Source organism: Dipodomys spectabilis, unplaced genomic scaffold (assembly GCF_019054845.1).
Source record: "Dipodomys spectabilis isolate Male_0828 unplaced genomic scaffold, ASM1905484v1 ptg000113l, whole genome shotgun sequence".
In the NCBI taxonomy this organism is placed as follows: Eukaryota; Metazoa; Chordata; class Mammalia; order Rodentia; family Heteromyidae; genus Dipodomys; species Dipodomys spectabilis.
The window spans coordinates 460,619-532,315 of record NW_024870790.1 but is presented as its reverse complement, the minus strand read 5'-3'; the positions used below and the strand labels follow the sequence as shown (position 1 = coordinate 532,315).

The following is a 71,697-nucleotide window of genomic DNA, read 5'->3' as shown; positions in this document are numbered from 1 at the left end:
GCCAATGGAAAGACACTCCCATCTGAGTGGAAACATCCTTGAGACATAGGTAGGGAACAAAGATATCAGAAATGCCACCTATAGTATACAGAACACATAATAATAAATTTCAACCTACATCTCAAGAATGTTTTCAGTCTCTTTCTCATCCAGTCATGAGAAACATGTTATCTCAATTTTTTTTTTTTGGTCGATCGTGGGACTTGAACTCTGGGCTTGGGCGCTGACCCTGCGCTCTTCAGCTCAAGGTGAGCGCTCTACCGCTTGAGCCACAGCGCCACTTCTGGTTTTCTAGTGGTTTATTGGAGATAAGAGTCTCACAGACTTTCCTGCCGGGGCTGGCTTTGAACAGTGATCCTCAGATCTCAGCCTCCTGAGTAGCTAGGATTACAGGCCTGAACCACCAGCGCCTGGCTTTATCTCAATTTTACTGCATCCTGATCAATAGTAACAAAGAGTCTTATCTTCAAGCATCAGTAACACAAGCTGCTTATGTGTATTTACCTGGGATCTCACAACCTGAGTTCAAAGTTGAGCCGACCTGACTGCTAAGCACTAAACCTTCCTTCGCTGTGCCTCTGTTTCCTTATGTTAAAGTAGAATAATAGCTTTTCCTCCTTAAGTTTGGCAAAGATAGAATGAGCTAGTTTGAAGCATTGTGGGGCTCTGGGAAATTAAGCAGAGTGTGTGTGTGTGTGTGTGTGTGTGTGTGTGTGTGTGTGTGTGTGTGTACTGGGGCTTGAACTCAGGGCAGGGCCTAGGTGCTATCCCTGAGCTTTTTTGTTCAAAGCTAGTGGTCTAGTTATTTGCTGGTTAACTGGAGGCGAATCTTAGGGACTTTCCATCAGGGCTTGCTTTGAACTGTGATCTTCAGATTTCAGCCTCCTGAATAGCTAGGATTACAGGCATGAGCTACCCATGCCTGGCTTAATTTTTTTCTTTTCTGCAGTGGTGGGGATTAACCCAGGACCTCACTCATGCTCGGCAATTGCTCCACCACTGAGCTAGGTACCTTGTCCAGGTCTTAACATTGTCATTGTAATTATAATACCTAAATTAGCCCTTAATGTTTTTACTCTCATTGTTATTACTATATGAATTTTTTATGCTTGGCAGAGATTAATTTTCAAGATACAGTCTTTGTCATAAAATGTGGTTTGCAAAGCTGAAAGTGAGATATTATCTTCTATCTAAAATATGGTTACATTTGCAGAGCAAAATTTCTATTGAAAAACCAGGAAATGGGACCTCACTCTTCTCACCAGATCATGTGAATCTCCATTAAAAATCAGCATGGTTGCCACAGTGACCTCAGGTTTCTATGGCAACAATGGTATTCAGGCTGTTCGGCAAACTGGAAATACCTCCCCACAGTCCTCCCTTCGGTGTCCTTGCTTTTCCCTAAAAGCAAAACACCTTCAGCCTTCAGTCTACCTGAGGCAGCATTTGCAATTAGAGAAACTCAGCAAGGATGCAAACAATTGGCAGAATTCTGCCAGGTTGTGGAAACCAAGCCTGTTTCTGTTGTTAGTTTCTTGGCTTTAATATTGAAGGGACTGGGGCTGGGAAGGTGGCTCAGTGGTAGAGCGCTTGCCTTGCATGCATGAGGCCCTGGGTTCGATTCCTCAGCTCCACATAAGCAGAAAAAAAAAGCCAGAAGTGGCACTGTGGCTCAAGTGGTAGAGCGCTAGCCTTGAGCTGAATTGCTGAGGGACAGCTCCCAGGCCCAAAGCTCAGGCTCCACGACCGGACCCAAAAAAAAAAATAATATTGAAGGGACAAAATATTATCATAAAGAGACATAGGGATGTCTCCTATGGCCCTTGTAGACAAGTTAGCCCACTGACAGTGAACTTGTGCTTCCTATAGAGTTGCACTAGGAGGCTAGAGTGTGAGGTTATCTCTCCTCCTGTGAGATTAAGACTCATCAGGTAGGTTATACTGAGAATGGTATGCACAGAAGGTATGATGAATAATTACTTTGAAGTATTTCCATTTTTCAATATCAGTTATTTTCCTAAGAACCTTTGAAGTTGAGCAGTGAGCTTGTTTAGTTTGTTTTTCTTTTAGAATGTAATTGCATAGATATTTATATATTTGATACGTGTTTTTGTTTATTTATTTATTTATTTTAAATTTTGTGCTAGTACTGAGGCATGAATTCTGGGCCCTGGGCGCTGTTCCTTAGCTTTTTTGCTCAAAGCTACTGCTCTAACACTTGCACCATAGCTCTACTTCTGGCTTTTTGGTGGTTAATTATCTTGGCCTTCTGAGTAGCTAGGATTACAAGCATGAGCCACTGGCACCTGGCCTTAGAAAGGTTTTCAATGTAGACTTGTCAGTCATTTTTCATGGTAAGATGCCTCTATAGAGTCGGGTTTTCTTTTCCAGACATAGAAAAGAAAGATGCATTTAGAAATGGATATATTGACAATTTTAAAGAAGGAAAATTATGTCCTAGTTTAGACAGAGAGCTCCTTCTATGCCTGTGGTTTCCCAATTATTTTCATCTTACAATGATCCTTATTTCCATGTTGTATATTTTGAGGTATCACAATCTGATCAACTTCACCATTGGCTCAGGAGCAGGGATGAATGAATAAAAGGAACATAGAGGATTTTCAGACCAGTAAATATATTGTATGTGCTTTAGTAGTGATGGGAATATGCCACTTTACAATTATCAATACCTATATAATATGTAACATAAAGGGTAAAATTTATGGTCAACTATGGACCTTACTTAACAATAATATATCAATATTGGTTCAACAGTTGTCAAAGACTTCAACCTGAGGTGTAAATAATCAAGAAAAATGAATAGCAGTGGATATGGCAAAACTTTGCACTTGAACAATTTTTCTGGAAAATTAAAAGTGTGGCATAAGTGATGTCTATTGTTAAAAATAAAATAATATAAAATGTAAAGGGTGTAAAAATAATATAACAGAATTCCGAGTAGCCATATTAAGAAATAAAACATTACAAATACAGTTGAAAATAATTTTGAATTACTTTTTATTATTTTCTTTAGTTGTGGAAAGGATTTGCTATTTAACAAAGCAGTTTGTGAATATAATGCATCTTGGATCAATGTCATCCATTTCAACATTTTCACTTCTCTACCTACCCTTTCCCTTACTTTTTTTAATTTTATAGTATATATAATGAATTTTTGACTGCATTTTCCCCCACTTCTGCTTACATTAGCTTCTTTCTCCCACCAAAGTTACTGATATTTAGAATTAGGATTTTTAATTCTTCAAGTCATTTTTGATAGTTTTATTATATAATCTTTATTCCTCAACCTATATCCATCGTTGTAAATATCTATCATCTATCTATCTATCTATCTATCTATCTATCTATCTATCTATCTATCTATCTATCTATCTATCTCCTTAAAGTGAAATATACTATTGATATTTAGATATCTGATGGAAAGGAGGATATGAGAAACAGAGAGCAAATATATTTCAGCACCTCAATATTTGTCTAGAAGGGTGGCTCAAGGGGTAGCGCACCTTCCAACCAAGCACAAGGCCTTTAGATATTCTGTATAAGTCTCCTTTGCCATGCATATTTTCTTTCAGAGATTCTATCTTGGTAAATATTCTATAGGAAGCAGTACAGCACAAAAGATATACTGCCAGTCATTTCTATCTGATGTGTTCCAAATCTTTGCCTTTTTAGGCCAACTAGCTCAAAACAGTGTATCAGTATATTGGGAACATTCAGAATTTTCCTGTCTATCTTGTCCTGTTTTCTTAAATCTGTTATTCACACTGTGATCCCTCTATTCCTAGCCTAATCTGGGCCATGGCTTTGAAATATGATAGTATTTCCCAGGAGTTAGTTTGTGTACAAATTCAAAACCCTAGACTGGCTTAAAGATGCAATCCATATAAAACTTGTTCTAGTTTGTGATGACATTTGAGGTATGTGTGTGTGCTTCCCTTTTTTCCATTAGTTTTAGTTTTTCCTATTTAGTTTTCAGTTGCACAAGGAAGATAGAGTTGTTTTAATTCCCATGTGTTGAGTACTCCTAGAAACTGAGAAGCTGAGCACTGTATAATTTCACAGTCTCTAATTCTCCCTCCCCTACAGCAATCACTGCTGTACTAAATGGGATGAAAAGAGGAGTCTGCTGTTGTCAGTATTCTTCCTATCCTTAATCTACACTGTATCTTATAAGAGGAGCTATTATTGCCCTACTTTACTTAAGGAAACTTAATCTTAGGTTTGAACATAGATCAAGTGGCTCCTCAGTAAATGTATTTGACTAGTGTATGATATTGCCTCTCATAGGATGCCTTTAACTTGACTGCTCTTCAGAACAAAGCAAAATAAATCAAATGGAGGGATCATGTATTTTTTCATCAGTTAATTGAGCAAAATGTAAGATATTCTAAAAACTCATTATGGTTTCAAATTTAAGGAAAACTGTCCTGTAATGCTGTGGATGTGGAGTCCTAGCATTTTGTCTTCTTCCTTGCATCTCTGAGATGTTCATATTCTGAAGTGTCTTTCCCGTAGTTGGAGTAGAAATACTTATGCTCTTGGTAATTTTATTATTTTGTATATTTACAAGATCAATGTACATTTATTTCAGCTAAAATAGAAAATATAGAAAAGATAAAAAACACTGTCTCAAACATAGATCCCCCAAAAGATAAACCCTGCTAATATTTTCATCTGTATTAGATTCTTACAGTTTTCCAGGGCAGGGATTTCTATACTTACATCTTTGGAGATGAATTTAGACATTTTAGGTTTATGTTGAATATCAGTATGCAAAACAAGTATATTTTATGAGTTGAAGGATATTGTGAATATAGCTAAAACATGATCTTGGTGGTAGCACAATCATGGAAATCCTAGGGAAAGAAGATGTAACAGTTTTCTGTGAGATTAAAGGGGGAAGTTGGAGAATGTTATCAGGGAATTTAGAAATCTTCCTTGGGATCTTTGTCTTTAAAGGGGAGGAGAAAAAAAATGAGAGGAGAGAGAGGGAAGGAGGGAAATATAAAAAGAATTTCAATCCTGTGGAGAATGGTGGAGGAGAGATCCAAAGAAGGATTTTCAAAGAGCTTCAAGCTTACAACTTGAACAAGATTGAAAGTTATTGTGAAGGATCTGGCTCATTTCACAGTTAACCTCAAAATTACCCAATATTCATTCTCTTCTTATGCTCTTGTTTCCACTTTACAGCTCATGAGACATCTCCAATGGAATAGTAATAGATTTTTTTTATTTATATTTTTGCCAGTCGTGGAGCCTGAACTCTGGGCCTGGGCACTCTCCCTCAGCTCAGCTCTTCCGCTCAAGGCTAGTGCTCTACCACTTGAGCCACAACGCCATTTCCAGCTTTTTCTGCTTATGTGGTGCTGAGGAATCGAACCCAGGGCCTCATGCATGCAAGGCAAGCACTCTACCACTGAGCCACCTTCCCAGACCTAGTTACAGATTTTGAGCTCAGTTCATATTTATTCATTAGTTAATGCAAAAAGCATAATTGAATAGCAAAAATGCTAGAAATCATTGCATTTTTATCACTTACTCCGACATAAAGGGTGGCTGAAACCCTGTTACAATGTGGCTGCATAATGAGTGGCATCACTCATGATCTGGACAGGTCTAGAATTTCTCTGTAAATACATTAGCATTCCAAGTAGTGCAAAGACTTCCATTAGACAAACACTACTCCTGTCTTCCCTGGTACAAACTTCCTGGTACAAACAAGTCACACCTGTCTTCCATTGTGAGGAATTGGATTTGGGTCTGCTCAGAGATATAAAGTTAAAGAGCTCTTATGAGATGATGAAATACCCCCAAAGTTAACAAATAGCTACCTCTAAACCTTTGATCTCAGGCCAAGTGAGGGATATATTTACTTCCTTTGTCTACATGTCTGTGCTCTCATGAGGAGAAAAATAAGCAGTTATTTTCATGATACCTGCCTTAACCTCAATACTCATTCAGCCACTACTGCTGTGTCTAAACATTTAAAGAGTCAATGGAATTCCATTCCATGCAAAACACAATTACAAGTTTTCTCACTTATCCTCCAGTTTGCTCCTTAACAATGATACTTTGAGTTCCATTCCACAGATGGTGACACTCAGGCTTATAAGAGCTGAGGTAACCTCTCTAGGTAAATGGAAGGATCTTAATGTCCTGGAAGACATGAGCAGCTCCCATTTTGAAGATGGCTTTCCAGGTCTGAGACAAGGTCACATTACATTCCACTGCTATTGTGGCCCCATGAGACCTGATTACCACCCTTCTTGGTGATGAACATGGTAGAGGAGAGGAAATCTAGCCCTTTCTGCCAAGTGACCTGATTGTAGAGCCACATGAGTTTGCTGATTCTTGGGACATATGAGCATGAGAGAAAGACTACTTTAAGCCAATGCACTTTGTATTTAACTTTTCTTAATTCTAACAGTTGTTGAGGTTATGTATTTTGGTAACCAATGGCAGATCCTAGAGTATTGGTATTAGGGTAGTTTCTTTAAACCAAGGAGAACATTTTAATGTCTTATTATAAAAAAACTGAAATTATTGTAAAGTTTTCCTGACTTTGTCTTTACTCTTACATGGAGGGTAAATGAGAGATTCTGTATAGAGTAGATGGCGTTTCATGTGGCTTCTAAACATTTCTTGTCCCTTCCACTGAATCAATAACTCTTCTTTGCACACACCACCATAACCACCAGAGAGATCAGCAGGAAGAATTTGCGCAAGGAACTGAGGAATAAGATCAAAGAGTTCTTTTAATTCTGTCATTTTATGGTCCCATGTTTTATCCTCTAGTTTGATATTAGAAAAGCAGTTTCCCCACTGAACCCCAAATGAAAGGGAGTAACGACATAGAGGAGACAGAAATCATAACCCCTTCACCTTCATGCCAGACACATGACCTCCTTCACTGACAGTTTTGCTGCACCATCAGCTTCTCTAAACAGAGCACTCACATGGGAATGATACTAGTAGGATTATGTGGAACTACAAGTTTTTAAGTCTCATAAAGTTACCACTTATAAAAGACACTGTTCAATATCCTGAGAATAGTGGTTCAAACCAGCTCAGGTATACAAAATTTTGAAACTTTGATCTCCAATTAACCAGCAAAAATCTAGTAGTGGAGGAGTGGCTCAAATGGCAGAGTGCCAGCGGGGAGTAAAAAAAGTGGAGCAAGAAACAACGCACTGCATTCAAGCCTCAGTACACAAACACACACACACACACACACACACACACACACACACACACACACACACACACACACACACGGGGGAGGGAGTATCACAGTTAAAATCTCATTTCTGACTCTTACTATATGATTTAAAATTTTATTCTTTTTTCTTTATGTAAAATTAATTGTCTCTCAGTGAATATTCTTTTGCCATCTGTAAAAATGGAATAATAATGCATTCTTTACATTGTTGTAAATTCTCTAAAATATTCAATTGCACATTTTTTCTTTTTTATTATATATTTTTATTGTAAAGATATTGTGCAGAGGGGTTACAGTTCCATGAGTAAGGTAATGAGTGCATTTCCTATCGAGCATTGTTACTCCCTCCTTTATTTTTTGCCTACCATCCCTTCCCTCTCCACCTCCCCAACACCTCCGTTGCCCCCTCCATTGCACATTAACTATAATAATTGACATAGACTAAGTGACCCTTTGTACTTATTCCCCTAAAAATAATGTTTTTGGAATTTGTCTAATAAGGCAAGTTTGGAAGCTGTTTTGATGCTAGGAACATTGTCCATTCTTGCATGTGGTACCCAGGTTGGTAGTTTCTCTCCTTGTCATCCAGTTCTGCACTTAGGGGCACATGCTATGTAGTTACACACATCATGAAATGAGATTGGGCTGTGCTCCTGTTCCATGAGTATTATTTGGGTTTCCTATCTGGAATAAAAAACTCAAATATCAACTTTCTCTGTCTCTTTAGCCAGGGGTCCTTAATCAACATGCTCATCATAATCACCTTGGGGTTGTTTTCTAAATGCTCACATAAAATTCCTTTGTTGTTGGAAATAGAACTTCTATATCAACTCCAATTAAAGTTATTAAGCTGTACTAATTAATATAGGCTTCAGAAAGTATGAATAGACATTTGGCATTTTTGAGTACATGTCAAAGTTTGTTTTTCCTTACATTTGCCTCAACATCAAGTAACTAACACTGACTTTTGCCTTTACTGTCAATGTGATTGCTTATTTCCTCACCTGTCTCCTTGGAAGAATCCTCTCCAATGGTAATCAAGTTACACATTCCAAGTTCTTATTCCTCTACAGTGCCTTCTATGATTTATTTTATTACTATTATACATTACTTTTTGTACAAAGGGGTTTTAACATGTCAGGTAATGAGTAGATTTCTTTCTGGACAATGTCACCCCTTCCCTTGCTCTCTCCCAGTTTTTCCCTCCCTAGTGCCTTCCATTTTAAGATCTCAAAGGGGAAAATAGATTTCTGTCATTGACCTGAATGTAAATTGAAAGTATACAAAATAACTTATTAAATGGAGTTGGACAGTTGATTTTTGTTCCTGATATATCATTTCATGAGTCTAGTTGTGAAATAGCAAGTGATTGATGATCGTTTACTCTTTAAAAATATATAATTTGATTGTTATTATTGAGGTGTTGTACAGAGGTACAACATTTCCTTAGTCAGGTAATGAGTATACTTCATTTTTGGACAATGTCACCTCCTTCCTTCACTTTACTTGGTTTCCTTTCCCATTCCTGCCCAGAAATTACAGAGGTCATTTTCTACTTAGTACTGTATAATGAATAGTATGATTGCATTTTTTTTCGTCCTTCACCCTTCCCTTTCTGTGCCTCTTCTTCTCCTGCTCCCAAAAGCAAAAAAAAGTCCAAAGCAATGTCAAACACCATTACTACCAAAAACAACAGCAAAAGCAGAGACACTATGACTCCATTTTTCTGGAATGGAAGCCCAATTGTGAGCTCCAGGAAGTGTCTTTTTTAATGTGTTAGTTCTGTGGCTTGAACCCAAAGTCTGGGCACCATCCCTTAGCTTTTGTTTGGTGCAAAGTCTTATGAACTTTCCTGTCTGGTTGGCTTTGAACACTGATTCTCAGATCTCAGCCTTCTAAATAGCTAAGATTACCGGTGTGAGCCACCAGGGCCCAGCTCCAAAACTGTTCTATTCTTTAGATCATTTTCTGTGGACTAAGACGTGCTCCAACTCTGGCTCTCAGAGTGTGTGGGAATTCGCAGAATGCTAGGATGTCAACTGATATTGACACTGATTTAAGAAATGAGTGTAGACCGTGGCCTTAAACTAGACAAGTCATTTGTGACGATAATAAAGGCGGCACATTTCTCCTCCTAAGATCTACCTGGAATCTCTGTCTAAAGATGGCACTGCCATCTCTGTGTGATACCAGAAATTCAGTCCCCCTCGATTCAATTCCAACATACAAATAATAAGAGCATGGTTTTAGAGAAAAGCTAACAAAGGTTTATCTGTTTAGCCAGGAACAAGGACTGAAAGCAGCCCCTACCTCCCAAGTGAGGAGGACAGCACTTTAAAGGAAGCCTTGGGGCTTCCAGGTGTAGGTGCTGAAGCATGACTTGGGGCCAGATGGTGGCCTTGGGGATGTTTATTGGCTGGTGTACTGGTGTTGGTCTCGGGAGTTCTATCTCTTGCTGTTCTGAGTGTTCCTTCACTCCTATGATCAGTAAGATAAAGAGAAGAGCATGGTGACCTTGCCTGGAGCTCAAAGAATGCTCTTGAGTTCCTTCACGTAGGGGAATAGGAGAGAGAAAAAGAGAAAGAAAAAGGATGCCCATTTAAAACTTTGTTGGAAACAATTTTTATAAGAAAAAGCAGGCTGGCTAGTAAAGTGAATTGGTTATTAGACTAAAGCTTCAGTGGTGAGCATATGTAGGTTCTGTTTCTGTGGCATACATGCCTTGTGAGCAATGAAGGTGTTATTGTTGCCCACGTTTAGGTGGGTCAGAGGAAGAGTGAGTCATAGGGGAAGGATGACTCCTTTGAAAGGCACAGATTGTCAGGGTTGCTTTCAAGACCTGGCTTGAGTACTTTAGAACACTTTTTTGTGTGCTGGTCATGGGATTGAACTTGGCCCTTGACACTGTCTCTGAAGTGTTTTGTTCAAGGCAAGTGCTTTGAGCAACAGCACCACTTCCAGCTTTTTGGTAGTTCAATGGAGATAAGAGTATTTTGGACTTTACTTCCCCAGGCTAGCTTTGAACCAAGATCTTCAGATCTCAGCCCCTTGAGTAGCTAGGATTATAGGTGTGAGCCAACAACATTGGGTTCTTTAGAGCATTTTTACAAGTTTTTCTAATTTTTCAAAGCTGCATTTAGAACATAGGCCTGTTGAGCCCCAGCTCTGTGTTTTCTTCAATTCCTGAAAGCTGCCTTTTGATAAAAGGTAGGTCTATTTCTCACTGTCTTGGAGACACAATTTCCGGATCTCCAAAAATGATACTCATTTAACTAGATTCTGGGTGGCTCTGAAGGTAGAATCCTGTCCTGTGTGGACAGAAAACAACCCTTATGAGAAAATAAAATAACCCTTTCCTGTTAACAAAACACTAGAATGCTCGGAAATAGGGATCAGACAATGTTGCCAAATAATGTTTGCCTAGAGCACAGAGTACTTGCCATAGAAGGCTGGGTACCTGGGTTGGGGTCCTTAACAAGATGAGGCACACTGCTTTTGAGGGCATTTTGGAGGTATGATTTGTATCCACTTCTCTAATGGCACCACTGTTACCTGAGATGGCTGTTTCTTCCAGGGGTTATATTTGGCTCTGAGCCTCTGTTGCATAGCAACAGCCTGCCTCTGAGCTCAGACCATGATTCAGCTGGTCTGGGCAGCTGTGTCCATAGCATCCTACAGAGGGGATGACTGAATGGGGGATGGGGAGAAAATATGGGCAGCCTTTATGTGGGTGGAGTCTTTTTGGTTTTTGTCTTAAAGCCTTGCTTCCTGGTAGGGACCATCTCTGCAGTGTGGACATGTCATCTGACACTAAGAGTGCACAGAATAGGTAGAAGAGATGGTCAGTGAACAAAATATAGATATGTATTCTACATCAAATGAAACTTGTTTACTCCTTTACTATACAACAGCATTTACAGAAAGAATTGACAACATGTTCTTCATACTGTTTCAATAATTATTCAAAGAAATATAATGTCAGCTTTCTCATTTCAGAATCAAGGGCTTGAAATTTAAGAAAGGAGAACCAAAACAAAATGGAGTCATGGGACCCTTCAGAACTGAAGCTTTAGAATTCTGACATGGGCACTCAGTAAGAGTGACAGGAAAGGGACAGGGTGCTGGGTTCCATGATACCAGACATGGACATGGCCTCGTGCAATTTTTCCATCTAGTGGCAGCAATCCGTCTATATTTATCCCTATTCAGCCTCTCCAAGCCCCAAGATAAGAAGTCAAATCTCCCAGTAGGAGGGAGAGGAAGCTACTAGTGAGTACATACATATATGGGTGATGGAGTTTGAGACTTAAGAGCACAGAATATATACCTTCGGTGTTTTTCAGCATACATTCATATATATATATATATATATATACACACACACACACACACACACACATATATATATATACATGCATACATGCACATACAAGTTCACATATACATCTACTATGTCAAGCCAATTATTTTTGTTTCTTCTCTCACACAAACTATATTTTGTGTCTATTTCAAAAGCAGTAAGTATATATCTATTACAAAATAATGTCTCTTGACCAATCAGGTTCTTCTGAACCTCCTTTTTAACTTGAAGCTTGGTCTGCTAAAGCAAGTCTTACCATACAACATTGTTTATTATCACCTCTTCATGACATCTGATCATTCTCAATATATGACCCAGTTTTTCATCTCCTACCCTTGATATACCTGATCACGTTGACCTGTCTTTAGCAGGAATCCTAGCAAATCAGTTTAGCAAGGATCCTATACTGCTCCCTTGCTCCTTGGCTAACTGCCCACACTTGTACATGGTGTATGTGAAACTAAGCTCAGTTCTATACTGAAGTCTCTCCTACTGCAATGATACTGAAAGTCTTTACCACTTTTAGTTATTGTTCAGTTCTTCTTCTTTCCGACTGCACATCTTTTTCTGTTAATCCAATTATAAAGTTACTCTCATCAAATAACTTATCTTAATGATTTTTCTGGTTTGGGGCTTTTTTATTTTGACCTTGTGCTTTTACTGTCTTCATAACAGAAGTTGGAGCGTAGACCTTGTGCTTTTGTCTTCATAACAAGAGCTGAAGCTTAGAACTGAATCAGTTGCCCCTTTCTCTTTTTCTATCTGCCCAATTCAAAATACTTGCATCTCTCAACAGGCAGCATTCCCTTAAAAGTGCAGTTGGGGTCAACACATTAATCTTCTTTGTAGTCTTAGCTTTTTTCTGGAAAATTGGCTTACTCTGACTATCATAGCCACTCTGCTTCCTGTCACAATACTGTCTCTGGGCATACAGAGAATCCTTGCCTTTTTGTACTGTGTTACTTCATGAGGGTTATGTTTTTCACACTTCTTACCGAAAGTCTGGCATATATTAGGAAGCCTGGCTGCGCCAAAAAAGTGTAACAATCTGAAAAAGTAAGGAAATGCATATTTATAAAGTGACACTATCTTATATCTCCTACCTTCCTGACCCTCATATCCTGATCCAAACGGAGCCTCTGTCAATACATTGGTACATGTTTTATAAATGTATATATCTGTGGGTTGAACATTAACGTATTTATGTATGGAAATATTCATTCATATTCCATATGCAAAATGGCAATCACATTTTGTGTGCTTATCTTTAGCTTACTTTCTTTTTTTCAACAGTATTCTTTGTCTTTTCTTCTTTTGTACTGGGGATTGAACTCAGGACATTGTGCTTGCAATAGGCAAGCACTTTGCCACTGAACTACATCCCAGACCTAGCCTGCTTTCCTAATTAATGTTATTTATCACAATTATGGTTGCAGGCCTGAAACTCACCATCCTTCTGCCTCATCCTCTTGGACCTTGAAGTTACAGACATGTGCCATCACATATAGCTGAGAAAGTGTTTTAAACTTCAAAAACATGCTTATTTAAAATGTATAGTTCATTGTCATGGAAATTGGGCAGTATTCTGGGGGAACATCAAGTGGCAGGACCCAGGAGATTAGAAGAACCAGAGTCCTAAAGGTTATAGGACAAAATGGAAAAGTTTTAGAGTAATCATAGACTTTATTACTCAGAAGGCTTTTCAAAGCTGTTTTGTCAATTATGTCTGGGTATTAATCTGGTTATTGAAGTTAATAACATGTAGAAAATATAGCTTCTGGGCTAACGGAGACAAAATGTAACCAAGATGTTATTTATAGTAATTCTATAATATTATTTTATAAAAGGTTACCATTTTTTTCTTTCCTTTGTGCTGGCCCTAATGCTTGAACTTAGGGCTTGAGTGTTGTCCTTGAGCTCTTTTGCTCAAGGCTAGCACTATACCACTTGAGCTACAGCTCCACATCCTGATTTTTAGTGATTAGTTAGAGAGGAGAGTCTCACAAGCCTTCCTGCTTGGGCTGTCTTTGAACTGTGCCCCTCAGATCTCAGCTTTCTGAGTAGCTAGGATTATAGGTATGAACCACCAGTGGCTTGGCTATAAAAAGGTTGTCTTTAAGACAGCAGCAACTGGACCCTGCTCACCTACTAGGAGACCAGCAAATCCATACAGTACCAATATGCTGTCTTCCCTTCCTAAAGAATAGGACACTTGTTAAGATTCCAAATATGTTTTTATAAATCTCTTATGTCTGAATTTTCTCATATTTCTAAAATTAATAATGATTACTTTAGAAATAATGTTCATGTATGTGGTGCTTGTTAATTATGAAATATTCAGACATTGAATGATCTGCTGAATAGATTTTTTTGATGGAATCATTATTGTCGTTTAAGTGTACAATCAAATTGTCTTACAAATTGGAATAATTTGACTTCTTTCTTCACTATTTAAAGCCTTTCTATTTTTTCTCTTGTGTTATTGTTCTAGCCAGTATAAAATTACCATGCAAAACCAGTAGCTCTTCTCTATGGCAACAATGAGCAGGTTGGGAAAGAAATCAATCAAACAATTCCATTTACAATAGCTTTATACCTAGGAGTGATCACAATTAAGGAAGAAAAAGACTTCAATAGTGAAAACAGTAAGACAGTGAAGAAAAGTTGAAGATGCCAGAAAATGAAAATAAAACCTTCCATATTCATGGATTTGCAGAGTTCATGCTGTGAAAATGCCCAAATAACCAAAATCAATTTAAGCTTCAATGCAATATACATCAAAAGCCCAAAATAATACTTTGCAGATATAGCAAAATCAGTTCTAGAATTCATATGGACACATGGTGAGCATGTGGTAAAGCAAAGTGATCATCTCATGAGTCAGAAAGCAAAGAGATGAAGAGAATCCTCTTCAAAGACAAGCTCCCAATGAATCTTCCACTAGATCGAGTCTGCTAGAGTTCTCACCACCTCCTAATGAATAATTGACAGTTTATATATTTTTTTCTTTGTTAGCATATTGTCTTTCTTTGGTTTTCTATAAGAAAATGCCTTAGAGTTGGTAATTTCTGAATAAAAGAAATACATTTTACAAACTGGTGGCTCATGATTGTAATCCTAGCTACTCAGATGGCTGACATCTGGGGATCGTGGTTTGAAGTCGGCCCAGGCAGGAAAGTCTGTGAGACTCTTGGCTCCCATAAACTACTCAGAAAAGGCTGAACATGGCTCTGTGGACTAGACTTGAGCAAAAGAAGCTCAGGAACAGCTCCCAGGCCTGAGTTCAAGCCCCAGATCTGGCACAAAAAGAAGAGAAATATATTTCTCACAGTCCTGGAGGCTGGTACTTCACAACCAACATGCCAGCAGATTCTGTATCTAGCAGTGGCTCAGACTTTGCTTCATAGATGACTCCTCTTGCTAGGTCTTCCTAGGGTGGAGATAATAAAAACAGACCTGACAATTTATTTGTAGGTATGCACTTTTTGGTCTTATACTTCCTTCACCCAAAATATTTATATACTCTCATACATATATTCTTTGTAGCTTACTCAGAGGCTGATTTTGTCTCTCAGGTTAGAGAGATCGAGGAAGGAATTGCCAACAAGGAGTGGAAAATTCCACAAAGTTCTGGCTGGTCCCGGCCTTTCTTCTTGAATCTCCTTCTTGCAAAATCTCCAAGCCTGAAATTTTCTGCACTAAATTTCTTTCTATAACCTGTATGGGTAGCTACAAAATCACCTTTTTTTCTATAGTCTCACTATAGAGATATAATAAACTTTATTTGCGGTCTCCTTGATTTCTTCCTCCCTCCCTCCTCCCCTCTTTCTTTCTTCTTTCCCTCCTTTTAGCTTTCCTTTTAGCTTTCTTCCTCCTCCTCTTTCTCTTTTATTCCTACTTCCTCCTCTCTCTCTCCTTTTGTAGTCTCTTTGTGATGAGCTAGAGTTTTTTTTGTAGAATATTCTGTGACTTTGTCCTAGCTCAAGGAGGCCTCACATATTGCATGGCTTTAGTAAAGCTGTGCATGGAGAGATCATCACCCCATTCCACAGTTCTCAATTCCATATGTTTGTCCAGGTAGCATCTGGATGATTCCAAATAAGTACCTGCATCTCAATGAGCTTTAGCAACTCCAGAAAGCTGGTAATTCTAAGATCAGATTCCCTTTGCAACTACAGAGAACAATTCCAAGCCTAAGTAGATACTCAGAGTTCTGTGCTCTTGCAGTATGAAAAAATACAATGTAGTGTAACCAACACCCAGTCTGCAATGCTGAGTTCCCTCTGAATTTGTAGCAACATTTTCTTGCATCTCAAGCTTTCTTATTGGCTGAATCAGAAGAGGTGGATAAATTGGAAACATCTTCCTAGATGTTTAACTGGTGGGAAACTCACAGGACAGAACAAGAAGTTAAGTTTTCTCTATCGCCAAGGGCTCTCCTCTCTATGCTCCAGGGGTTGAAACTTCCTGTAAGGACTCCATCTTAGTGTGGCTCTGGCAGAGCAGTGGCGGGGAACCTGCTGGTATCTTCCTGAGCAGCCTTTCTTAATCTTTCCCAAACTCAGCTCTAGACCACACAGATTCCTCCGAGAAACCTGTGAGGACACTGGTGACAAGATACTGCTTTTGGGACGTACCATGGGTGAGTTGGTCAACATGAGGCAGACGGGATTTTGGTGCCCCCTCTTCCTGCAGGATGCAGCCGAATCTCCCACTAGATGGAGATAGGGATGGGGTGGCAAGGGCATAGGCTGTTTGTTTTGCATTTTCCAGAAGACAAGGGCCAAGCACGTCGTAAGATACTTGCATGTCCACTTGGAAAAACGTCTCTTCTTGTGGCTTAGCTAGAGTGAGTTTTTTTTTTTTCCTGTTGGAGGGAAAAGGCTCAGAGTGTGGTCTTCTCCAATCCAGGATTTTCAGAAATGATTAATTTCCACCACCTACAGCAGGGGCGGTGGAAATTAATAGTCTTTGCCTATTACTAGTTGTAAAAGAGGGCAGGGAATCTACCAGTAACCCTGCGATCACGGCAACAACCATTTAGGGTAGACTGAATTATCGCTTAGAAGGTTCTAGAAACTTACTTATCTGTCATAAAACCTCTTCTGAAATGTTCTATGTAGTTTTATGTGGAGTTTTCCATATTAATTAAATACATTTTGAGAGGGGGAATCTTACTCATGAATTCTGGAGCTAAAGTGACTCTCCTATTTCAAGTGTCACAAGTGTCTAAATCTATATCTGAGACTATAGACATGCAGCACCATACTAAGCTTGTTACTCATGTTTAAATCTTCCTCATATAGCTGCATTTTCTTCCAGATTCATCTGTTATATAGAAAGATTTATTGAAATGTCTCTCCCTCTTTTTTTGTAGGTCATGGGGTTTGAACTCTGAGCATGGGCACTGTCCCTGAGCTCTTTAGCTCAAGGAAAACTCTCTACCACTTGAGCCACAGCGCCACTTCCGGTTTTCTGGTGGTTAATTTGATATGAGTCACACAGACTTTCTTGCCTGGGCTGGCTTTGAACCACAATCCTCAGATCTCAGCCTCCTGAGTAGCTAGGATTACGGGTCTGAGCCACCAGTGTTCAGCTTATATTTCTCTATTTTTCTTTAGTCAGCTTTTGCTTTTTATATGTTTTGTTCTATATAAAAACATGCATAAACATTTAGAATTTTACTCGGACGCTGGTGGCTCATGTCTGTAATCCTAGCTACTCAGAATGCTGAGGTCTAAGGATTAAGGTTCAAAGCCAGCCCAGGCAGAAAGTCTGGGAGACTTGTGAGACTCTTATCTCCAATTAACCACTCAAAAACTGGAAGTGGAGCTGTGGCTCAAAGTATGAAAAAAAGCTCAGGGACAGTGCCGGGGCCCTGAGTTCAAGCCCTGTGACTGACAAAAAAATATTAGAATTTTAAAAATATGTTCTTTTGAATTATTACTATGAAATGTCACTTTTTGCCATAGTATTTCTTTCTTTAATGTATACTTCTCTCTTACTAATAAGATTCTAAAAATTTAGTGCACAAATTTTGTATGGTTTGCTATTTTTGAGGTAAGTTTTAATTGTCATGTATTAATTATTTTCATGGAGTAAAGTGTGATATTTCAATGCATGTATACAATGTATGATGTTCAGATCAGACTTTGAGGCAATATCCATTGTCAAATATTTTTTCATTTCTTCATGTTATGAGCATACATAATTCTATCTAGTAGCTATTTTGAAATACACAATTAATTGTCAGCCATTATTATTCCATGCTATAGAACATTAGAAGTTATTCCTTCTATCCAGCTGTATGCCTATACTGATTAACTCTTCTTTATCCATTCCCCTTGCCAATACCTCCTTACATTTCCTAGTCTCTGCTAATTATTATTCTCTCTGCTTCTGAGATCAGATATTTTGCTATATTGTTTATTTATATTTTTCTATATTATTGTATTTTAATTTTATTTATTACCTTTTTTGTGTGCTAGTCTTGGAGCTTGAACTCAGGGCCTGGGCACTCTCCCTGAGCTTTTATGATCAAGGCTAGTGCACTATTGCTTGAGTCACAGCTCTACTTCAAGCTTCTTGGTGTTTAATTTAAGAGTCTAATGGACTTTCTTGCCCAGACTGTCTTTAAACCCCAGTCCCTAGATTTCAGCCTCCTGATTAGCTAGGATTACAGGTTTGAACCACCAGATCCAGACTTTACATGTATTTTTAAAGGAAAATTTAATGGAGACATTTTTATGCAATCTGATTCTGTCTGCCCTTCAATTAGGAATATTTAATTGAGCATATTCTTAATTGTAGATAACAAGTGATTCAAATAGAACATATTATTATTGTTTATTTACTTATTTATTTTAGTTATTTTATTTTATTTTTGTATCGGTTCTCAGGCTTGAACTCAGGGCTTGGGTACTATCCTTGAGTTTCTTTTGCTCAAGGCTGAAGCTCTACCACTTGAGCCACAACTCCACTTCTAGTTTTTTTTAGTAGTTTACTGGAGACAAGAGTCTCATGGACTTTTCTTCTCAGGCTGGCTTCAAACCATGATCCTCAGATCTCAGCTTCCTGAGTAGCTAAGATTACAGGTGTGAGCTGTCTGTGCTCGGCTTTGTATATTTATTTTTCCTGTTCCAAATTTCTTGTATTCTCCTTTCCTTTGAAATGAATAAAAATGATTAATATTACTATTATTACAGTAAACTTTCACAATTCTTGTAGTGTTTACTCTTAAGATTACTATATATGCATGTGTGTGTGTGTGTGTGTGTGTGTGTGTGTGTGTGTGTGTGTATCTTTGCCTATCACAATTTCATTTGTTCATTTGAGTCTCGTAACATTTTTCAGGAATGTTGGAAAACTGTGAAACTGGTTATCCTCTCTCAATTGACTGTCATGTATTTTAATTGTATAGTAACACCCTAAAAGAAATTATAATAGTGTTATAATAGTTCATATTCACTTAGATTTACCTATATATTTGTAAATATCATTAATCTTTTTTGCATATATGGTGATATTTTTCTATTTGAGGAAGGACCTTTAATATTATGTTGGTTTAAGTCTTCTGGCCAGATTTCCTCCCAGGTTTTGTAGCATGAATATTATTATGAAACGTCTGTTTTTTTGTGTGGGATTTTTTTCCCCTTAAAGTACACTTTTTCTCCCATTGGAATTTTTATACTGACTAGGTGTCTTGATAATTTTGGAAACTTCTCAACTAAGGGGAAGTAATATTGCCTTACCATTTTCTTTCTTTATTTCTGAGACTCAAATTGAGTGTGTGTTAGATGTGTTCACTATATTTCCTTTCATTCTTTCCCTTTCCTTTTGCTACTCCCCATAATTTTATGCATTTAAGTTATATACTGTATATTTTTCAGCTTTACTTTTCATTTGTCTAGTTCTTCATTCAGGAAGGGAAAGAAGGCATTGTCTTTGATCCTTGAACCATAACAGCAAAATTTCAAGGTGAACTTTTATTACCCCTCAGGGGAGGGAGGTGAGGTTTAGAAATGGTAAATCACATGTCTCAGGTCATCTAGCATGAAAATGGCAAAGCAGGTGCTAACATCAGATCAGATCCTTAATCGCACTGTGCTTATTTTTTTTCTTGGGTATGAATGCTTCCTATCTCCCATCTTCCCATCTCCCAGGAAGTGGAACTGCAGAGAAGTCCTCTCAACCTTTTTGGCACTATCATAGATTTCTTTCTCAGTTACCAAGCAGTGATATCTCTTCTTCATTAGTGGTTATATTTGCCCAGGACTTTTTCTGTTATTCCACATTAATGTTGTTTCTCAATTTAAGGGCACAATTCCAAAACTAAATACAGTCAAAAAAGAGAAAAATGCTCGCATTTTCAAAGGAGACTTCCCAGTTGCTCTGAAAAAGTCACTACTGGCCTGCATACTCTATTCCTGCAACAGCAAGACAGAGATCCAACAAGTATTGCCCACATGGAAGCCCGTGGAAGAAGATAGTAAGTGACCAGTCAGCATGGCTGGAATGTACTAGTCAGTGAAATACTTAGGAATTTAACCTGCTAGTTAAATATGTTACTCTTTTTCCTAACCTGAGAGTGAAGATAATAGGATGAGATTAATGACTGAACAAACATTTTGTGGCCCTGGTTCCAGTGGGACAAAAAACACAAATAGGAGAATTTCTGAGTATATAGAGATTACTTCACTTTCTCTATTTTTCTCACAGCATTCCTTATGCCATCCCATCCTATCGTCAGAGAATCTATTCAAACAAACAAAACCAAACCCAAATTAACATGGTGGAAGGCCAAAACCCTCCAGAGAGAAGAATTCAGAAGACAGAACAGGATGTGAACTTTGAGAGCTGGTTTAAGGTCACAGTGAGTGTCCTAACAAAATAGATCTAATATCCAGTTGTAAGAAAACCGAATTGTACTGGGCTGATGTAGAAATGCCAGAGCTTTTCTGGGTATGGAAAGTTGATAATGTGTTCTTTTTCCAGTAGTTAATATCTTAGATTGTGTAAGAGCAAATTCAGAGGGGCAATATAGAGGGAGCAAGCCAACTGCATGAAGAATAGAAGAGATTGTGTATTTAAAGAAATTAATTATAAGAAAATGGAGTAACTCCATACTGGATACTTCAGTTTTTCTTAAGTCTGACTTGTTAGAGTTGAGTCTCTGGAGTCCCTGTCAGCTGGTTATAGTGATTGCCTTTCTATAATCCCAGAACTTTGGAGGCAGAGGCAGGAGGATCATAAATTCAAAGCCAACCTGGGAAATACAAAAGTTCCAGGAAAGGGGGCAGTGTGGGTCTTTTATAATAGAAGCTTAAGATCTTTGGAAACTAATAAATGGAAGTTTATAGCTCATGTTAAATATTTGAAATTGATTATTTGAAGAAAATAATTTCAGTCAAGAGAAAAGGTAACTAGAAAATCTATGTCTAGTGTAAAAGCTAGAAATACTGCATTGGAATGTGTCCTAGTTTTAGAAATTTAAATTGTAATGCTTGACCAAAAAAAAAAGTCCAAAAAAAAGATGCTTGAGCTTACCTTTAAATTCCATTATGTCAGTCTCTTCTCTCAACCTTTTATTTGCTCCTAGATTCCATTTGGCATAAAATATGATGAGGAGTGGCTGCTAAATTTGATTCAGAGCCAATGCAGTGTCCCTTTCACTCCAGTCGAGGTAAGAGAGGATAGTAAGGAGGATGAGAAGAATCAAGACAGTAGAAGGGATAGATGAGAAATGGTTCTAGCCTCACATTCTATTTCTTTCACCCTTATATCTAGTTTCGCTATGAGAAAATGCAAGCCCAGTTCTTTGTCAATAATGCCAGCACTGCCTTTGAACTGAAGAAGATCAGTGACAAGCTTTTGGACAACAATAATGAAAGGGTGTGTGTCAATGTCATAACCTGGTCTAGTTAAGAGAAAGTGGGCAAACCAGGAGCAAGATCTTATATAATCTTGGGGGTCAGAGATGTTGGTGCTGACTCAGCCCCTTATGCTGTCTGCAGATCTCAATCTTTATCAGCGCCTCTGATGTACCTCACTCTCTGCAGAAGGAGGTAAAGTCAGAAAAGATGGAACAGGTAAATGTAATTTAGACTCCAGATAAGCTAGCACCTACAACCAGACCCATCTATACCCCCTTCTATTGCCACCTTTACCACTTCAGCCTCGAATAATCAGAGAACTAATCCTGCAGCCAAGAATGAACAAAGGATATGATGTGTCCCAGCAAGATCTTAACATCTACAGTAACTCATTTAACCGAGGTATGATTGACAGTAGTAATTCTAAGGAAAACGAAGGCAGAAAGATCTGTCTGGGATGGAGATTTAATGACTGTAATTTGGGGAGGGGTTGATGCTAGCACTATATCAGCCTTCTGATTCTCTCTTGCTTCCTGAAGACATGGCAACTTATAATACAAAAATGATATCACTGAATCCTGGAAAGTATGTGACTACTACCTTAACTACTCATGAAGAGAACATATCCAAGGTGAGACTTTCATCCAGATTCTGGTATGAATGATGAAGGTTGCAAAAGTTCAACTTGGTCTTATTAATCTCATTTTGGATTCCTCACTCTAATTCTTCCCTCATTATAGATTTTGTCCTTGAACTTGTGCCACAAAAGCCAGCTGGTTGGACTGCTTGTTGCTATGCCAATGTCCTCCAGTATCAAAATCAATTTTCAGATTGTTGTTTGAAAGGAAAGGGGAAGGGCTTATTAGATGATGACAAGAGGTAGAGACCTGGACTTTGGGGCAAGGGGGAGGGTTAGAAGTTCAGGGTCATCCTGCCTTGATTTTTTTCAGTTCATATGTTTCCCCCTCATAATTTCAGATGGAGACTTCAGTAGAGATTGAGAAGGGGAAAGGCCAAACACCAGAAGAGATGCATGCAGAATCAGACTCTTTCTGCACCACCTTCCCGGATAATTCCACCAGCATGAAGTCAGTTGCACTCGCTATTATTCTTTTGGAGCCTAGTCTGCCCCTGGCATGCCTTTCTGCAGGAGGTTGCCATGGTCATTTGTGACCACAAGCCCAGTCCCCTTTCCTGTCTGGGTCCTCAACTCTGGTCTCTCCCCCCCATGCTTCGACCACATGTAGCTAGCCTTCCATCCCTATCCTGACAGGTCCCTTGCCTGTCCCAGGCCAGCATGGAGGCTTGTGCTGCCCCATGGTGAGGACGGAGGTCCTCAGCCACAAAAGTGGCTGCCATGGTGAAATCTGTTCCTTTGGGCCATCGTTGGGAGCTATGTCTTCCTTGGGGAGCACCCTGCTTCCTTGATCAAGGATCCAGAAGTGGGCAAGCAGGCAGCTTCCTGAAGCAGGAGTGGAAGGCAGAGGATCTTGAGAACAGAAGGGCAGGCCTTTCAGGATCGTTGTCCACCCACCCCCCACTCCATGTCACATCATCCTACTTGCTCCTGCAGAACAAACAAGTATGGTTCATGGGCGAGGCATAGACTCACAAGCATGGGTGTGTGAGAGAGAATTCAAGACTATAAGATGGTCCAAAGATTGTCCATCTCATGATGAGCTGGCTCTAGGGAATTACTGCTGCCCTGAGGGAGGTTCATTTCCCATGCCATATTCAGCCTGCATTCAGCAGGTTCATATTGGAAGATCTGCCTAGGGCAACAGGGTCTACCAGAGGCAAGTAAAAGAGATGGCTGTAGCAGGGAAATCATTCTCTTTTTCTTCTCCCTTCACACCAAGAACCAGGGCCGAATGAATGTCTTCTCTATCTTTTTGATTTTCTTTTTTCTTTTTCCTTTGTAGTCAGCCTGTTGTACTCTGTCCCATTGCACCTTCTATGTTTCCTCTCTTTCTGTTCCATGCCCTATATCTCCTCCCCGCTACCTCCTGAGCCCTCACTCACCTGGTCTGGGCAGGCCATGTTGTGCATGATGTTGAGTGTCCAACGAGGGGGCAGACCTCTGGGCTCCCACATCATATACTGTTCCCTTCTGAGACTTGTATGAGAGCTCAGAAGAGGAAAAGGGAAGAAAATGGAGAAGAAAGCCCTCAAGCTTGGGCTCCCACTGTATTTCTTGTGGTCCTGTTGGGCAGTTAACATAAGGGATACCCAGGGAGAAGATGAGAGAAGAGAGCAAGAGGGAGACAATTCTCCCTCAAGGTCAGTTCCACAGTTTCAACTTCTTTTCCTCTTAAGTTTCTGTATTTTCAACTGAGGCATAAAAATATTAAGAATTTTCCAGGTCCCAGTGGCTCACGCCTGTAATGCTACCTACTCAGGAGGCTGAAATCTGAGGATCATGGTTCAAAGCCAGCCCAGGCAGGAAAGGCTGTGAGACTCTTATCTCTAGTAAACCACTAAAAAGCCAGAAGTGGTGCTGTGGCTCAAGTGGTAGAGTGCTAGACTTGAGATGAAGAGCTGAAGGACCGTGCTCAGACCCAGAGTTCAAGGAAAAAATGTTAAGAATTTACATATTACCTAGATATGATAATATACCTACATATGAATGGGGTACCGGGTAATGTTTGTGCATATATATACATTGCATGATTTTTATAGGTGGTCTTGAATTTTTGGCAGCTCCATCCTGGAATTGTTTCCCAAGTTATTATGCCTGGTAGGTACAGTCTTTCACCATTGACATCTCTAATTGAAAATAAAGCTGCCCACAACCTATTCTCAACCCCCTTAGGTATTGCTCAAGTTAAACTTTTGGATCTAGCCCTTCAACTTCAAAGGGATGGGAGACGATACAGGGTCATGTGGGAACTTGACAGAGAGTATTTGGCCTTTCTACACACCAGGATATCTGGCTATGATCCCAACTGTTGTTCTATTAGACCTAATTTCTGACCTTTCCCATTCCTGAGTCCATCCCTTTCCCTGATCTTCCAATATTACCTACCTGGTTTGCACTGGTGACTTCCTCTTGTGTTCTCCAGGATGGCCAGGCATCATCTAGACCACCTGTCTTTAACACTGAAACTCACAAGAAGTTACCAACTTGCAAGGTAAAGAGAGGATTGCATAAGATTTTTAGTTATGCATAAAGAAAGGATAACAATATCCTGAACACTTTTTTATTTTAGGGAAGTTACTTTGGATCTGAAATGCTAAAGGATCTGATCCTACAATTTCTGCAACAGTATGTATCCCCGGAACTCTGAGTAATGGGAGGGATGGGACAAGACAGGTAAGACCTCACAGTCACAGGTCTGCTTGGTAAAACTGTCTCATTTGAGGCTCAGATCATAGATATACCCTATTACCTTCCCACAGATACTACACGATCTATGACTATGGAGATCGACAGGGTCTTCTTGATGTTTACCATGAAGAGGCCTGTTTCTCCCTAACCATTACCCACAACTTCAAGGAACAAGCTCCGTGAGTATCACTGCTCAGACTGGAGGCAGTGTGAGACTCCCTTGCCTCCCAGCAGACTCATACTGTGTGCAGTCCAGACACTGGCTGGACTATTACCACATGCTGCTTTCTCTCCTAGAAGCAATCTCTGTGACTATTTGAAGTACAGCAGGAATATGAAGAATCTCAAGGATCCATGTAAGTATGCGATAGAGAATACTGGGCAGAGAGAAAGTATGAATTAGACAGGAGGAGGAGGAGACAAGGGCCAGGTGTGGTGGTAGCCTCCTCCATTTTTGTTTCTCTGGTTTCCAACAGATGTGCAGAGGCAGCTGCTAAAGCACAGGAAATGTGACATTGTAAACTCTCTCAAAGTGTTGCCCAAAACCCAACATGATCTCAATTCATTTGTGGTGGATACTTGGTTCCAGACGGTGAGCACATGTTTCCTTTCTGACAGTCCCAGAGAGCTGGAGTTGAGTAGGAAGTTAAGCAGAATCCTGAGCTCCTGTGTTCTGCCCTTTTAGGAAAAGATGCTCTGCTTCTCTGTCAGTGGCCTGTTCAAGGAAGGTGAGTGTATATAAAATCCCCTTTCCAGATTCCCTCCTGCCCACCTTCCTGGGAAACCAGCTGTAGAACCCTTCCCATTCTTTCCTTGCTTTTCTCTTCTTATATCCTGCTTACAAGCATCTTGATCTTGTCTAAACCAGAGCTCAAGTACTGGGGATACAGACTGTAAGATTTTGATGGTTCTTGTGTTAGTTAGGTGATTTGGGACCACTTAATCTCTTCCTTCATTTGAAAAAACCTGGAAATGAAAATAACAGGGATGCAGTACATTTGAAATGATTTTCACAAGTCTCAATTTTTGATAGGGGACCTATCAGTGTGAGTGAGTTATTCTTAGTGTTTTTCCCCAATTTCCCCTGCCATCCTGAATCCAAGTTAACAGTGGTAACTGTTAGGTGTTGCTCCCTTTAGTGTAAGACTTTTTACTGGGAAACACTGTATGAACATGTGAAACATATGAAACTCTAAAGGGGTATTGTTGTTTGTTGTCATTGAAGTGGAAGGAAATTCTCAGGGATGTGTTCATGTCTTCACTCGGACCTTCATCACTACCCATAGCAGCAGTTCAAGGTAAGTACTGTGTTGTGGGTAGGTGTATCCATCCAAGCTTGGAGACAGTGTTGATATGCAATAGTGAGTCCCTGAGGTATTTTTTTAAACCCACAATCTACCCAAGTGGTTAAGAGCATGGACTCTGACTAGGTGCTGATTGTTCACATCTATAATTGCAGCTTATTCAGGAGACAAGATCTGAGAAGCCCCTGGGCAGACAAATCCACCTTATCTTCAATTCACCAGCAAAAACCCCAAACTAGAGGGGTGGTTCAAGTGGTAGAATGTCAGCAGTGAGTGAAAACTCTGAGTGAGAACACAAGGCCCAGAATCAAGCCCCAGTATAGGTGTGTATGTGTGCATGCGCACGCGTGCGTGCACGCCCGCACACACACACACACACACACACGCACACACACACAGTGTGGGCTCTAAAGTCCTGATGTAACACTTTCACTGTGATTTACTTATTTGCTGTATGCCAAGTAATATGACCTATCACTTTCTTCCTCTGAAATAGTGATTATACTGCTTACTCCCTTGAGCTGTTGTAAAGGGAAAATGGGAATGTAAACCCATTCCTGGGTTATACTTAACCCTATAAATTTAGTGAGTTATGTACTCAGACTCCAAAGATGGGCTCTGTGGGAAGTATCAAAGGATACCAACCAGGAAAGTTGAACAAAGTAGGGGATAAAAGGAATTTAGCTGCTGAGCAATGATAGCTTTGGGGTAGCAGGTTGTCTTTTTGTCCAGCTATTCTAGATCTCATTTTTCCCTTCAGCTTATGCATCGTCAATGACAAGCTATTTTTGAGTGCCAGGCCCCAAGAGATGGAAAATGCTTGCTCCATTCCCATGCTATTGCCCTCAGGCTCTGAGATGGCGATTTCCCAGGAGCAGCAAATGATGCAGGCATTCTTCACCAAGTCTAGGATGAAGTGGTCTGAGAAGTAAGTGTTGGTGTACAAGTTGGTTAGGTATGAGCTAGAACAATCAGGGGAGTAAATTAAGGTAGCTACTAGGTAATTGAAACATTTTCTTCTTTGTGTATAGATATCTACTTATTTTAAACAGTGTATGTCTTTTCTCCAAATTCCATGGGCCCTGTTTCTTTATTGGAAGGCTTTTGGATTTTCAGGACATTTTTCTCATGACATACTGTGATGCTGGAGTCATTCTGATGTATACCTTGGAGCATACATAGAGGCATGTTTCTGTCACAAAGAATAAGAAATGTCATTGTGCTGTCAGCATATCTCCTCTTGGATACTAATGAATGTCTCCTGTCCTTTCTCTACCCTAGGGACTGTCAGACCAACTACTTAGACTACAGTAGAGTTGTACAAGCTCTGCCACATCCTAAGGTAAGCTTTTAGAATCCAGATAAAGTGAGACAAGGCCAGGTGGTCTGGGCATGAGGCCAGGGTTCTTTGCTCTGCTGATCTCCCAATTACCTTCTTTGCTTCTCCAGAAAAATGGAAAGATCTGAGAGACCTTCACATAGAATGGTACACAATCCTGAGTGTGACACTCTGAGAGGAAACCCTTGGGTGTTACCATCTTCACCCTCATTACCTTTGTTGTATTTTTGTTCAAGTATGAGTGTTTTGCTGTTATTGAATTGGGAAGTCTGGGTGCAGCTATGTAGTGTTGACTCTCATCCATCCAAAAGGCAAGTTGTTCTGTGGATTTGTTCCCAGGATACCCCCCTCTGCCTTGTTTGACAGAGAGTAATGGTGCTTACTACAGTAAATCTTTGAAAAGTCTGTTTGAGGCAGGTATTATGATCCCTGTCCTTGAGAAGAGGAAAAGGATACTCAGTGAGTAACCTTTGGGAAGGAGTGGAGTATAGACTCATGTCTTGGACCCATATTTAGGCCAGAGCTGTGCCAAAGGGCTTTATCACTTCCTAGGTTGAGGTTGTTCTCTACCCTTGTTAAACATGTCCTCAGTGCATTAGCCAAATATTTTTTTCAAATATTTTTATGCAGAGAATAATTTTAGATTCTGAGCCACCCAAATTATTCCAAGTTAAAAAGTTCTTTTGTGAGAAAATGTACTAAAAGATATATGAAGACCTGGGGAGAAAAAATGCTCCCACATATGATTGACATACTGTTAATATCCTTGATATATAAAGAAATCTGTAGAGAAGGGGAAAACATACAACCTTTGGAACAATATTAATGTCAAAGAAATCTATAAAGGTCTGTCAAACTCTTAAATACTCCAAATCATAACTGCAAATGTTGAGTTACTAATTTAGAATAGGAAGCTAATGATACTTATTTTTAGAAATATGCACTGAATTCTGTATATGTACAAGCATGCATCTCTATATTGATGTTTTGGCTTCCTAAAGTTGCCATAATAAAGTACCATAACCTAGATGGCTTAAGGCTGTGAGAATTTGTTTTCTCATGATTCTGGAAATTAGAAATCCAAACTTAAAGTGCTATCAGGGCTACATTTCTTTTAAAGACTCTAGAGGAAAATCCTTGCATCTTCCAGTTCCTGGTTGTTCCTAATAATTATTTTATAGCTTTTGGCAGCATAACTTGTATTTCTGCCTGCATTTTCACATGACCTGTGTTTTCTTTTTTCCTCTCCCTTTCAAATACCCATTACTAATAGAATCCACATTGGTTTCATAAGATTCTGTGCTCATATAGGTGGCCTTCTCCAGCTTTACCTCTGTATCTGTGGCTCTGAAGTAGGAGTCATTCTTCTTTGTATTTGTATGGGGTTTTGAACCCAGAGGTCATATACTTGCAAGACAGACATTCTATTGCTTGAGCCATACCTCCAGCCCTTGTTGCTCTGATTATTTTTGAGATAAGGTCTCACTCTTTGTACAGACTGGCCTACCCTATGATCATTCTATCATAAACAGGATGACAAGCATATGCCACCATACTTGTCAAGCATGTGTCACCATATCTTGTGAACTTTTTGCCCATGCTTGTCTCAAACCACAATTTTCCAAGTCTCTCTTTTTTTTCAGTAGGAAGGTTGAAGGGTATGAGCCACTGCTGGCAGCCTATTCTTCATATTTCTCAAATATGGCATATGTTAGCAGCCAAGTAGCTCCATTATCCTATTTGATGCTTGTACAGTCGCAGAAGTCTGATAACTGTCTTTCCTTTTGTCTTTCTTTTGTCTTCTACAGGCCAGACTGGCAGTGCTTTTGATAGTATAAAATTATTTTCAAAATTCTTCCGCTATTCTAATGCCTGTCAAGGAGCTTCATGACATTCCAAAAGAGGTTATTCCTTAAGTCCTTCCTGGATAATCTCCTCTCTATTTCTGGATTCTTATGAGAGAGTGCAGTCTTGAATTTACGCTACATCCTTCCAGCATTCAGTGCTATCAGTGTTCTAGATTTTGGCCTTTCTAATAGATGTGCAGTGGTATCTCAGTTTTAATTTGTATTTTCCTGTTCACTTGTTGTGAGGAGCATCTGTCATGTTTATTTGCCCTCTGTACATCATCTTTGGTGAAATACTTCTTTAGATCTTTTACATTTTTTAATGTGGTTGTTTTCTTTTTGTTAATTTAATGTGGCTTAAGAGTTCTTCAAATATTTTGAATAGTTGTCCTTTATTATATATGCTTTTTTCTCAAATATTTTCCTATTCTGTGGCTTATGTTTTCATTCTCTTGACAGTGTCTTTCAAGAAGAGAAAATGTGAATTTTAATGAAGTCCTGTTTATCAATTCCTTTTCTCATGGATTAAGCCTTTGCTGTTCTGTTTAAAACATCATCATGATCAAAAAAATCTAGACTTTTTCCCTGTTATGTCTTTCAGTATTTTATCTCAAATTCTATTTTTTCATTCACGGTTTATATGAAAAGTATTTCATGAAAATTACTGTATGAAAGCTAGTTTTAAGATGAAGAAACTTGTGAAATTGACTGTAGTGAAGATTGCACATATCTATGGACATTCCAAAAATCAATTATCCATTTTAGTAGATGGATTTTGGTACATCTGAATTATATCTTCAAAATTCTTAAGAAATAATTTAAAAAGAAATAATTTGAGGGGCTGGGAAGATGGCTCAGTGGTAGAGTGCTTGCCTTGCATGCCTGAAGCCCTCGGTTCGATTCCTCAGCACCACATAAGGAAAAAGCCGGAAGTGGCGCTGTGGCTCAAGTGGTAGAGCGCTAGCCTTGAGCTGAAGAGCTGAGGGACAGCGCCCAGGCCCAGAGTTCAGGCCCCATGACTGGACCCCCCCAAAAAAAGAAATAATTTGAAACTTTCAGTCAGCTGTCTGCCCCTATAACAAATACATAAGATAACAAAGTTATGAAGATACACTTTATTTAGTCTCCCAATTTTGCAGATTCTAGTTAATGTTTGAGTGGACCTATGCTTTTTATAACTTTGTGAGGGGCACAACATATCATGTCAAGAGGTGTGACAGGGCAATTGTGCTTACTTCATGTGCAGGAAGCAAAAGAGGTAAAGAGGAAGGACCAGAGTACTATATAATTCCTTTCAAGGGCATAACTCCTATACATGAAACTTTCCTATAAAGGCCCATCTTTTAGGGTTTTACAACCTGCCAATATGGTCACACTGGTGACCAAGCCTTTAATATATAGACATTTGAGAGGCAATTCAAGTTCAAATTATAGAAGCAACTTAACCATAATTGTTTATGAAAGGAATATGAGAGGGAAAACAGAGGATTTAAAGATGAATGACTGTTTCTATGCTGACCATTGGGTAGTTTCTGAGGTTGAAATATGGAAAAGAAAGGAAAACAAGTACAGGTTGGAAAGTGGGGGGGGGTGCAATGAGGATAAGAACGTTAAATCTTTTTGAGGAGGCAAAAATCTCAGCATCTTTTGAAAAATCTGCTGAGATTATGGCCGCTCTCCCTACCAAAAATGTAAATACACCACCGCTGCCTTCAAACATATCTTTTTTGAGTAACATTTAAGGATTTCTACAGATTTCTGAGTTGAGAACACCATGGTTCCCCAGATTGATCAGTGGGAAATATTCCTTGGTTGTGTGAATAAACAAAGGGGTATCAAGGCAGGTGTGGACTTGTATACAATGACATCACAGTGAGATTAGTCTCTTTCTTAGTAATCTGGAGGTAAAGAATATGGGGCCAAACAGAATACACCTCCAAAGCCACATAAAATGTAGGAGCAAGATCCCAAATATGATTCCACTTGGGCTGTGAAAAACAGAAGAAATTGAGCAAGCATGGGAGTCCTTTCCCCTGGCCAAACGACACTTGTACATTCTTCTTGGATTCTTAGCCAAGAAGTATAGATAGTCTGGTTTGCAACAGAGGAGCACACCTCTCATTAGATAGGAATTAGGGGGAATAAATAAAGGAAAGGATCCAAAAGTATTTATAAGATCATTTCTTCATTAATATTTTTAGAGTAAACAGCAGAGTCAAGAGCCTGAACATAGAAAATGAGTGGCTCTGGAATATGGGAAAACCAGCACCAGAAACCTTGTCAGCACCAGGATCATCTGTATAGCTCCGCATCCTTATCCAGACTAACCTCACAGCTTTTCTCCTTATGACTTTAAAAACATTAATAATAATACCAAGTAATTCTCAGAAAAAACTAAGTATGTTAGTTGCCAGGAAATATTTTCCCTACATTTGAGAAATGTTTGTTCTAAGAGAATAAAAGACGTTTATTATCATTTGCATTTTGTCTCATGGTGGGAGGACCAGTAATATTATTTGTATAAATGGACAAGATCTGACATTTCCAATTCTCCCTGAATATTTAACTTACATTTCAGAAAAAAATTATCCAAGAAGTTTCGTTGTGTTTTTTTTTATTTCAAAAAATATTTCAAACAATCTAGAATGTTCCAAAAATGATGGTGTGTGTGTGCTAGGTGCCTATGGCTCACTCCTGTAATCCTAGCTATGCAGAAGTTGAGATCTAAGGATCAAGGTTTGAAGCCACTCAGGCAGGAAAGTCCCCGAGACTCAAATTAACCACCCAAAAGGTGGAAATGAAATTGTGGCACAAGTGGTAGAGCAATGAGCAATGATCAAAAAAAGAGCAAAAAAAAAAAAAAAAAGAGTAACTAGCAATGAGCATAAAAGCTCAGGGACAGCTCCCAGGCCCCGAGTTCAACACACACACACACACACACACAAATGGTGTGTTGTGCTCAAAATCAGTATTTTCTTTATGGTGCAAGAAAATGCTTTTTGATTTATTTCTTCTGAAAATTTCTTTAAAATTTTAAGTCACGCTGATTTTCAAAATGGCATTAAAATTATTATGAAACATATACAGCCATGGAGAAGAAATAAAGCAGAAGACGCCATGGCCAAGGGTGGGAGATGTTGAGGGAGGGTGGAGGATGGAGCAGATCCTTCCTGGTAACAGAGAAAAGCCAGGTCCAACCGCAAGACGGTGATGCCATTTGTGTGCCCTCAGATTGGAGAGGCCCCAGATGAGTGACGGCTGGTGCGCGCACCCCGGGAGCACGCACGGCGAGGTGGAGGGGGGGGGATGTGCAGTGCGTCAGCCTGGGGCGGCGAGGGTGGGAGGGGGCGGGGAGGGGGGGGGCTCTTGCCGCACTGGCCGCCCGAGGTGGGGGGCGAGCTCGGCGGTGACGCGCGGCCCTCACGTGACCCGGAGCTGCAGAGCGACGCAGCCTTGGGTGCAGTCGTCACTCGCGTCTGGCTAGCAGCTCCCCGCCGCCCAGCGCACGGCGGGCTGGCATCGGGCCCGGGGAAAGCGGAGCAGGTAAGGCCCCGGGGCCCGCGCGCCAAGGCCCGGCCCGCAGCCGCTTGCCGCCCGCAGCCGTTTGCGGATCGCAGCGAGGCAGGTGCAGACAAGCGCGGCGGGCGCCCGTCTCCTCCACACCCTGGCTTTCTGGGAACACAAGTGGGGCCCCCTTGGAGTGGGGATGCAGGGCGGTTGGGGTTTCGGGGGAGGCGCAGCGGGGCACCTGAGAGCCACGGGAAATCACCCTCTAGTCCCAGCAATGGGAGCACCTCTGGGAGGGGGTGGGGTGGGGATGGAGAGAGTGTGGGGAGGAAGGGACTGAAGGCGCTGGGTTCTGGGAAGTAGCAGCTCAGGCTTCCTCACTTGGTCCATCTGTCTGCAGGTCTGAGTGTCGCAGCAACGCACCTTCCCAGAATCGGGAGGAGGAGCCAGCAAGGATAGGCCCAGGTTGGTGCAAGGGGCATTGCTGGGGGCGGCAGCGGGAGTGGGGGGGGGGGTAGGAATGTATAAAAGCCCAATATGAGACCCCCTTAATTCCAGCTCTCCCATTCTATCCTTGTCCTCCATTTTGGTATCTGGGGAGGTCTGAAAATGGATCCTCAGGGAAAATGGTGGTTTGGGGGAGGGGCTAGGATCAGGGGCCCCCTAGAGGGCGCACAGGGGCTTTCAGGTGGGAAAATGAAATTTTGAAGGAAAAAAAAGGACTAGTGCATTCTGAATAGTGACTTGTGTGAATACCTCTGTCCTTGGTGCTGAAACAACCGCGAGGAATTTAGTCCCTTTTTTCTTTTCCTTTTTTTTTTTTTTTTTTTTTTTTGTCTCCTAGGAATAATGGCGTCCAAAGAGGAACAAGCAACGAAAAACCTTGATGTGGAAAATACTCACCAGGAAAATGAAAACAAGGAAGAAAAGGAGCAAGTTGCTACTAAAAAGGAGCCCTTGGCTCAGCCTTCAGAAGCCGGGGTTCCTAGAGGGAATCGCAGGCGATTCCGTGTTAGGCAGCCCGTCCTGCACTATAGATGGGATCTGATGCATAGGCTTGGAGAGCCCCAGGCAAGGATGAGAGAAGAGAACATGGAAAGGTTTGGGGAGGAGGTGAGACAGCTCATGGAAAAGCTGAGGGAGAAGCAGTTGAGCCATAGTCTGCGGGCAGTTAGCACCGACCCCCCCCACCATGACCACCATGATGAGTTTTGCCTTATGCCCTAAATCCTGAATCCTGATGTGTTCCCTCAAGTTAATTGCGAGAGACCCCTGCTTCCTAAAACTACATGTTTGTGATGTACTCTTGTAAATCTTTTGATGTTCCTTGTGGATCTCCTATTACCAGCTTCTAATTGAATGTTGTGTTTTTGACCCCGTCTGTAAGAATTTTGTTAGCAGGAGAATTTATCTATTGCATGGAAAGATGCTCATTATATATTGTGAAGTTAATAAAGCAATTTTAAAAAGCAATCTTGTTTTTTATTTACAATTTTATATTTACCTACTTCTTATATAATACTAGTGAAATTAAATATACAAAAGGATTAATACAGGGACTCGTTTCTGTAAATCAATATATTAGTCAGACATTTTGTAGTCTGTATAAAATACCTTAAATACAAAACACAAAATATAATTTAAAATAAAATACACAAAAAACTTAAAAGGGCAAACGATATTATATCTTATAATTTCAGTTGTTTCAGTGCCAAAGATGGGTGACATTAGTTCAGTACACATCCTGTTCTCTTCAGGATTATCTATTCCAAACAGCATGTGTTTCTCATGCTTGATTACTGTCTGATATAAGTAGACACTTCCTAAAAAGTATAATAGTGACTAAGCCAGGAATTCACAATTACTGCCTTAGTTCAGTTCCAGACAAAGTAAATAACCTTGAACCTGTAACTTTACTCTGTAGAAAAGATTGCTTGCAGTTCCTAAAACATTGAGTTCATTTACTAATACCCTGATGTTTCTAAAAGCATGCTAATCTGCTGCCTATGAAAGAGTCACTTGGGAACTTTATTAAGTTGGGGCATCTACAAAATGAAGTTCCAGAACTTTAATTTTCATCAAGTTTCCCTAATGATTCTGGTACATAATAATGTCTAAAGTGCTACCAATATATATCTATTATCTTAGTTCTCACATAGGAACTATAATAACTACAACTTGTGCTTAACAGGTACAAGGGCCTGGGTTCAAATTTTTGCAAAGATGAGTATTTTACTTCAGTTAAGAAAAGCATTAAAATGCAATGGATGAAAACATTAAATCTCCAGATTTGCTACATAAAAATTTAAAGTTAGAGCCAGGCACTTATGGCTCACACCTGTAATCCTAAATGCTCAGGAGGTTGAGGTCTGAGAATCATGGTTCAAAGCCAGCTTGGGCAGGAAAGTCCATGAGACTTCTATCTCCAATTAACTACCAGAAAACCAGAAGTAGTGCTGTGGCTCAAAGTGATAAGGATGCTAGCCTTGAGCAAAAGTACTCAGGGACAGCACCCAGGCCCTGAGTTCAAGCCTCATGATGGCCAAAACAAATTAAAAGTAACTATTTTGGGAGACATTGCATGATTTTTAATTTATAACAAGCTGCATATTTTCCTAAATCAATAATTGTGCAAAAAAGAAAAATTAGCAGATAAAGTTCAAGACATTTTCAGTGAGTTCATAAAGGTTCTTAAAAACTACCTTTGACAAAACAAATATGTGGATTTCAAATTACCATTAGATATGGTATTCAGGTCCCAGTCTAATTTCTCATCCTATAGTTAGAGGAAAATCACTAAACCTTGGGAATTGTTAGGCAGTGGGATTTGAGACAGGGTTTTACTATGTAGCCCAAGTTAGCGTGGAACTCCATTTGTAGCCTACACTAATCTCAAGGTGACAATCAGAAGGGTTATTTACAAGTTGTTTCAATTGTTCATATAGAAAACTAAACAAGAATGGGAAAATATTGAGCTTTAGGGCATACAACTAAAAGCACTGACTTTTCAGAGAACTGTCTTTAGATGTAGAAAGCTAGAAATAAATTTTTAGAAATAAATGTTTAAAGGCACTTAAGGGATGCATATGAAGCTGAATGATAGAGTACATGCTTAACAGGCACAAGGCCCTGGGTTCAATCTCTCACTAAAAGAAAGCATTAGAATAAGGTCTGTTGTTTTGAAATTCATAAGATATTAATAGAACAACTGAAACAAAAACATCATTGAGAGAATAGAATACAATGAATATTAAACAACATTAATATATAAACATTCAAATTATTGGAGCAAAAAGGAATCTTAATTTGCCTAATGGCTGCTCTACACTGCATAACTTACTGCAAGGGACAAGATATATAGCTCACTCCCAACACCGGGTTTTTATATATGAATCACTGCAATAGAAAACACTTAACCAAAGCAAGAAATATGTGTCACATATGCATTGCCCCATGAATAGGCTGAATAATATGTTTATTGGTTCAGTCCCAATCACTGTCCCACGCATTGACACAATGACTGATGCACAGAGATGCAGCTCTTATTGACTGGCCAAATGTATGCTTAGAGACTGAGCTGTTGCACCAGTGAAATGATGCATAATTTGAAAAATGTTGGCATGTGTTTATAAAAAAAAGAAAGATTACTGATAAAATTAAGAGACCCATATGCTACTGATTTTGGAAACACAATTTCTATTCTATTTTCAGAACTCTGGGCCTGGGCATTGTCCCTAAGCTCCTGAGCTCTTCAGCTCAAGGTGAGTGTTTTACCACTTAGGCCACTGCACCACTTCTGGTTTTTTCTGCGTATGTGGTGCTGAGGAATTGAACCCAGGGCCTCATGCATGCTAGGCAAACACTCTACCACTGAGCCACCCTCCTAGCCCCACAATTATATTTTTAAAAACAAATTGTCTCTTTGAGTATGTCTTTCCAGCTCTTCTACCTCTATCATTTTCAATATGGCTGACTGATACAGCAGCCTTACTGGTTTCCAATATTTTGGGAAAAATGGATTTTTAAATAGCCTGGAAAAATGATGGACACATAAGGATTACTACATGTAAAGGAGACTTCCACAAAATTCTGCTGGCTCCAAGAATTCAAGTTTCAAACATCTATTGCTCCACTCCTAATGCTAACCCCCCAGGGTGATTCTGAAAGCTGCAATTGTGGCTCTGAATACCAAGTGACATCACAGTTGTTACCATGCTTGTATCATTTTTTAGTGAAAAAAAAAAAGGATTATGTTTGAGAAAAATACAAAATGGTCTGGGCCAGGTGCCAGTGGTTCATACCTGCATTCCTAGCTACTCAGGAGGCTGAGATCTGAGGATTGTGTTTCACAGTCAGTGCAGGCAGGAAAGTCTGTGAGGGTCTTATCACCCAAACCACCAAAAATCCAAAAGTGAAGCTGTAGGCTCAAGTGGTAGAGCATTATCCTTGAGCACAAAAGCTCACCCCTCAGTTCAAGCCCCAGGACTGGCACAAGACAGAATGATCTGTTCAGTGTTTGCAGTTCCATTTTCTGTTGGCTGCAAATCTACCTGGTATTCACTGATATATCTCTTTCCTCCTCAGTGTGGATTGGGGTGTCCACAATATAGAAGGGTCCCTCAGACAGAATGCCATTCACTGTCCATTACCCCATACTTGTACACCTTTCCCAGATTTTCAACAACCTCCCTCCATCACTCCACTCCCACTAGTACACTATGATACACTGCACACACCCAGTTCAGGTGCCCCCATTCAGTCACCTCCTATGACCCTGCACTGCCTTCCTGTGCCTGCTGATGACTAACAAGGTGCAGTAGATTACCTACTACTTAATGGTATATGCTCTTTCAGTATTCTCTTGCATCTAACATGATTTCCCTCCTGAAAAAGATTTAGAATGACTCTGTATGGCTTGTTTTTAGGGTGGTGTATTTTTCTTTCATTGTAGAAACTCTCTTTGCGCCCTCTTGTGACCAAATATAGAACTGTATCTTGGACATGAGCAGGAAGGTGGAGGGAGGGGCGGTGGCCAAGCCTCCATCAAACAAAGCTTTCTGCAAGTCTGGATGGAAAGGTGGACAGTTCAGATGTACAGAGACATTGAGGGCTTCCACACATAAAGTTACCAGTATCGCTAACATGAACAGATATCAGTATATACTAGGATCAAAAGAATCTGCTTTGTATTCTTTTCGAATTATCATTCTTCAACTCAGAAAACTCAATTAAATCTCAGCAATTGTAGAAGTCTGACTAGTTTTTTCCCCCCAGTACTGGGGTTTAAAGTGAGTGAAGAGCTCAGGACCTTGTGCTTCCTCAGCTTTTTGTTCATGGCTGATACCCTACCACTTGATCCATGCCTCCAGTCCTGCTCACTCTCTCTGTCTCTGTCCTCTTGATTTAAAAAGAATTACTTTATTTACTTTTATTGTGGATTACAATGACATGATTCATTTCCTTTCATATAGTGTCTTCTACTCTCTTCCACTTCACTCTCTTTCCATCCCTCCCTTCTGTCTCTACTTATGAGTTGTAGAATTTCATCAGTGTCCAGTGAGCTCCACTGTTGTACTTTTTCACCCTTTTCCCTTTGAGTTCTGTGCCTCCCCCAACTCTCCCAAAGATATGCACTCCAATAAGCCAAACATAACAAAAAGAAGATAGAATCTTCAACAAAATAATGAAAAAGAGAATCTCTTATTTGCATATTTTGGAGCTCTTATGTATAAATATATTTATATATAAATATATATTTATGTAAATATAAAAGACACATGGGCATTGGACCTTTATATTACTCCCCTAAGAGTATACCCTTCTGGTTTCACTGTGAGTGTCTAGAGTCCTATCAGAGAAAAGATGTGCTTTTTGTCTCTCTGCACTGCTTTTTGATGATTATTCTGGATAAGGGGTTTTATATACTTTTCTGCCCATAATCCAGATCTCAGTCTCATGACTACCTAGGATTAAAGGCCGGAGCCATTGATTTTAAAAGTCTATTATGTAGGTAGAACCTCAGATGATGTCCAGCGATACCCATCTTTGAATAATTTCTTCCCCATTGAGTATGGGCATAACTGGGGAATGGTATGAGATATCACTTCTGTATGTTTTCTTGTTCAGCAAAAAGGAGAGTTTCTGGGTTGATCTAACATAAACTCTTTGAAAGCAGAGAATATTCACTGGGCATTCAGAGGAGAGGAAGTCAGAGATTTAAAGCACATGAAACATTTAATGCAGCATTGCTAGATGGGAGATGGTGGGGAGGGCACATGGCAGAGACCTGGATAGTCTGTAGGCACTGAGAGCACTCCTGGATGACAGACATCAAGGGAAAGGAGACTTCAGTCCAAGAGTCATCAGGAATGATTTCTATGGCAACACGAATGGTATTGGAACTAGACTTTTGCCTAAAGTCTATGATGACACCTCACTGAGCCAATACTGATTCCTTGACTCCAGCCTTGTGAGACCCTAAGCAGAGAATGAGATCATGCCTTGGCAGACTCCTGGCCTACAGCCTTGTGAGCTAAAGAAGGGTAGCTGTCAGTTACCACACTTACGATTTAACACCTAGAAAATCAATACATTCTGGTTAGGTGAAATCCATACTGAAAACACACACACATTTGCAGGATAATTAGAGATAATATACCAATGATAAAACTTTTACTCATGGATGATGGGCCTGAAGCTTATGAATATGTTCATAGTGGCTTTTGAATGAATATCCATATTTTCTATATCCATCTTGGACACTCATTAATCAATAGAGCCAGATATTAGATTTCAGACATTTTAAAAGGCAAAGTTAATAGTAATTTACTAAGTATATATGTACACTACTCTGGTTATAGAGTAAGACCTTACAGACCAGATGCCCTTTAGTAACTTTTGATTGCCTCAGCTCCAGAGGGAACCACTATCCAAAATTTTTTTAAGGTTCTCATGATTTCTTCCACATGTTACTACTTCTTAATGTAACTCTAAATAAAGCTTACTTTGCTTATTTTAATATCTAATTATGTATATTATATATTTGTGTCACCATTATTGTATTTTCTTCATTAAAAAGTGTTTCAGAGACAAATGGCACATGGTCTTCCTGATATGTGGTTGTTAAATCCAAAACGTAAGGAGATACAAGAAACTAAATAAGACAAGAAACAAAGGACCTTCACTTATCTTGTCATATCATTACTAAATGACCCCACGCTGCTGACCACATATATGGGATATATGTGCACATCAGAGGGAAACAGGATGAGGACAGACACAGAGAGAAACAGGGGAAAACATACAACAGTGGGACCCATCAGCTGCACTGGACATTGATCAAAACGGACTAAGCAACTCAAGGGCAGCGATGGGAGGGAGGGAATGACAGGGAAAGAGGGAACAGCTAACACTAAGCAAAAGGAAAGAAATGTACATATCACCCAATGTGGAAGAAATAACTGCATTGTCAAAGCTCATAGAATTCACAAGCTTTATAGACTACAATAAAGACAATTTGCCCATGAAGGTTAGAATATGTTTGTGACTTTAAGTATCACTATCTCACAATACTGTGAACTCTGTGAAATTTATGTAATCACTTAATCACAATAAAAAAAGTGTTTCAGAGATCTCTCTAATAAAGAAACTTTGGGATTTTCATATTTTAGCCCTACTGGGTTAGTATGCTAGCACATTTATCTGAGAATCTTCATTGTAGACTTAGGAGTGCAGCAAAAGATGGGAACTTACTTGTGATCTTCCTTTAGATGTAAGTGTCTCACAAAACATGCCAACTTGTTCTCTTTTTTTTTCTTTTAAAAATTTATCTATTGGTACTTCTACAAAAGAGTTTCCATTTAACAATGCAGTCTATGAATACAATATATCTTGATCACTGTCACTCCTTTCAACATTATGCCAACTTGTTCTCTTCACATTATATATGGAGTTGTCATGATTCCAGAATTTAAACAAGACTCAGTATATCTATCTATCTATCTATAGATATATCTCTCTCTATATATATATCTGAGTAGGGCTAAGACCAGACGGGGTGAATCTTTACTGGAGAAGTAAGAATGGATTTCTAGGCAAGGAGACAAGATTGAGAAAGGAATTTGGTAATATTAAAGTTCAAAACTTTGTTGTACAGTTTAATATAACTTTTTCTTAAATTTCTTTCATAAGGTTATTCAGACTTTTCTATCTTGTGTCAGTTTAGGAAAGTCATATTTTTTTGATGAAGGGGTTGTTCTGGTGCTTGAACTCAGGGCCTGGAGCTGTACCTGAAATTTTTTTTCCTCAAGGTAGGCACTCCACCACTTGAGCCACAGTGTCCCTTCTGGCTTTTTCTGAGTAGTTTTTTTTAAATTTTTCTAAAGTTTTTATTATATAGGTCATGTACAGGGGGTTTATACTTAACATATGTCAGGTAATTTATGTGTTTAGCTCCTTTCATACCTTTTATGTTAGTATATTCATGATTGATTTCACAGGATAATAAATCTGTGGTTACAGATGCAACATTTTATTTTACTAAAACCAAGATATGATTTTTTTCCAAGATATGATTTTTTAGGGGAGGTCTTTTAAAACAAGCAAAGCATAAGCTATTAATACAGCACTCAAGCAAGAGTATATAAGCTTATAAATATCAAAACTCTATCTTCCAGGTGCTAACACTGTCTTATGTTTTCCAGGTATTTATCACAATCACTAGGCAAGCATTTCCCACATCCACCAGAATACAGTTTTCTATGTTCAAAGCATTTAAACATCATCGATAGGCTCTGGACACACTACTGAGCTACATGTTTCATTCCCAAAGTGAAGAGCACTGTAAGTGCACCTACAAGGCAACTTACAACTAGGATCTTTGAAGTGTGAGGGACTGGGATGTGCAGTTTCTCCTTCTCCATCTAAACTGATTACATCATTCCTGGTGGAGAATTGTGGGTGTGGAGGAAAGAGGGAAATGTGCCAGCACCTGGCTGAAGTCTGCCTAGGTTGTGAACCCAAAATAACTCTGCTGTCAGAAATTGTGTTGTCTATAAAAATAACCTTTGTTGGGTTAAATCAATATACAGAGAAGCAGGGATATTTCTTAAAGCTCTTGGAGGTGATTTAATCCTCTGACAGGGAACATGGAAACATACATCACTCTATGCAGTCATCCATCTGTGGTAGATAAAAGACTACCCATAATCACCTGACTTACTGATCTATGGTAATAAAATATGTCATTTGAGCAGGCTCACAGTTATTTCAGGAACTGAGGTCTAAAACAATGTGCTCACGTAGTAGGCTGAGTTTCTCTAATGTATATTAGGTGGATTGAAGGGTGAAGCCATTTTGCTTTCAGGACAGGGTATGGCACACAAGGAAGGGCTATGCAAAGTGCATTTCCAGTCTGTAGAAGTTGCCATAGAAACTTGACATCATAATGGCCACGTCATCAGACAAACGAGCACAGTGCTGAGGGTACTCTCAGTATTGGGAATGGTCAACCTCCCTGGAAGTGGGGAGACTGAGGTCTTTCGCTTCGGGGCTCAGTGCAGGAATGTCTTACAACGCAGAGAATGGGGAGACACGTTGTGGGGTTTCTTGAAGCCACTTTCTGTGCACAAATGGTGTAGGCCGAATAAGAGGGGAGATATCTCTAAATACCACCTCCCCTAATGTGAGGTCAGGGAGAGAAAGCTCTCCACAGGAGATGTGGGACCTTTGTCAATGGTGCACACTGGGAAGGCATTGGATCCCTTATGGTTGCCATGGAATCGGCAGTGCAGTCATGTTTTCATGAATGTTCCATGTGTAATAGCGCTATGGTGAAACCCATGCAAACCAGAAAGAACAGAGGCACATAGGAAATGGGTAAAGAGAGAAAAAAAATAGCCAGGGCGAAGCCAGACCGTGAATCGGGTTACTATGGAAACGTGACAGCATCGCTTGGCGACTGTGAGGACTCTTTCCACAGAGGATGGTATGGGCTGGGAAACTGAACTGCAATGCTCAGATCTCAGCCTCCTGAATAGCTAGTATTCCAAGCGTGTACCACCAGTGCCCGGGAGAGCTAATGTGTGTGTGTGGGGGGGGGGGGGGGGGGGAGACGGGGCGGGGAGTTGTGGGGCTTGAACTCTGGGCCTGGGCGCTGTCCCTCAGGTCTTCAGCTCAAGGCTAGTGCTCTACCACTTGAGCCACAGCGCCACTTCCGGTTTTCTAGAGGTTTATTGGAGATGAGTCTCAAGGACTTTCCTGCCTGGGCTGGCTTTGAACTGCGATCCTCATATCTCAGCCTCCTGATTAGTGAGGAATACAGGCATGAGCCACTAGCACCTGGGGAGAAACTGCCGGTCGGCTGAGAAATGGACTCCCGGGTGGAGAGGTTTGACTCCACTTAGCAAACCGGTTCTGGCCTCTGGCAGCAAATCTTCCCTCACTGAAGCTACTGCCCTCCACCCATTCCTGTATTGGCACTCTGTGTCCACAAGGTGGCTCTTGGATAAACGTCTAGGACACAATTTTCTCATAGGAGTGAAACTACGTTTGTGGAGAAATTTCTTGCTAATATTTCAAGTTGGATTTAAAATCCTTATTCATAAAGCAACTTTCCACAATTCTATTCAGCATTGTTAATTCACAGTTGTTTTCATTATGCTTTCATAAATAAAAAGGAAAAAAATCCCAATATGATCGGGACTATTTATCTGTTTCTTTTCTTTGTAAATTTTATAGACAGGATAAACTTTTCTTCAGCTATTTAACAGGTAACACATTAGAACCCATGACAGTTTGCAAAAGTAGCTCTGCGTTGTCGTCTATTGCTAGGCAAGTTATCACTTGAGCCATGCTGCCAGCCTTTTTTTTTTTTTTTTTTTTTTTGCTTTATTTTTCAGCAAGGGACTCAAGTTTTTTCTCAGGCTGGCCTCAGACCCTGATGCATCTATTTCCTCCTGGGATCATAGACAGGTACCCCATCCCTGGCTAGAAAACTGGTTAAGGCAGGAATTACAGTGTTTTATTTAATATCCAATTTCAGAAGTTCTGCTTTTGGGTGCATTTATGTTATTTACTTGCATGATTATATTTAGGAAAAAACCCTTTGTATGTATTATAATGAATTCTTTACATTGTGAGGTTTTCCCACAGCTTTATATAGTAATGCACCAGGCAAGGGACTACCCTTAGAATACATCTTTAATCTATATCAGTGTTGAAATTTGTTATACAGGTCTTTGTCATTTCTTTTTGAAGATTCTAGTTTTGGAATTTCTCCTTTTCTGATAAAAGAGGGTTTGTTGGGAACTTAAAAGAGAAGCTGGGCCACCATGTCTTCTGATTCCCAGGAGTTCTGTGAATTGTAGTTTGAAATAGCAAGACAACCCATGCCTGAGGGATCATGCACTTATATTACTCAACATCTTTTATGTCTAGGAGCCAGTTAGGACTTTGTACACATAAATATCTAATATATTTTAAAAACATTATCCATGTGATATCAGTAAATGTGGTAACCAGACATTTGGCTTTCTGGAATCTCTTCATAAGTTTCACTAGTGGAGGCAACTGGATTCTGGGGTACCAGATGGCAAGAGCGATTGTGATTGGTCAACCTGTTGTTAAGAAGAACAAGCAGAATTACTATCTTATCACACTGAGTCATAGTACACACCACACCATGTGAGGCTTTTTAATAGGCTCCCTAACATGCATGGAATTCCAATCAGGCCTCAAAGTGGCCTATTTAAGCATCAGGCATGCTCAGAAGTTGTCACTGCATGCCATTCAGAACGACTGAAAACTTCCAGATGTATTTGGAGAACACTGACATGATTGCCCAGTGGAAGAAAGTGAAGTGTCATCATCGCCACCACCACCACCGCTGCTGCTGCCATGAAAGCTTTGCCAAGTATTTTCCTCCATCGCTGAACAAGGTTCACCATAGGCTCAAACTTTCCCAGGAGATGATGTACACCATGGATTCCTTTGTAAAGGACGTGTTTGAACGCATCGCTAGTGAGGCCAGACATCTGGCTCACACCACCAACCATCGACCATATCTACCAGAGATATCCAGATAGCTGTACTCCTTCTGCTGCCCGGGAACATCAGCAAGCTCGCTGTGAACCAGGCCACCAAAGCCCTGCTCAGGTTCACTGAGATTAAGTGAACCATCTGGTATGCCCTCACCACTGAAACCCAAAGGCTCTTTTCAGAGACACCACATATTTGCACTGAAAGACTTGAGCTACTGGCAGTGAGTAGTTATTTAGGGCATTCTTCCCATTCTTAACGACTGATTCCTTACTAAATAAAGCATGATCACTCCTGTTTTAACTTCTGCTTGAGCCTCTGGTGTAGCTAGGGGTGGAGTGTTTCACCTGTGATACATGGGAGGGAGGTCATAGATGGTAAGATTAGGGTCTGAGGCAAGCCTGGGCAAAAACTTGACCCTTCCTGAAAAATAACTAAATTAACACAGAGATGGATGTGTGGCCCAAGTGGTAGACAACCTGCCTAACAAGCAGAAGCTCAGAGATCAAACCTTAGTACTACCCTGACTTAGTACTTGGTACTTAGTTCCCCAAACAAGGTTTTGGTCTCCACAGGGACATAGTGTGTGTATGTGTGTGTGTGTATGTGAAGTTCCTGGGTGGGGGAGGTCCTCTGTGGACACATGGGCAGCCTCGTGGCCAAAAGCTAGCCAGCTGCTGAGCAATTTTCATCCAGGTCTTCAACCACTGTGTGGGGTGGGATGCCCAGCTCTTGTCTCTTGGCCCTAGGTGGCCATGCAGGCCCCTGAATGATCCCAACTGGACCCTTTGCAGGAGTTTAAATCTCGCCTCAGGCTTCTGAGGTAGAAAATGTAAGAAAAACAACTCCTATCTGGGTGCCTTACAGGTGAGAATGCTCTGATGAGCTTCTGTGCCCAGGTGTGTAAAGAGCTCAGACCATAAAAGAATGTTCCACTTTATAAAGTGTGTTGGTGAAACACTAACAACCACAGGTAACATTAGTGTTTCTCTGCTGTATGGTGTAAGTGAAAATAATCTAGATATTGATGGCTTTGACACACATGTGAGGTAGCCTTGGTTTGCTGTAGCTGGCTTTTCATCTGTGAGCCTCACATATAGGAGAAGCTACAACAATGATTTGGTCAATGTGGCTAATGAACTGACAGATCATAGTAGCGTTGCCCAAATCTGTGTGACCAAGACTATGGATATGACTATTCTAGTAGCTTGGTATGGTGGCTGATGTCATATGATCTATCAATGTGGGCAAGAATTTCTAGGCTAAAATAATATAAAAACAAACATAAAATTCTTCTACATGTTTATCATTATTTCTCAATGTAACTGAATGAGAACATGAGTAGGTTTATTATTCTAGCTAGTTTTATTATTTCATTTACCTCATATACCAACTACCTTTTTAGGACTGAAAGTATGAAATTTTATTTTGGTTAAAATTTTAAGGTGTTACCCAACTATAAGAAAATAGCTGATAATGTAAGAACTTTAGAAGTTTTTACCTCATGTGTTTAGCAAATTTAGCAAAATGCTATGACATAATCATAGTTATGCTTGTCTAAAAAATAAGATTACTAAAAGACATTTTTAATCTGGTTTTATGTGGGTGAAGGCATTCATAAATGGCTCATCAAGAACATAAGATCAGAAAATCTGCACTAAAACCTGCACCTTGTTACTGTTACTTGCATCTTCAAGCCTCATTAAAGCTAAAGAAATTATGTTTTATATATAGTAGTAATGAAATGTGAATATATATAGAAAATGGATTTTCCTTTATCTGACAAAAAAGGCCTTGGAATTTTGATAGGAATTTCTTTGAGCCAGATAACTAGACAGCAGAGATAATTTAGCAATATTGTCTGCTAATCCATGAATATGATATACCTTTCTATGTTAATTCCTTTAAATAGTTTTGTAATTTTTATTGAGTGAAGACCAAATTGCCTCTGTGGTCCAGGGAAACTGTCAGAAAGGCTGCTAAAACTCTAGTCTCATATCCATATTCCAGTAGGAGGAAGGGTAAAGAGGCAGAATGCAGCATGCCCCAATCTTTAAGGAAATTTCTTCAAAAAGTTTCAAGTTACAACATCGCAAACCAGCAGAATCTAGACGTGAGAGTCTTTTATTGGAGCTCATTGCATCCTGAATAACTGTAGAGTCTTGCTGAGTGAAGAGAGGGGAGAACTGATGAAAAGCCTCTGCCAAACCTAGGCAAGCTTGAAGCTTCTCTTGACATGCCAAACCTCATCAAAAAGAAGATGGAGAAGATAAGAGGAGAAGGCTGAGGATGTGTGTGGGGGGGGTGGTGGTGGTGGTGGTGAGGAATGCTCTGCACAGGTCCTGTTTGTCCACTCTGCTTGAGGCAAACAGGCCTCACAGCTCCGTTGAAGGTAGCATTGCTAATAGTCAAGATAGTACAACCCAAAACACAATCACTTCCAATTTTCCAGTAGGCATATTTTAAAAAGTACTTAGACCAACTAATTGGGAAAAAATATTTACCAAAAGTACTTAGACCAACTAATTGGGAAAAAAATATTTACCAGGAATATATCAGACGACGGCTTACTATCCATTATATACAGGGAACTCAAGAAACTAATCCCTCCCAAACCTAACACACCAATTATTAAATGGGCAGGGCAAGGGAACTAAAGAGAGACTTTTCAGAAGAAGAGATAAAAATGGAAAAGAAACACATGAGGAAATGTTCATCATTCCTGGCTGTAAAGGAAATGCAAATAAAAACAACCCTGAAATACCAACTTACCCCAGTCAGAATGGCCCAAATCCTAAATTCAGCCAAGGACAAATGCTGGAGGGGATGCAGAGAAAGAGGAACCTTATTGCGCTGCTGGTGGGAATGTACATTAATACAACCACTTTGGAAAGCAGTCTGGAGATACCTCAGAAAGCTAAATATAGACCTCCCCTATGACCCAGCCATACCACTTCTATGCATCTAGCAACAGGAACCAGGACACAAGGACACATGCATATATTCATTGCAGCACTGTTCACAATAGCCAAGATATGGAAACAACCCAGATGCCCCACTACAGATGAATGGACCCAAAAATTGTGGTACCTATATACAATGAAATATTATGCAGCCATTAGAAAGGACAAAATAATGGCATTCTCAGGAAAATGGATGGAACTAGAAAAAAAGTCATTTTGAGTGAGGTAAGCCAAGAGCAAAGAGACAAATGGCCCATGGTCTCCCTGAGATGTGGATGTTAAATACAAAATGTAAGGAGATATGACAAAGGAAACAGTACTCGAGAAACAAAGGACCTCCACTCATCTTGTCGTATCATTACTAAATGACCCCATGCTGTTGATCACATATATGGTATATCTGCATACATCTGAGGGAAGCTAGGAGAAGGACACAGAATCAGAGGGAAACAGGGGAAAACATACAGCAGAGGGGCCCATCAGCTGCACTGGACATTGATGAAAACAAACTAAGCAACTCAAGGGCAGCGTTGGGAGGGAGGGAAAGAGAGGGAAAGAGGGAACAGCTAACACTAAGCAAAAAGAAAGAAAGGTACATATCACCTGATATGGAAGAAAGAGCTGTACTATCAAAGCTCAGAATTCACAAACTTTACAGACCACAATAATGACAATTTTCCTTATGAAGCTTACTATGTTTGTAACTTTATCACTATCTCACAATACTGTGAACTTTGTAAAATTTATGTAATCACTTAATCACAATAAATATTTTTTAAAAAATACTTAGAGGTTAGGCACTGGTGGCTCACATCTCTAATCCTAGCTACTCAGGAAGCTGACATCTGAGATCTGTAGTTTGAAACCAGCCAAGGTAAGAAAATCCATGAGACTCTTATCTCCAGTTAACCACCAAAAAGATGGAAGTAGAGCTTTGGTTCAAGTGGTAGAGTGCTAGCCTTGAGCACAAAACTCAGGGACAGTGCCTAGACCCTGAGTTCAAGCCTCAGGATGAGCACACAGACACAAATAAAAGTACATAGAAGAAGTTCATTTTAATATTTTATTCAATGCCTTAATTTTAAAAATTACCATTTCAACAAATGTCAGTTTGTCATAGGTGGGACATATTCCTCAGAGAAATAATTCAGATGGAAGAAAGACTTACATTGGATCATGGTTTCAGAGTCTCCAATTTTTGGTTGGTTGACTTCATTGCTTTGGCCTATGCTGAGGCAGAAAATCACACAGGTGAAAGGGGTGGCTGATTATGTCATGGTGGACAGGAAGCAGAAAAACAGAAGCAGCTGTGGAAAAGATGTGTCCTTCAAAAGTATGTCCTCCCCCAAACTTGCTTTTTCTAACCGTGCCTTACCTCCTAATTTCTATCCCCTCTCAGTAAAACCATCAAATCCTGAATCCATCAGGTGATGAGGTCAGAGCACTTATAACTCAAAGCATAATGAACATTCCTACACTGAGAACCAATATTTTTATACGAGCCTTTGGGATAACCCCATATCCAAACCACATTTGCCTTTTGTTCTTTTTTTAAAATAAAAGAACATGAAATCTGCATGTTTGTAGCTGATAACACATATCTCTAAACTTGTCACACTCAAATATTCCAGTTTTGTTTTTATATGTCTGTGTGTGTGTGTGTGTGTGTGTGTGTGTGTGTGTGTGTGTGTATGCATTTCCGGCTGTGGGGCTTGAACTTGAGGCCTGGACTATGTCTCTAAGCATTTCTGCTCAAGGTTAGCACTCTACCACTTTGATCTATGCTGCCACTTCTGGTTTTCTAGTGGTTACTTGGAGATAAGAATCTCACACTTTCCTGCCTGGGTTGATTTGAACTGAGATCCTCAGATCTCAGCCTCCTGAGTAGCTAGGATTACAGGTGTGAGGCATGAGTATCCAGCTCATTTCTAATTTTATAACGTAATTTGAACTCAGAGACTGGCATTTGTTTGGCCAGTGACCTATTAGTTGATCCAGCCCTCTTGCCTCCTTTTGTGTTGGACATTTTATTTTGTTTTGTTTGCTTTGTGGCAGTATCACAGCTTGCACACTGGGCCTCAACCTTTTTTTTTGCACACTGCTGACACTCTTCCACTTGAACTACACATCTTGTTCTGACTTTTTGGTAGTTATTGAAGATAAGGGTTTCACAGATTTATCTGCCTCTAATAGCTCCGAACTACAATCCTAATTATCTAGGGCTATAACCACAAGCCACAGGTACCTGGATTGTACTGGGTATTTTTGAGAGACTTTTTATATGCACCAGATGGCCTGGTCTTATACTGTTACATAGGACAGACAACAGTCCACAATTGTCCCACCTGTGTCTTCTGTGTACCTGGGATTACAGGTCCACGCCATCATGTCTGGTTTATTACTTGAGATGGACTCTTGCAAAATTTGCCCCAGTTTATCCCCTCAATCTATGCCTCCAAAGGAGTTATAGGCAGAAGCTACCATGTCCTCCCCTCAAGTGATTGCTTTATTGGATAAGATGGTATTAAGCAACAGTACACACACACACACACACACACACACACACACAAATGTCACTCTTGTAGGGTGTGCAGAACAAATTGGTGCCAATTTGGGGACACACACACACACACACACACACACACACACACTGCCCAAACATCCTCTGGCAGGCAGGCAAGGGTACTCAGTGGTCCTCTGGCTTCTAGGGGACAGCCTTCCCAGGGAAAGGATTCAAGGTGACCCTGTGCAGTGCAGGGAAGATGGTCTTTTCCATCAGTCCACATAACTAGTGCCAAACCCTTCCCCTAGCACTCAGTCCATAGACAGGCTTTCTTGAGTGCCTGATGACAGTAATGGTTTTGAGCCATCAGGGCCTGGCCAGATTTTGCAAAATTTTAAACTGAAAATAAATTAAAGGTATATCCACAGAATGTTTAACTTATCATGGATTCATTTTGTATTGCCAGGAGTACCCGTTGAGTCTATTTTACAGGAGTTCAACTGGCACCAGTGGTTTACAACTGTGAACCTAGCTACTCAAGAGACTGAGACCCACGGATCAGGGTTGAAGTCCGCCTGGGTAGCAAAGATCTACAATACTCTATTTCTGACAAAGTAAATGCCAGACTGCAGTTATGGTTCAAATACTAGCGCATCAGCTGTGAGTGAAAGAGGCCAGTGAGAATCCTAGACCTTGATATCAAGTCCTGGTACTGGCACAAAAATGAATAAATCAATGAAGTGTACACCTAAAAGATTCACATCTGCCTGTTGGACAGCTGAAGGGACACCTATTATAAGCTTTCATGACACAATTATTAATAAACATTCAGCTACATACCTGTCTGTCTTTCAAGATGAATAGTTTTATTTCTTTTTGTCTTTACATATGCTGTTATAGAAGTCATTCATGGTACTATTTAATTCCTGATAGTTGACTTCACAAGATAAAAAGGGATTACTTTCTTTTATAATAACCCAGAAGAAACCTGGATCTTCAATATATAAATAGTTCAAGAAACACAAAATGAGGTATGATTGAAAATTAGGAGAAATAAAATAATAAAACTCAAAGTATCTTTGGCATAATTTGTCAGACCAAAATAAAAAATTCAAAGCATAAAGGTATTGATAAGATATTCTCTAGTCTGTATTATTACTCAAAAAACACATGTCCTTGATCTCCTGTAATGTGAAAATATATATATAATAATATCTACAACAATGCTTCTATGAGAAATAAGAATATGTGTATAATCAGCTTTTATTAAAAAAGAAATGACAAACCAAAACATACACAAACTATTGCCTATAGAAAAGAAACAAAGGAGTAGGCTACAATGCTTGATAAGAAATGTACTCATTGTCTTGCCCATGTAATTGTAACCCCTCTGTACAGTATTTTCACAATAAAAAAAGGAAAGAATGAAATAGGAAGAGCAGAACCAAAATCAGTGCTCCCTGAATATACCTTGCTATATGTTGTTGTTAAACCAAGATCCTCTTCTTTGCAGATAATTTGGAAACATAAAAAGTCAAATTTGAATTGAAAATACCAATTTAAAAAACATCATTGAGCCGAGCGCTGGTGGCTCACACCTGTAATCCTAGCTACTCAGGAGGCTGAGATCTGAGGATAGCGGTTCAAAGCCAGCCCGGGCAGGAGAGACCATGAGACTCCTATCTCCAATAAACCACCAGAAAACCGGAAGTGGCGCTGTAGCTCAAGTGGTAGAGTGCTCGCCTTGAGCTGAAGAGCTGAGGGACAGCGCCCAGGCCCAGAGTTCAAGCCCCACGACCGACCAAAAAAAAAAAAAACATCATTGATTGGCAGTCAGTGGCTCATGTCTGTATTCTTAGCTTCTTAGAAAGTTGACATTGGGAAGATTGCGGTTTGAGGCTAGTCTGGTCCAAAAGCTGGGTATGGTGATGTTCATATTTCAACCACAGCTACAAGAAAGTCTAAATATGTGGACTGTGGTATAGGCTAGTCCAGTCATAAACTGGAAATCCTATCTCAAAATTAACAAAAGTAAAAGGCCAGGCACCAGTAGCTCATGCCTGTAATCTTAGGTACTCAGGAGTCTGAGATATGAGAATTGCAGTTTGAAGCCAGCCCAGGCAGGAAAGTCTGTGAGACTCTTATCTCCAATTAACTAATGGAAAGCTAGAAATGGATCTATGGCTCAAATGACAGAGGGCTAGCCTTGAGAAAAAGAGCTCAGGGACAGTGTCCAAGCCCTGAGTTCAAGCCACAGTACGGACACAAAAACAATCAAACAAAGAAAAAATGAAAAGGGCTAAGTAGTAGATCCCTTGCTTTGCAAGTGTTAGGCCAAGTTCAAATTCCAGTACACCCAAAAAGTGTTTATTGTTTTTCAACTACTTCCTAGCTCTGCCTAAGGAAAGGGCCTAGAAGCAATGTCATTCTAAGATGTCTTCTTTTTATTCTTTTCTACCCTTTTGAATGTTTGAACCTTTTTCAAATACAAAATTTGAAAAACAAAGTTGTCATTTTGATTCTAGGAAATGACAGGGTATTTCCTATGTTACCTACAGGAAATAAACATGCAGTTTAGACATAATGTTAAAGAATTACTGGAGGACACTGCTAGGGTGGGACTCCAGAGAATACCAAGACTGAAAGAAATACAAACTTTTGCTCATGCCCATGAGAAATGCAGAACCCTGAGCATATAAGAACCCTACCAAATATCTGTACTCAGACACAAACTCCAGAAAAGCTCCTACCTGCAGGTCCTAGGATGACCAAGGTTCTCTATCAAAAAGCCTACCTGAGAAAGCTCAGGGTTTCCTGATAAATTCAGTTTGTTCTGTCCAGTACCTGACATGAACAGCTGACTCCCTGTCTTAGTACACTTACTAAAAATAGCTTACAACACACTGTCTTTTTCCATTTCTTTTTTTCCATTTTTTAATGTGTTGGGGTTTGAACTCGGGGCCTTAAGCTACCACCCTAGCCATGCCCCAGGTTCTCTCATATATGAATCTACACCACCTCAGAAGTGTCTTCCTCAAAGACTGAAAGTCATTCCCTTGAAATGTAACCAGCAAACAAGACAAGATAAGATGTCCAGCCTCTGTGAGAAGACAGGATTCTAACTACTGTAAGTGCCTTACACATTTCTAATGGATTTGCACACTGACAGGGCTGCTTTCTTAACATTTTTCTTTGGCAGTACTGGCGTTTGAACTTGGGGACTCACAAATGCCAAGCAGGTGATGAACCTTTTAGCCAAGCCTCCAGCTCTTTTGGGATAGGATCTCACTTTTTGCCCATGCTATACCAGGACTTGATCCTCACATCTTGGGCATCCCATTGTAGCTGAGTGCTGGCCTCCATACCAAAGCTTCTTCAGTCAACATGAAGTCTCTTGTAATTTTCTTCCCCGGGATGGCCTGGAACCTCTATCCTATTGGTCTCAACTTCCAGCTTTGGCTGATATCCACTAACAGACAACACAATCGGAGTCTAGCTACTTCAACCATGGAAATCTGCATGCTGGAGAGCCTGAAAATTAGTAAGAGTATTTTGAATTCACATGTTAACAGAAAAATTTATATACATATTTGCATGCATGTGTACGTATGTGTCCAGATACATACATATGTAAAGCCAGGGTGTTGGAAATATAATTGTCACAGAAAGGCTGTTAACAGCTATATAGTGATATCTTGCAATTAATCAACCACAGATTTTAATGTATTACAAGCTTACTTATAAACTTTATTACATACTTAATAAATTTATAGGTATATTGATTTATTGATTGATTCCTGGAAAGATGGTAATCCAAAAATTAACTGGCATGGATCTACTTTTTGCTTGTATATCTCTATCTAGAGATTTCAAACCATAAAAATGAGATTAAAAAAATATATTTTTATCATCCCACATGAGACTTCCCTTTATGAAAATGATAAGCTGTGCTTTATGTCTGGTGATCTTCAGTATCCCTGAACACTGGAATTGTCCACCCTTCTTCCCAGACTTCTGGAGAGCTGTGAAGGGTGGGCGTGGTGGCAAATGTACAGGCTGCAATTCTCTATTTTGTCAGTAGGTGGCACCACAGTACCGCCATTGTCAAATATTTCCACAAAGATGCTTGAGCAATTAGAAAAATTTTGTCTGAAAAGTATAACAGGCATAAAAGAGTATTGTAAAATCATACCATCACACCACGTTGCTCTAGTGCACCTTGCCAGTCAGCAGCAGATATAAGGAGCCACTGTACAGTAGAAGGTGACAGAAAGGATGTAGGAAACAGGGCATGATCTGGCAGATGTCTTCAGTAACCTAGGGAGTTATGGAAAGAAGTTAGAGAAAATTTGGGGAACCTGTACATGTGTAAGGTAACATATGACAAATAGTAATGAAGGTGAGAACCTTGATCTCTGGGAACCTTTTACAACGTGCCCATCTCAACCTACTGCAGATGCACAAGATTTATCATTGAATACCAGGAACATTTTGCATGAACAGGCAAATGGAATGGCTTAAACTTTATGTGTGCAGTTCCCAAACATAACTTTTTATCACATTCGCCCACTTTATGGTATTTGTTCATTGTAAAATGTAAAGCCATTTTCCTGGAATGTACAAATGCACATTTTATGAGATATCTAAACCTGAGACTAGAAACAAGTCATAGTCTAGACTGATGATACAGCTACAGTTACAAGCCATATTCTAAAGAAGCTAGAAACACACACATACACACACACAAATTTGATTCCATTTGTCCACATAATTCATTTCATCAAACTAATGTAATGACTACTTTTACAAAGAAAAGAACATGTGTGTACCTTTCTTTTTAAATTAATTTCTACACAAGTATTTTGTTTTATATTTTGAAAATCTACCTTGTATGATAGATACAAAAACTCAAACAATACAAAGAAGGACCTTTATGACTTGAAATAAATTTGCATTTCTCACTGGCCTTAGTCTTACCTGACCCTTAGGGAGTTGTCAGTAGGATGGTATACATTCTATAGACGTGATATTACAGTGAGCTGTATGTGACCATGTACCTTACACACAGATGTTTCAAAAAATACATGCTCAGAAACATCTGCATGTGCATCTTAGATTTTCCAGTTCATATGCTCAGGATTTCTAAAGAAATAAGTACATTTGCATCAGTTAATTCATTGTGGTGTCAGCATATTATAACATATCTATTGTTGATATACAGCTTTATTTGAAACCAGTTAAAATTATATCATAACCTCTTTCATGTTGTATGTCAAAACCATGCCTATACTAGATTAATCTTGATCTAGTCTGCAAATACGTTCCCCAAAGTTTTCATGCATGTCTTACTGTTGTTTTCTAATTTAGATTGTTTTCTATTTCAATCACAGTATGTGACTTAAAAACATTATAGGTCAACTGCAAGCAGAGTATCTGAATCCTTGAGTTTGCCAACACAAGTGCAGAATGTAGTGCTGACCCTTTCCCCCATTAGATGCATTAGGGGGTTGCATGTTGTGTTTTCCCTGGGGCCTTTTACAGCAAGTAGGAGTCTTCCTAGCCCCATAGATTTATAAAGCTCCATGAAGCCAGCAGCAGTTTAGAGTACATAAAGAAGGGAGGCAGCTAATACAATACCTCAAGCTCTAAGAAAAACAGATACAAGCCAAACCCCAAATAAATAGGCAGAAATAAAAAAATATTCATAATAGCTTAAAAAGATATTCAGGAATGAGTTGGGCACTGGTGGCTCATGCCTATAATCCTAGCTACTCAGCAGGCTGAGATCTGAGGATTGAAGTTCAAGTCCATTCTGGGCAGTAAAGTCTATGATATTCTTATTTTCAGTAAAGCTAGAAATGTAGCTGTTGCTGACAGGGTAGAGTACCAGCATTGAGCACAAAAGCTAAGGGACAGCATTCAGGCCCTGAGTTCAAACCCCAGTATCAGTACACAGGCGCCCCCTCCCCCCCACGGAATAAACATAACTAAGGACCCAAAAGACCTCAATAATGAAAATTATAAAAAACTGACAAAAGAAATTGAAGACACTAGAAGATGGAAGGAGGATCTTCCATGATTATGGTTTAGCTAAATTGATATTGTAAAAATGGCTATACTACTGAAAGTAGTTTTAATGCATTGTCCATCAACATCCCAATGTCATTTTTCTCAGAAATATAAAAATTACTTTAAAGCCCAGTGCTGGTGGCTTACATCTGTATTCCTACCTATGCAAGAGGCTAAGATATAAGAATCATAACTTGAAACCATACTAGGCAGGAAAGTCCATAAGAGTCTACTACCCCAAAAAAGGCCAGAAATTGGGCTGGGAATGGGGCTTAGTGGCTTGCCTAACATGCATGAAGCCCTAGGTTCTATTCCTCAGTACCACATAAACAGACAAAGCCAGAAGTGGAGTTGTGGCTGAAGTGGTAGAGCACCAGGCTTGAGCAAAAGCAGCTCAAGGATGGCACCCCAGTCCTTGAGTTCAAGTCCCAGGATCAACACACACACACACACACACACACACACACACACACACACACACACACAATTCCAAAATTCGTACAAAACTATACAATATCGCAAATACACAAAGACATCCTATGCAAAAAGGGCATGTTGGAGGCATCACAATACCAGACTTCAAATCATACTATAGAGCCATAGAAACAGAAACATGGTATAGAACAGAAGATCCCAGAAATAAACCCAGTTATAGCCATATATCCTTAGAGTCTCTTCAGCCAATGGTATTAGGAAAACTGGATATCCATGTTTAAAAGATGAAAACTAGATCCCTATCTTTCAACTTGTACAAAGATAAATTTAAACTAGTACAGGTACTTAGGACGCTAATACCTGGGTAGTGCAGTTAGAAGCCAGCTCCAGCAGACAAATCCAAGAGATACTTATCTCCAACTAACCAGCAAGTATGCAGAACTAGAGATTTGGCTCAAATGGTAGAGCACTAATTATGAGTAAAAAGCCAAGTGAGGGTACAAAGCCCTGAGTTTAACCTCCAGTACAAGCAAAAAATAAAAGAAACCCAAAAGCAGACAAGGAGTCATCAAAGGAAAAAGTACGGACCTCATTTCTTTGATGAACATCGACGTAATACTTCTCAACAAAATTCTGGCCAATCATACACTATGATTAAACAGGATTCATTCCAGGGATGCAAAGCTGGTTCAATATTCACAAGTCAATTAATGTAATTTATTACATCAACAGGAGCAAGGACAAGAACTACATGATTATCTCAATAGATACAGAAAAAGCATTTGACAAGATCCAACACCCTTTATGATGAAAGCTCTGAAGAAGCTAGGAATCCCTGGAACATTCCTCAATATAATAAAGGATGTGTATGACAAACCTTCAGCTAGCATTATACTTAATTATGAAAAGCTAAAGCCATTTCCTCTAAATTCAAGAACAAGACAAGGATGTCTGCTCTCTCCACTCCTCTTCAATATAGAATTAGAAGGCCTAGCTAAAGCAAGATGAAAACATAAAGGGAATCCAAATGGGGAAAAATGAAGTAAAACTCTTCCCCTTTGCAGATGACATAATTCTGTATTAAAAGACTCCCATAAACTCCACTGCCAAATTACTCAGCCTGATCTGAAAGTTTGGCAAAGTAGGAAGGTATAAAATTAACTCTCAAAAATCTATAGCTTTTCTGTATGCCAATGGCAAGAAGAGAGAAGCTGAATTCAGGAAAGCAACTCCTTTTGTAATAGCCTCCCCCCCAAATAAAATACCTAGGAATTAACCAAAGAAGTGAAAGACTTCTATGATGAAAAATTTAAAAACCTGTAAAAGGAAATTAAAGCAGAACTCAGGAAGTGGGAAAACCTCCTATGCTCCTGGACTGGGAGGATTAATGTCATGAAAATGGCAATACTGCCAAAGGCTATCTACAAATTCAATGGAATATCCATCGATACCCCAACCAAATTGTTTAATGAAATAGGAAGCAATCCAGAAACTAATATGGAACAATAAAAGACCCCGAATAGCAAAAACAATCCTTAGCAGAAAGTACAGTGCTGGAGGAATATCAATACCAAACTTCAAACTCTACTACAAAGGTATAATAATCAGAACAGCTTAGTACTGGCACAAGAACAGACATGAAGAACAATGGAATAGAACTGAAGACCCAGAAATGAACCTGCAGAGCTATGGCCACCTAATCTTCCATAAAGGAGCCAAAAATAGTGTGGAAGACAGCCTCTTCAGTAAAAGATGCTGGCAAAATTGGTTAAACACCTGTAGAAAAATAAAGTCAGATACTTATGTATCACCTTGCACCAGAATCAATTCCAAATAGATCAAAGACCTCGAGGTGAAAGTAGACATCCTGAAAACATTGCAGGAAGAAATCAGAGAAACTCTAGGGTTCTTTGGCACAGGACACATTTTCTTAATAAAGTCCCAGAAATACAACCAGTCAAAGAAAGGTTGAACAAATGGGATTGCATCAAACTGCAGAGCTTCTGCTAGCAAGATTAGTAGAAAGCCCACAGATTGGGAAAAGATCTTCACTAGTCATAAAACAGACAAAGGTCTCATATCTAAAACACAGTTAGAACTAAAAAAATTAAATCCCCCAAAAACAAATTCCCAAAGAAACAATGGCATCATTAATAAGTGGGCTAAAGACTTAAAGAGAGATTTCTCTGAAGAGGAAATAAGAATGGCCAGTAGATACATGAAGAAATGCTAACATCTCTGACCATAAAAGAAATGCAAATCAAAACAACATTGAGATTCCACCTCACTCCAGTTAGAATGTCTATAATCAAGAAACCAAATAACAACAAATGCTGAAGGGAATGTGGCCAAAAGGGAACGCTACTACACTGTTGGTGGGAGTATAAACTTGATCAGCCACTCTGGAAAGCAGTATGGAAGTTCCTCAAAAGACTACACATAGAGCTTCCCTATGACCCAGCAATCCCACTTCTGGGCATTTACCCAAATGTACACAAACAATGCCACACTAAATCTGCCAGCACAACTATGTTCATCGCAGCATTATTTACCCTAAGATATGGAACCAACCCAGATGTCTCTCAGTAGATGAATGAATCGAGAAAAAAAAATATATATATATATAATGGAATTCTATTCTTCCATTAGAAAGAATGACAGGGACCCATTTGCAAGGAATGTAAGGACTTGGAAAAAAAATATTAAGTGAAATAAGCCAAACCCAAAGAAACATAGGTCCCATGGTCTCTCATATTTGTAATAATTAGTATATATCTAGGATAAACTTAGCAGATGAGCAGAACAGCTCAATAGCTATGTACATATGACCATATAAGATGATGTTAAGCAAAATGAACTCCAAGACATGGACACAAGAGGTTTTTCTTTCTTGTTGTTCTCAATGTACTATGTGATTTCTTTCTTCTTTTGTGTTTTCCCCCCTATGGTTTATCCCCTGTGGTAACTGTATTTGATTCTGGTGTCCTGGGTATTGTATATATGTTTATCTGAACTAGGGAAGGGAAGGGAAGGGGAGCAACAAAATAGTGAGACAAAGGACAAAGGGGGAATCTATAACAGCAATACTATTGTAATGTTGGAAATTATCTGTACAACTTGGGGGGGGGGGGGGGTTGGGGTGGAAGGGAAAGAGGGAGAAAAATGAGGGAAGGGGGGTAACAAGTTAGACAAGAAATGTAATCACTACCTTACTTATATTACTGTAACCCCACTGTACATCACCTTGACAATAAAATTAAAAGAAAAAAGAGAAAGAAAAAAATGAATCAAATATCTGTAGTAAAACTAGAAACTTTGAGACTACTGCAGGAGAACAGAAAAAAAATGTGAAGATATAGACATAGGTAAAGTTACCTTCTGAACAGCACTCCAATTACTCCAGAAATAAATGCAAGAATTAACTAACGGGATTGCATCAAATTTAAAAAAGTTTCTTCACAGCCGGGCGCTAGTGGCTCACGCCTGTAATCCTAGCTACTCAGGAGGCTGAGATCTGAGGATCACGGTTCAAAGCCAGCCCGGGCGGGAGAGACCGTGAGGTTCCTATCTCCAATAAACCACCAGAAAACCGGAAGTGGCACTGTAGCTCAAGTTGTAGAATGCTCGCCTTGAGCTGAAGAACTGAGGGACAGCGCCCAGGCCCAGAGTTCAAGCCCCATGACCGCAAAAAAAAAAAAAAAAAAAAGTTTCTTCACAAACAAACAATTACCAGAATGAAGAGACAATTCACAGAGCAGAGAAGCTATTCACCAGACAAAGGACTAATTCAGAGAGCATCTTTACAATAAAATAAAATTTTAAAAAATTGAACAACAAAAACAAATAATAAATGCACAAATGAATAAACAGTTCTCAAAAGAAGTGCAAATGGAAAATAAATACAAGAAGAACATCCTTACAATAAAGAAAATGAAAATCAAGGGCTGGGAAGGTGGCTCAGTGGTGGAGTGCTCACCTCGCATGCATGAGGCTCTGGGTTGGATTCCTCAGTATATAAAAAGGCAGACGTGGGGCTGGGAAGGTGGCTCAGTGGTAGAGCGCTTGCCTTGCATGCCTGAGGCCCTGGGTTCGATTCCTCAGCACCACATAAGCAAAAAGAAAAAAGCCAGAAGTGGCGCTGTGGCTCAAGTGGTAGAGCGCTAGCCTTGAGCTGAAGAGCTGAGGGACAGCGCCCAGGCCCAGAGTTCAGGCCCCATGACTGGACCAAAAAAAAAAAAAAGTATAAAAAGGCAGACGTGGTGCTGTGGCTCAAGTGGTAGAGCGCTAGCCTTGAGCTGAAGAGCTCAGGGACAGCGCCCAGGCCCAGAGTTCAGGCTCCATGACTGACCGAAAAAAAAAAAGTAAGAAAAAAGAAAAATCATCTTATAACAGATAGTGATTACCTGTAAGAGATAAGAAAAGGTAAGATCCTGAAGGAATAACATATTTCTCCACTTGGAGTAATTTTGTAATTTTGTGTATTTATTCCTGAAATGAAATATAAGAAGTAGATATTCAAGAAACATGTTATGCTGAGTACTGGCTCACTCCTGTAATCTTAGCTATTCAGAAGGCTGAGATCTGAGGATCACAGTTCAAAGACAACCCAGGCAGGAAAGTCAAGGAGATTTTATCTCCATTAATCACCAACAACTGGAAGTGGTGCTGTGGGTCACAATGGTATAGAGCACTAGCTTTGAGCAAAGAGCCCAGGCCCCAAGTTCAAGCCTCATGACTGACAGAAAAGAAAGAATAAACTACATGGATATTAGAACATCTCTTTTTGAAAATGTTTAATGCTCAGTAATGTACAGCAATTAAAAATAATAATACTAAGCATTTCTGTCATCACTGAAATTCACTTATGGTATTCATTCCACTGATTTTTCCTTTGTATGCATATGTGCAAATATAATACATATATACATATTATATTTCATATATCCAGTATATGTAGGTTAGAATTTTAACTTTGTTATTTGTGTTTTGAATTTCTTCTAATTTTTTTTATGGTCCGTCGTGGGGCTTGAACTCTGGGCCTGGGCGCTGTCCGTCAGCTCTTCAGCTCAAGGTGAGCACTCTACTGCTTGAGCCACAGTGCCACTTCCGGTTTTCTAGTGGTTTTATTGGAGATAAGAGTCTCACAGACTTTCCTGCCCAGGCTGGCTTTGAACCTCGATCCTCAGATCTCAGCCTCCTGAGTAGCTAGGATTACAGGCGTGAGCCACCAGCGCTTGGCTCTTCTAATTTTTTAAACTAAGTACTAATAAGTGGATGAAACATTCTGATTAATGACAAAATTTATAAAATGATTTAATTTTACCTTTTAATGACAGTCTTCTAACTAATGAAGTCCACTGTTTGAATAATATATCTGATTAGAGATGCTATATCTGTAATATAAAAGTAATGTTATATGTCTCACTCTTCTCATGTTTGTCAGTTGAAAAGTTATAAAATCAAAGGTTTGTGGAACATGCAATGAAAATAAAAGTGGGCAATGTAATACCCACTTTTCTATCATTCAAATTTTAGATGTACAGTAGAATAATAGGAAAAAAGAAGGAGGAGGAGCAGGTGGGAGAGGAGGAAGATGAGGGAAAAAAAGACACCTTTAATTATCAGGACGTGACAAATAAGTTGCCATAGATCATACAATCAGCAATTAATGGTTCCTCTCACTCCAAAGCCCACACCCCTAACCCCTTCTGTACCAGTGTCCATCTATATTAGATCAGAGGCCAAGAAAGGGAAAGGAGTCACACAAGGTCCTGATTCTGTAGAAGGGTATGTTATCCTTGCCCAGTACCCTCATCCCCTGTGTCAGTCTAGATGACTCATTAGTATTTTTGCTCTTTGTATTAGTTGTTTTGAGGGATCAATAAGAAATTTTTTCAGCCATGTCACACTAGGGAAAAAATGAATGTGGAATGAATCAAAGGAATGAGGTAAGAGTCACATCCACTACTTGTTGCTATATTCCAGATGTTCCATTTCAAAATCTTCTCTTTTACGGGATTTAAGTATCTTCTCTTGGGACCAGCCCTCACTCTTCTAAGAATCTGTTCCAAGAGATTTTTTATCTGAAAAATAATATAAAAAGGCATGACCATAGGTCTTCCCTGGTAAAACAAATTATATCAGCAGAATTCTAGGCATAACACAGATGTCTGTTATTTTAATAAGCACTACTCAGTAATTTGGTGAAGCAATTCATGTACCACATGAAAATATCCTGATTTCAGCAGCCCACATTTAAGTATGACTAATTTAATGCTATCCATGCAGTGTTCTGGGACATTTATAAGATCTCTGATATTGTAATTTATCCAAAATGACCTGCTCCTTCCCTCCTACTGAGACCATACATGATTTCACACAAGGGATCACAGTCTACCCCCAGAGTATTCCTAGTCATTAGAAGGATTGAGAATTGTTACATTATCCTGCTGTATAGACAAAGATGGTGGAAGGGAAGTGACTTACAAAGTCCTCATGATCTCTTCATATAACCTGTCTAGAAGGCTTGATAGCACACTTTATTTTTTCTTTAACAGCTTTTGGTTCAGTAGTATAGACTTCACAACTTTCTCTGATGTTACACTAGAAGGCAGAGAAAGGAAAATTTAAAAACAATACATGAAATAAAGAGGAAATGAGGCTGGGAAAGCACATTAAATGAAGAGAATGGGTGGATGATGTTGCTTATCATCACTCAGTTAGGTAAAACTGTGCAGAGACCTCATTTCTTCTTACCTTTTCCATCCCACAACTCTCCCCATATACCAGTGACATTGAGACTTACATGATGGAAATGTGGGCTTATCCCTACTTTCTGTTACATTTCTAAGTATTGTATTGCATTATATTATACTAATACAAGAAGCATGCACTGACAGAATAAAGAAAAAGTTGCATTGGGGAGCTAACATTTGCTGATGACCTTCTTGAGGTTTTTACTTTCAGACATTTTCTCTTCAAATTCTCAAAGGGTTGCTGTGAGATGGACATCATTACTTTCTTTCTACTTTGCTCAAAAAGCAAAGTACATGCTCAAGGAATTCTAAGGAGACATTAATTAGTTTCAAATTAATTTCCACTGGCCAATTGTGGGAAATTTAAGCACTAAAATACATAAAATGCAAATTTTTAAGAAAAATGGAAATATGAGAATGAATACATTAACAAGCAAGTAAGGGAGAAGTGGAAGCTCTATTTTCAAAGACAAGTAATAATTTTAGGAGGAATAAAAGCATTGAAAAAGCAACTACTGACACCTGTCTATCATGGTAATAAGTGATTCCATCACTAATTGTAAATGGACACAGCCTCTATCAAATCCCACAGTGGTCCCCAAGTCACTATGGTAACCATGCTGGCTTAGGAAGGCTGTGAAAAGAGAAACAAAGAGCTCTCTTTCTCTTTCTGTCCCCTCCCCCCATTCTCCATCTCATTCTCTTCAGCCATGATGCGAATGACCCTAACAATTTGTTTAGGAACTTTTGCTGAGAGATAAAGAAGAAAAACATCCATGAGGTTACAGATTCAATTTTGACCACATATTTTAGTGCTGAGGTTTTTGAGGACTCATTCCTAAAATTGAGTCTAGGTCATTTTTATGCAAAATTTCAGGGCTGGGAAGGTGGCTCAGTGGTAGAGCGCTTGCCTTGCATGCATGAGGCCCTGGGTTCGATTCCTCAGCACCACATAAGCAGAAAAAAAAAGCCAGAAGTGGCGCTGTGGCTCAAGTGGTAGAATGCTAGCCTTGATTTGAAGAGCTGAAGTGCCCAGGCCCAGAGTTCAGGCCCCACAACCAGACCCCCCTCTCAAAAAAAAATTTCAGTACATGACCAGTAATTCTAAAAGCTGGCATAGAACCATGGGCAAATACATGTTAAGCAGCCGCTACCTTTTCATCATAGAGTAAGTAACCTGAGATTTCAACCTAGAAGACTCTTCAATAGCTACTTTAAACATTTGCCTGCTAACAATTGAATAGTTAAATAAAAAATAGATATGTGGAATGTAATTTAAAATACTCATCATTTATATTAGAATAAGGAACTATAAAATAATTAAAGAAGTCTTCCTTAGTTATGCAATACTGGCCCACTGAACATTACAAAATATTGGTGAAAGAGATTAAAGACCTAAATGCATAATTTTTTGAAATAGAAGATTCATTATTATTAAGATGTCTATTTTCCTCAAACTGATTTATAGACTCAGTGCAATCCCAACAAACTTTATAATAGATTTTTCCAGACAGAAATTAATTCTAAAATCCACAAAAAAAATAGAGTGGACTACAAAAATAATTTTGAAAAATAACAATGTCAGAGGATAAACTCAAGAAAGTGTGAAAATGGCAACAAAACAGAAAGGTATATAAAAGGTATAGAATAGCCCACAGCAAGGATCTCTAGCCTGCAATCCTAGCTACTCAGCAGGCTGAGATTTAAGGATTGTGGTTCACAGCCTTCCAGGGCAGTATAAAGTCTAGGAGACTCTTATCTCTGAATAATCATCAAAAAAGTCCGAAGTTGAGCTGAGAATGAAGTGGTTGAGAGCTAACCTTTGGGGGAAAAGCTAAGGTACAGCACCCAAGCCTCGAGTTCAAGCCCCAGTAAATAAATAAATAAATAAATAAGGAACAAATAATAAAAAACAGATCCCCTCACGCACATACATAAAAAGCTGATTCTTTAAAAAAAAAAAATGACGGTGGAAAGGCAATTCAATAGATTTGTAGACTTTTTTAAAAAAAAATTCCTATTACAGAATATATATTACAATCTCAAATGCCTAGCAAGTTTGTCTAACCAACTGCATTTTTGTTTACACATCAGAGATCCACTTTAGACGGTAACGCAAACTCAGTAATTCCTCAGCATTTCCCTCCCTCGCTCAAAAAAAAAAAAAAAAAATAGCTCCAGGACACTCCAGGGCAGGGCACAGTACTCACAAGAGCCGGAGGGTCTCACCTCTCTCTCCGTCACAAGACATTCCAACAGCGACTCCCCAAGCGGAAACAGCCGATTTGAGTCTGGGATCCTGGCGTGTGTCCCGGCTTCCCAGGTCGATTCAGACCCTACTTTGGGAACTCAAACCCTTAGAAGAAGGCAATAGCTTATTTCCTCCTTCTTAGCAGATCACTTCCGTCTCCATTAAAAATCGTGTCCTGAGTCGCTGTGATGATGTCATGTTTCCACGGCAACAGCAGGCACGGACTTTTTTGGCCTAAGATCTACGTAAGTTTCCTAACTCTCCTCCCTCTTTAACATAATTTATGACATTCAGTATTTTTCATGTATGTTACAAGCGTGCTTTGTGTGTGTGTGTGCTTGTTTAAACCTATTTTGTCTGATTTTTTTTCTTTCCTGTACCAGAACTTGAACTCAGATCCTCCTCCTCTGCCTCAATCTTCCTGTTCTCTCATGACCTACTTCTGTACTCATAGATCCTGGTGATAAAACAGTGACCCCAGGGAGATGACTTTGTGCAGTTGTAGGTCGTCTCTCAAAGTCCCTATGAGTAGACATTCTCTTTCCCACCTCACAGACATGGCCGCTGGACTCACTTCCCACAGCATTTTCTATTCCTGCTCATTCCCAGAACTCAGCAGAGAAGGAAATCACACTCCGATATGCAAGAAGCATTCCCCATCTCTCTGCATCACGAGACAGAACAAGTACTGAAGCTGGGAAAATAGCAGACTAGGGTTTGGAATCTCTTGTGTCCTCGGACCTCCTCCTCCGTCCTCCCCACCCCACCCCCACCCCTCGCAGACACTCAAAGCCCTTAGCCAAATCCAAACAATTGGAAACAAGACCCCTCTTTTAGAACCTGGTCACGTTGATTTCCATTAGAAAGTCGTCAAGGTAGCCACAGTCGCCACGTTGACGTCAGGTTTCTATAGCAACCGTGAAACCTTGAACACGCACACACTGGAAATCATACCACACAGCTCTCTATGCCCTTGCTTTTCCCTAAAAGCCACTTGAGCTATCAAATGAGGAAACATACTCATTCGGGGGAGAATGAGGGAGATTAGACTGGAATTTGGGCAGTGGAACTGCCCAGATTGATGAAACAAACCTCTTTAGTCAGTAATTTTGTTTTTACTTTGTAAGTGACAGTGGCAAGTATCACACATTTTCTCTCATATGTGGAAAGAGCGAAAAGACATAAAAGTACAAGGGACTCTATTAGGAAAGATGAAGAAAGTGAGAGAAGGGAAAAGATGGTAATAGGAGTGATTATCAAAATGTTGTGCAGATATACATAAATGTCACATAAAACTCATTGTTCTGTATAATTAATACATAATAACAAAAAAGAAAGGTATATCTAGAACGAAAAAAGTTACCATTGGGCCTATTGTGGTGCCACAGGTCTGCAATCTCAGTACTTAGGAGACAGGAGGATCAACTCTGGACTGCAAAGTAAGACCTTACTCAGCAAACAAAAGCGATGGAGGAATGTTAATAGTACACAGAAATCAGGAGTGTATCCTAGAGACAAATTATCAAAATTCTGAATAAACAGAATCGGTTCCCCCAAACACATCCATATTAATGCACCGATTTAATAGGAAATTTAGAAACAAAATGTAGTGAGTTTACATAGTGCCATACTTTGATTATTCAATGTAGTCCAACTTGGAAGCATTTGTTAATTATGAAAGTAAGACACAATTAAGCTCATAACCAGCAAAACGGGTTTAATTTCCATCAGTGTTCACTCTTCCAATGTTACTTAGATAAGTGAAAATCGCTGAGCAACTATTAAAACAATTCCTGATTCAGATGGTGCTAAAAGTGAGGGTGAAGGTAGGTGGACAGGGCACTCAAATATTACCATTCTTAACATTTTGTCTAGGTAAATATTTTGTTTTGAGGCTGCTTGTTAGTTAAATGTACTAATTTCCAGGTAAAGTTACTTCCTTGCCATCACTTAGGGTCAGAAATAGTATTAAGCAGGATCTCTGACTGTATTAGTTAACCAATGAAAACAATAACTTAGATACTGTTGTGGAAACTGAGCCCAAGGATAATTCACTCAAAATCACTGGAGAAGAGGTTCACATTTACACAGAAATCACAATGCCAAATATTTAAATACTTCTCAAAGGCTTATTTTCGTATTCCAGGAATGGATAAGATGGAGATGAGAGCCTCAGCTTTATGAAGAATATGCCACACCCCAATGTTATTTGTATGTCTGAATTAAGTCTGTTTAACTGAGTGGACAGGCCTGCTGAGTCTCCCAAGTAAATCCACCCCAAGGAGTGAACACAAGTAAAAGGTTCAAGTCTATTTATGTTCTGTAAGTTAGGACGTCAAAAGGAACAGTATCTCTAATTAACAGGACTGATTCAGGGTAGCAAGACTGCAGATAACAGAGGAGTAACATGGAGAAACCTATTTTATTTTCTGTATGGACATGTAAGCATGTGGAAAGACCTCCCTCCAGTTCTCCCCCAATTACTTGATGGGGCCCTGTGGTCTGTGAAATGCTGGGGAAATGGACAAGATCCAGTGAACAGTTCCACATCTGATAGGCTCCACTCAACAGCTCTGGAAAACAAGTATTTCCCCTATTTCACAAAAGAAAATATACTAAATGATTATATCTATAACAAAGGAGATTTACTATTAAGGTTTGTTGACCTAGTAATTATTATATACCCTTGTTACATTCATAAAGACATTGGAACTTATTTTCATTGTTTACCACACAAGAAGGTGCTCCAGTTAACTCTGCTGTTTCAGGCTGAGGGAGGGGATGTTCATATATACATACATGTGGCTTTCAGTAAAACAATAACGTATAGAATGCTTTTTAATTGCTTTATTAACTTTACATTTTTTCCATGCAAATGGGTAAAACTCTACGTTGACAGAAACACTGGGCACAAAGTCAATGTCCAATTAGAAGCTGGCAACACAAGACCCACCCGACACATGGAAATAACACCAGGTTCACAGCACATAGATTAGTAAAGGCATTAAAAGGAAAATGCAGGAAAAGGAAAACAGCAGGAATCACAGTATTAATCTCATGGAAAATTGCAGAAATCAAGGCATAAGGCAAAATTCATCATGATGGTCATGGTGATTAGAGAGCTCGCCCATAAGATTACGCAGAGAATTCCTCAACTGCAACTCCCTAAGTTTTCTCCTGATTTCTCTCATCTCCTCCATGAACATTTCCATATCATCTCCATCTCCACCCATCCCATCATTGATCTGCCTATTGGGTATGGCCCATCGAAAATTAGGGGCAAGTCGCCGAGCCTGTCCTCTTCTGTTATTTCCTGCAGGCTGGTGGCCATCACCTCCTCCCAGGGGGCGATCTTCCTCTCCATTCTGCAGGGGCTGCTCCATTTCTCCGTTTTCCTGGCGGATATTTGCCATGATGAGATTTTTTTTTCTGGCTGTTTTTCTTTGAACACAAGTAAGACAAGGGCAAGGACGCAAACTGAATGCCTGGGGCACTGTGCAGCAGGATTCAGGGACCTAATAGCAAAGGGTTTTTATTTGTTTTGTTTTGATTTTTTATTTCGTTTTTCCCACCTTCGACACTCCTTGCGCCCTCTAGGGGGCCTCCAATTTGAGCCCCTCCTTCCAGTCCTCTCCTTTTCCCTCCCTCATTCAAAGCCCTCCATTTTTTCTTTCCCAGGATTCTTTCCCAGAGCTATGCAGGCATCAAAATGGAGGATGGGAATGGTTAGGGGAGGTGCATGGAGGAAAGAGTTGGGGTCTGGGTCTCGGGCTGGACTTTCCGCACATTCTTGTCCCCGCCCTCCAGCAATGCCCGTTTAACAGACCTGGGCCTATCCTTGAGGTCTCCTCCGGGTTCTTGACGCGACCCGCGTCTTCACAGATTCACTTGGCCCTGTAGACCTGCACACAACAGGGCAGGGTGAGGGAGGGGAGGTGGGGGTGGAGGGAAGCTGCAGAACCCGGCGCCGTCCCTCGCCCTGTGTTCAGGCCTTTCTTCCTCGCCACCCCCCCCCATCCCACTCCACCCCCTCCCAGAGGTGCTCCCATTGCAGGGACTAGAGGGTGATTTCCTGTGGCTCTCAGGTGCCCCGCTGCGCCTCCCCCGAAACCCCAACCGCCCCGCATCCCCACTCCAAGGGGGCCCCACTTGTGTTCCCCGAAAGCCAGGGTGTGGAGGAGACGGGCGCCCGCCGCGCTTGTCTGCACCTGCCTCGCTGCGATCCGCAAACGGCTGCGGGCGGCAAGCGGCTGCGGGCCGGGCCTTGGCGCGCGGGCCCCCGGGCCTTACCTGCTCCGCTTTCCCCGGGCCCGATGCCAGCCCGCCGTGCGCTGGGCGGCGGGGAGCTGCTAGCCAGACGCGAGTGACGACTGCACCCAAGGCTGCGTCGCTCTGCAGCTCCGGGTCACGTGAGGGCCGCGCGTCACCGCCGAGCTCGCCCCCCACCTCGGGCGGCCAGTGCGGCAAGAGCCCCCCCACCTCGCCGCCCCAGGCTGACGCACTGCACATCCCCCCCCCTCCACCTCGCCGTGCGTGCTCCCGGGGTGCGCGCACCAGCCGTCACTCATCTGGGGCCTCTCCAATCTGAGGGCACACAAGTGGCATCACCGTCTTGCGGTTGGACCTGGCTTTTCTGGCTTTTCTCTGTTACCAGGAAGGATCTGCTCCATCCTCCACCCTACCTCCCACCCTAGGTTTTGGCTTAGGCCTTTGAGGCCTTTTCTCCTCCTTGGTTTCCTGTTTTTCCCTGTATCCCTCCCACAGATGCCTGGAGGTTCCTTGGGCTGTACATTTCCCCTATTTTTCCTTTTTTTTTTTCTTTTCCTTTCCTTTCCTTTCCTTTCCTTTCTTTCTTTCTTTCGTTTCTTTTCTTCCTTCTTTCTTTCCTTTTCCTTCCTTCCTTAGTCATCATACTTTGAAAAATTACAAATTGCGAGTTTACACTTGAAATAAATGCTTTGTTCTCCAGCATGAAAACACCCCCATGTTTATGTTGACTTGTATGTACCAGTTTCTCTAGGTTTTATGTAACATCACAGGTACAGCATCATTTTTTTAAACACCATAGTAGTCTCTGTCAATCTTTTATTTTAAACCCAGTTAATGTTTTGAAAATGATGTGTAGTAAATCTTCTGGGAGAAGTCCAATTATCAAATCCTTACCATTGTTCACAATCATATGTGACATTTTTTTATTCTGTTACCCTGTAGAGGTGAGGGTTTGTGATGTTTCCCTTTAGGAATAGGGACTCTCCAGTTAGGGTTCTTGACTTCCGATCACAGAATAAGAATTCCTGGACACGTCCTAATGGTATGAACAAATGTAAAGTCAGAGAGACACATTAACAGAGTATGGGTGCTCCCAAAGGGAGATACAGAGCTCTTTGACATCAGGGTACTTATATGATAAAGGCTGGGGGTCTGTCTTAAAGTTATGCAAAGACAGGTGTTTTTCTTTGCTCTTAATCACTCTTGATATTACTTTCTGAGTTCCTGGCTGTTGTTTGGGCATTCCTTCCAGGAAATAATTCATCCAGCCATAAAACAGATGCTAATCCTTGAGACAAAGAATGTATTCTGTTGTATTGTACTTAAAGATAATTTATAAAACATAATTAAAATTAAAAAATAAATAGGAGATTTGTCCCTGTGAAAGGTCAAAGTACATTTAAGTAAATGACAGAACCTGGAATGATGTATTAGCATGGGTAACTCAGATTCAATTATTTGTTACAGAAGTATATTGAATTAGGTTTCCATTTTGTTCTATTATACTGTTAGATTGTCATTTCTTATGTAAGGGCTCATAAACAGAAGCATCTTTAGATCAAATTTAATTAAGATTGACATTATACAAACTGCTATATTAATGATATAGTTGGAAGGAT

At 39.9% G+C, this 71,697-nt stretch overlaps 3 protein-coding genes and 1 long non-coding RNA gene across 8 annotated transcripts; 2 read left to right on the top strand and 2 right to left on the bottom strand.

Moving 5' to 3' along the window:
- Positions 1–19,924: 19,924 nt before the first annotated feature.
- Nxf3 (nuclear RNA export factor 3) lies at positions 19,925–31,600 on the top strand. Its single transcript, XM_042688194.1, has 19 exons — positions 19,925–20,088; positions 20,319–20,472; positions 21,199–21,282; positions 21,387–21,491; positions 21,614–21,688; positions 21,805–21,874; positions 22,012–22,103; positions 22,451–22,560; positions 24,173–24,209; positions 24,535–24,603; positions 24,682–24,737; positions 24,872–24,979; positions 25,098–25,156; positions 25,277–25,392; positions 25,486–25,528; positions 26,026–26,098; positions 26,865–27,032; positions 27,386–27,446; positions 31,492–31,600. Exons 1-19 carry the CDS (start codon positions 20,066–20,068, stop codon positions 31,528–31,530), a joined length of 1,542 nt encoding a protein of 513 aa, XP_042544128.1. The 5' UTR covers positions 19,925–20,065; the 3' UTR covers positions 31,531–31,600.
- A 1,586-nt stretch (positions 31,601–33,186) lies between these two features.
- Positions 33,187–34,249, top strand: LOC122114915 (protein BEX1-like). Its single transcript, XM_042688181.1, has 2 exons — positions 33,187–33,262; positions 33,642–34,249. Exon 2 carries the CDS (start codon positions 33,647–33,649, stop codon positions 34,022–34,024), a length of 378 nt encoding a protein of 125 aa, XP_042544115.1. The 5' UTR covers positions 33,187–33,262; positions 33,642–33,646; the 3' UTR covers positions 34,025–34,249.
- An 18,295-nt stretch (positions 34,250–52,544) lies between these two features.
- On the bottom strand, positions 52,545–65,953 carry LOC122114919. Of its 3 annotated transcripts, XR_006148667.1 has the most exons (7): positions 65,788–65,953; positions 63,290–63,406; positions 62,772–62,886; positions 62,127–62,196; positions 55,277–55,441; positions 54,492–54,616; positions 52,545–53,830 (listed from the first exon to the last, which is right to left on the bottom strand). It is a non-coding gene; the product is annotated as an uncharacterized LOC122114919 (long non-coding RNA). The 3 variants fall into 3 exon arrangements; XR_006148668.1 differs by having other exon boundaries at positions 62,127–62,886; positions 65,769–65,953; XR_006148666.1 differs by having other exon boundaries at positions 62,127–62,886.
- A 2,688-nt stretch (positions 65,954–68,641) lies between these two features.
- Positions 68,642–70,255, bottom strand: Bex3 (brain expressed X-linked 3). 3 transcript variants are annotated; one of them, XM_042688184.1, is made up of 3 exons: positions 70,100–70,255; positions 69,636–69,711; positions 68,642–69,250 (listed from the first exon to the last, which is right to left on the bottom strand). In XM_042688184.1, the coding sequence occupies exon 3, from the start codon at positions 69,220–69,222 to the stop codon at positions 68,884–68,886; it is 339 nt and encodes a 112-aa protein (XP_042544118.1). In that variant the 5' UTR covers positions 69,223–69,250; positions 69,636–69,711; positions 70,100–70,255; the 3' UTR covers positions 68,642–68,883. The 3 variants fall into 3 exon arrangements, with proteins under 3 accessions (XP_042544118.1, XP_042544117.1, XP_042544119.1); XM_042688183.1 differs by having other exon boundaries at positions 68,642–69,242; positions 70,100–70,254; XM_042688185.1 differs by having other exon boundaries at positions 68,642–69,204; positions 70,100–70,253.
- Between the last annotated feature and the right edge of the window lie 1,442 nt (positions 70,256–71,697).

Coding starts and splice junctions, on each gene's coding strand:
- Nxf3 (XM_042688194.1), top strand. CDS start 20,066: ATGGAAGCCCGTGGAAGAAGATA. Junction 20,089..20,318: donor GAAGCCCGTGGAAGAAGATA/GTAAGTGACCAG, acceptor TTTTTCTCACAG/CATTCCTTATGCCATCCCAT. Junction 24,604..24,681: donor AGAAGTTACCAACTTGCAAG/GTAAAGAGAGGA, acceptor TTTTTATTTTAG/GGAAGTTACTTTGGATCTGA.
- Bex3 (XM_042688184.1), bottom strand. CDS start 69,222: ATGGCAAATATCCGCCAGGAAAACGGAGAAATGGAGCAGCCCCTGCAG.
- LOC122114915 (XM_042688181.1), top strand. CDS start 33,647: ATGGCGTCCAAAGAGGAACAAGCAACGAAAAACCTTGATGTGGAAAAT.